The sequence below is a fragment of the Chenopodium album genome, chromosome 27 (genome assembly GCF_948465745.1).
Source record: "Chenopodium album chromosome 27, dcCheAlbu1.1, whole genome shotgun sequence".
Lineage (NCBI taxonomy): Eukaryota > Viridiplantae > Streptophyta > Magnoliopsida > Caryophyllales > Amaranthaceae > Chenopodium > Chenopodium album.
In genome coordinates this window covers 22352857-22424945 of record NC_137860.1, presented here as the reverse complement: position 1 = coordinate 22424945, position 72089 = coordinate 22352857, and the positions used below count along the sequence as shown (strand labels likewise).

Here is a 72089-nt window from a genome sequence, read left to right as displayed (position 1 = left end):
ATTTGGGTTCCTTGGTACACCAGTTAGCCCCTCTAAGAAATTTGACATGATTTAATGATCGGCTCGATTACGTTTAAATCAAGTGATCGACTTGGTAAAAATATCGTCTCACTTCGCTAATAGAGCCTAAACAGCACCGATGTAATGGTTCACAAGCAGCAAAAGCGTCGACGTACTGGCATAGCAGAAGCAAAGTTCAAGCGAGCTTTAAGGATCGGCAAGCGTTAATCTTCGATAATTTTCTTCGAAATATTATCACAACAACTGAAGGTGATTTTAAGCGAAGTTGTCTTCGATCGTGTTCCCTAAGATGTGGAAGATGGTCACAAAGCGGAAGAGGATCGTTTCAAGCGAAGCATTCTTCGATAGTGTTCCCTGGCTTGCGAAAGATTATCACAGCGGAAATTGGAGGCAGTTACAAGCGTAGCAGTCTTCAGGCGAGATGGCATTCTCCAGCTTGTAGAAGGTCGTCAAAATAAAATACAGCAACAAAAAACGGTTACTTCAAAGACGTGTGTTCGACGGTGCAGGATACGCGTTTCGTAACTCTTTTATCTGTTTAACTAATGCTAGTTTGCATGTATCGGCGTAACAAGAATGATTTGGGATCTTAAAACGTTTGAATCAGTCTCCGTCTCTATCGATACTTTGACTTTTGTTTTCGAGACATGCGTTTCTCCAAACTCAGTCAAAGTGGGGGCTTCTGTAGACACCCATTTGTGTTTCCCCAAAACCAAACCCAGTGGTGAATACCTTTTGCGTCGAATCATAATCGAATGAAGTGAAAGTGTGAAAGTTCAAGTGTTGCGGTTAGTTTTTATTAAAATCTTTCTTTCTATTTTCGAAAAACAACTCTATTTTATGAAAATAGCCAATCCAGTTTAGTTTGGTCCATGACAAGGGTCCATATTAGTGTAGTTGGATGGAGCTTGCAAGGATCTTTCCTACGATATATTATAAGCCCAATTCCGATGAATATTGAGGAAGTTATGGCCAAAATACTAAACTGGGCCCGGTTTGATCTTTACATGCAGCCCAATGATCTAGGGGAGGGCCCAATGTTAATTATTATTCCTAAAGTTATTAGGATTAATTATAGTCTTCTAGAATTCTCTAAAAGGTTCTTTTAAATCCTAATAGAATTAGAATTAATAATTATATTTTGATAATTTTTATTTGGAATAAAATATTATTTTATGAAAAATACAATTTCAGTTTTCATACGGACTTTACAAGTCAATTTTGATTGATAAGTGGACTCCGTGTGGAAAGCGCGTGGGAATCCAGGCTGTCGCCAAACGACAAGTTGGTTTTGCGGCGACAACGTGGAGTTTTATTCCTTATCAAATTCTACCTATTTCCAGACTATTTTTCTTATAAATAGGGTCCTTAATCTCCGTTTTTAATCACACAATCTCTCTCTCTCTCTTCTCTCTTGAGCAATATAGCTTTCTTTCTCTTTCTTTCTAAATAGCCCTTTTGCAAACACAATTCCGCACTCACAAGATCTTGAAACACCTAGCCAAGTTCGAAGTTGCCTTCGCCCTAGACGTGAAAGGTTTATACTTTTCTGAAGGTTTGGTCCCAAATCCAGTCTAAACTTTTTAACTCTTTCTTTCAATTTATTTAATTTAATTCTTTGATTTTATTATTTCATTGAAGTTTACTAACGCGTGTATTTTGTTATTAGAAAGAGGTACGAGGCTTCAAAGTAAGTAAATTAGCTTACTCCATATTTTATTTCAATGTACAAAGCATGCTTATTAGATTTTATTAATTCCTAGTATCATGTTAGGATGTTATTTATTGTTTTCTGGAATCATGTTTAGGGTGCCTCTTATTATTTCTAATATCATGTTATTAGCATGTTAGTACCATGTTAGGTTTAAAGCTTTGATCTTTAATGCTTAGTGACATACTAGGATTTGTTATTAATCTTGTTAGTATCATGCCTAGGATCTTGCTATTATATTTCAGCTTTATTTTTAACATGATTTTGATTATTATTATTATGATAATTATTATGTTGCTTGATATTTATATTTATTGTTATTGCTTAATCACACCTTTTATGCATGTTTAAAGGGAATTTGTATTTGAAATCACGCTTAATAAGATAATTAATAATTTGGTTTAGGCTAATATGATTTTAATTCAAGTGATCCCCAATAATAGTTTTATTTGTGCATTAATATTCAACCAACATAGATTAAATAGGTTTAGGGTTAACTTAATGTTTGCATGTTAGTCAAAAAGCGCACATGAATACGAATAGAATAAAGTAGAGGCCTATTTTATAGGGCGGGTCCTTTCTTTTGTAGATTGGATTCGTACCCTCATCCCCGAACCCTATTTGGTTCTTGACCTTATGAAGTTGACGATCTCATGAATCGTTAAGAGGTGTAACCTTCACCTTGTGAACGGTTTACAAGTTCCTAAAACTTGTTGGCGACTCTTTTGCTCTCTTTTCTTTCCCTTTGGACGCCACCATACTTAAGTGTATGATCACAGTGGGGTTCAAGCTTGGGGTTATGATGCTTGGAATATTCCCTACACTAACTATTTGATATGAAGAAAGACAAAGAAGTTACAACAAATAAAGAAGAAGATACAACTAAGGATAATGGAAAACGGTCTCATGATGAATCTGATAAGATGATAATGATTCAAGCAACAACACATTTAAAAAAATCAAAGGTATCTATCTAATTTTTCTCAAAAATTAGCTACTTTATTTTAAAAATAATATACTAATTAGCTGTTTAAAAATCTATTTATATTGCAGGCTTAATTTCATGATCAAGATAACAAGTTTCATAGTGCGGAGGGAAATTCAAGCTTCGAAATTATCATCCATTATGCAGTTTTAATATACTTCATTAAATAATCATTGATGATGTTAGATTTTCATTATTAAGTTAGTCATTAATTAGACTATTTAGCAAATACTTATATGATTTTAAATTATTATGTACTCCAATATTTTAGATCTTAACTTTTATAAGAGATCTTATACGTTTTAATTTATTATTACTATCATATTTCACGTTAATAATTTCGTGTTTTTATATCACATATACATGCATGGTTATGGCTGAAGACCCCACTAAATTAAAATGATATCGCATATATGCACATAAGAATAGGCTTTCACAAAATTTGGTAATATTGGCTATGATTTTGTCCAAAAGCTACCAAAAACGTTTATATGATGCTATTCAAGATGGGGTTGAAAAACAAAGATTATCTTTTCATGTACGATGAAAAAAAAAACAAGTATATATTTGTAGACACCTAAAAATGTCTCCCCAAAACCAAACCAGATGATGAACAACCTTTCACCGCCATTATTAGTCGGGTTGAGTATTTAATCTTTGGAGTGCTTAAATCCATGTTTTATCCAATACATTTCATAAACCAATCCAATTCCTAGCTCATTTCCCCACACCATAACTTACTTTCCACTTTTTGTATCCACATCACAAAATTGAGAGAAACTGATTTTGTGGCCCTATATTTTGATCCAATTATTATTTTGTTGGATAGGCCTTTCAATAAGCTTTCCAACGGTGTATCATAAGCCCAATTCGAATTTAAAACGAAGAAGATATGACTCAAACATTAAACTCGGCCCAAAACCGACACCCTTTCACTAAAACGGTCATATCTTAAAATCTACAAACCATGTTTACCTGATTCTAATTGGGTTGAAAATAAGACTTGATAAGCTTTCCAATGATATAGTATATGCCTTATTCCGAGTTACAGATCAAAAGTTATTGTAGTTTTAAAAATGCGTAAAAAACTGAAATTACCGCGCATTAGCTAAATTGCCGCGTCGCGGGGGATAATGACGTGGCACGGGGCTTGGTGCCGTGACACGGCATTTTTCACCATGTCACGGTGCTTTCTTGCATCTTTTTCGCACCCCATTTCTCACGCGCTAATGAATCTGGACCTAAAAATAAAAAAAATCCACCGTGTCACGGCATTATGTGTCGCGCCATGGTGGAATTTGCCGCGTTGCGGCATAGTTTTCCATGTCACGACGCTCATACCGTCCCACGGGAACGTGTTTTTCCGTGTCCGTACCTACACGTGTTTTATCTTTTAGGTTGTTTCTTCCCCGCATTACACCAACCTATCCCGTGTCACGCCAGATTTTGCCGTATCGCGGCATACGGCTAACGTGTCGCGGTAACCTTTTTTTAGGGTTTTATCATTTTAGGGTTCCGTGTGTTCCCTTTGCTCATTTTCCTCTATAAATACCCCCCTCCTTTCTTCAGTTCGGGGCACCAAAAATCATTATCTCTCTCCCTACACCAAAAATCATTATCTTCTCCCTCTTTAACCTGATTTCTAGCCTCCTTATTCTTCCATAATACTTCCTCTAAGAACTCCAAGGAATCTATACAAAACCCGAAGTTCTATACTTAAACCAAGGCGTGAAAGGTATAATTAACTGAGGGTTTGGACCAAATCAACTCTACTTTTTATTTAATTTAATTTTCATTTGATTTATTTTTATTGAAGTTACTAACAATTTATTCATGATGTAGCGATTTAAAGGAACGCGCGGAATGTGAGTAATTAATTAATTTAATTACTTATTTTATTCTTATTGCTAGTATCATGATTAGGTTTATTATTATTTGATTTGACTAACGCTATTATGGTTAAATTGCTTCCAATATTAATGTTTATTCTATTGTTATTATAATCACGATATTGCATGTTAAAGGGAATATGTAATTGAAAATCACGACTAATAAGATAATTTGGATAACCGGTTTAGGTTCTTTTAATCTTGTTATTTAATCAAGTGATAGCTAATAATTAGAATTTTGTGTGCATTAATATTCAACTAATTTAGCATAATAATAGTTTGGAGCAAATTGAATATTTTGTTTGTATGCCTTTGAGATTACAGGAATACTTTTCATTATAAGAATCGAGTAGAGGCCAATACGGGCGAATGTGACTCCATGACTCACTTCGTACCATCGTCCCCGATCCTCCTTTCGTGGTTTCAAACCATATGGTGTTAGTAATCTCATGGATTATGAATGGGTTGTAACCTTCACGGGTCAATCGTTGTTGCCTATCGTCGTCCCTTAATCGTGGTTGCTCCCTACTTTCCTTAAAAACTTGTTGGCGGCTCCCTACTTTACTTGTCCCTAATCGTTGTCCCTAATCGTAATGTCAATTCCCACTTCCTATGAGTGTCAAGCATATTCACAACATGCTTAACGTAGGCGCACTTCGAACGACACCTACAATATCTAAAATTAAAAAGACATTCTTCAGGAAAAAAAATTAAAAAAATTAACTTTTGTAAAGATTTTACTCTAAGCTTCAAGGCCAAAACTCTATAATCTAATCCTAACCCAACTTAAATAAAATTATCATCATACTTATTTGAAACATAATTTTTATTAAAAAAATTATCATACCTTTTTGAATTATTTATAAGACTAAAAGTCATCTTTTTTTTTAAGAGAGAAAAAATTATCTAATAACCAAAAACATGTGTATGATGCAATTGAGGGTGGGGGTAAAAAAAATTTAAAAAAAAAAGAGGAAGTGGGAAAAAGAAGTTAATAAAAATGAACAAAAAGTAATAGGTGAAAAAGTGGACCCATATAAAGTTATAAGGAACAAGATAATCTTTTCATGTATGATAAAATTTTTAAAACAAAAATCTATAATATAATTACAGACTCAGTTAATGAGATTTCTTTAAAACCTCAATCATCAACTCTCATGAATTTAGTATATTTTTTTTTTTGGGCCAAAACCTCCCATTAAATAATTTCCATCATTTTTTGTTTATAACTTCTACCTTTCCTGTTATTTATCTTTCTAAATATTTATATTACGTATATACCGTGCGCTAGCACGGATACACTCTAGTTTCTTAAATTAAAAAGATAAAATCTACTTTTGTTGTAGAGATATTACTCATAACTCTATCTATTAACTATTACTATAACAGAAAATTACTGACATCATCTTCTTCCCAAACTGTACAAGTGTCATTTTCTCATAAAAAAATTTCCCGCTAAATGCACTTATGATGTCATATATAATTTTTGTCTTTTTTTAGGAATTTATTTTTTAATTCTTTTTTATTTCAATCTTTTTACCGTGTCAATAAATAAGTAAATAGATATATTTTTTTGGTTGATAAATTATTGATATTGAACTAATTAACCTTTTTTTTGGAAACAAACTTAAACTTTTTAGGTATCTGGTAACTATAAAGTTTTTTAAAAGGTTTTAATGTTATTTTTGTGTATGTGTTTTTTACTAAGGATTGTGCAAGCAACCTAGCTATAAAGTCATCATATAACTAATGTATAAAGCTAAACTTTTAGCCAGGTCACGAGGTAGCGACACTTGGCGTTCTAACTTTTTGTCAAGTGTCGCGCCATGTTGGATAGATTTTAAAAACTTCATAAGATAAAAAAAAGTTAGTTTAGAATTCTATTTAGATAGAATTTTAGGATAAAATTGTTAAGTTAGAGTTTTATTTTCGATAAAATATCAATATTTCAGATTTACAAATTATTCCAAAAAATTATTAGATTATAATTCTAAAAATTTATCAAAAAAGTTTATCTTTATATCATAATATTTTTTTAAGCGAAGGAAGTTGTTTAATATACTTCACAATCCAATAGAATTTTATTACTGTGTAGACCTGTCAATTAGGGTCGGGTCTTGAGTCATCTCGGATTGGGTCACTTCAGGTTACGAGTCAAAAAATGTTCAACCCTTGCCCAAAGTTTAGGGTTCGGGACAACCCAACTGGCTTATTTATTTTATTATTTTTTGCTAAATTTTTCATTTTTGTAATGTATTAAATTCAATTGAACATTTCGACCAATATTTTTATTAGTCATTATATGCCTACTAGATAGCAAGTCGTCACAAAAACACATCTAACTAAATTTGTATCAATGATATATTTTAAAATTTGACATATAAATTAAAATTTTATCTTAAAATTCAATAAACAACCCGGTCATCGCACGGGGCACAAAATTAGGAGTGAATTATTAGATCTGCAAAGCTAACAGTCATATAGACGAATATGATTATTAGCTTTGTAGATCTAATATTTAGGGCTCTTCACTCTCTGCAAGCTCCTCACTCATGACTGTTGAGTTATACATTAAGAAGAAATTTAGGGCTTACCCATCTGCAAATCTTCAGAAGGTTTAGCAAGCTCATCCAACTGAACAAGAGTTTTGTAACACCCCAAATCTCCCTTTACGGAAATACTAGTATAATATGTATAATTATACCGTAGAGATAGACTTAGGCTTATTACTGCCGCGTGATTACACAAGGCTACTCAAACTTACGAAATAAACCAATACTTTGCAGCGGAACTTCTTTATTTGATAATAGACTAAAATAGTAACCATTGTCATGAGTACTCAAAATAAATACAAAGACCAAAATTTCCTAATTTATGTGAAACCATTCACAGAACTCCAAATGCTCAATCATTGACTCCACCTGAAATTAGTCAACACTGCTTACCATTACGGTAAACAGGGCGAACCAAAACAAAACAAGAAGTACGGGTTAGCAAAATATGCTAAGTACGATAAGTGTAAGATAGTTAAACTCAATTTATTTGCAAACATGCTTTTGAAATCAATTCCATCCATTCCAATAATTAAACCAATAATTCCAACTCATAATCCAAAACCAATTTCAATAACCAATATCAATATTCAATAAAACCAATTCCAATTACTTTAAAACCAATTCCTCTCCCAAGTGTGCACACCCCCCAAGCTAGTCTCCTTATGTTACAAGGCTATTCTTGAGGAAAGCCCCCGTCATACAAAGGCTAGTCCAAGGCCTTATTAATAAACCAAATCCGCATAGTGGGATTACTAACATGCTTGTAAGCATTAATTCAATAATTCAATGATTCAAAAAATCCTTTTTAAATCCAATAATTCCAAACTTTAAAATAATAATTCAAACTCCCTTTTATTAAATTCAACATGTTTTCAATATCAAACCTTTTTAACATAAATAATAATTTTAATTAATTAATACATGATATAAAATCAATACTCCAATTTATTTATCAAAACCAATTTATTTAAACATACTTTTATTTCATAAATCATAATTCAATTCAATTTAATTCAATCATCATAAAAACCATTCAAACATGCTTATTCAACCAATCACTTTCAAGGTATCTAACCACCTAACGTACCTTGATCCTTTTTTTTGGAAAAACACACCCTACAAATAAATATAACCTTAATTAATATAAGGTTAACAAATAATCACAATAATTAAATTAAAACCCCCAATTATATGTACATGAACATTTTAATTTAATTTCTCATAATCATTATAAATCTAATTTTGTATAATTAAAACTACTCATAATAATGTTTATAAATCCCCATAATAATTATAATTAATTGAATAAGAGAAGAGAAGAAGAAAAGATAAGAAACCAAGAAGAAGAGAAGAGAGGACGTGGCGGCAAGAGAGGCTGCCGGCGGCAGCAGGTGGTGCTGGAGGTGGAGGGCGGTGGCATGTGGTGTCGGAGAGGTGGTGGTGCACGGTAGAGGTGGTGCGCAAGGAGTAAAAAAAAAAGAAATAAGAAAAGAATTTGAGAGAGAAATAAGAGAGAATTAGAGTGAGTGTTTGATCATGAATTGAAGGGGTATTTTTAGGCTAGTGTGAGCATGAATTTTGTTAGGAAAATGTAGGAAGAATTATGGCAAGTAGGGTTTATGGGATTACTTGGAGAAGTGAATAAAAGAAATATGGAAGGTTTTGATATTAAGGTGATTGTGTATAATTAAATATGGAAGGTATGTTTGTCATGAAAAATAATATGGCAATTGGAATTACTTGGAGAATAATTAAGAAGAATTAAAGGCAAGAAAATATGATGATAAAATATTAAGAAGATGGAGAAATAAAATTAAGGAAAATAAGAGATTTTGGGAGATAACAAAAAATACAATTTTACCAACATAAATTCCCCCAAATAATTCATCAAGGCTGAAAATCTTGAGCTTCCCATAGCTCAGATTTTCAGATTTCTCTAGAAGTATTTAGGAAGATTTTTCTCGGTTTTAAGGAATAAAATTATTGTGTAAATAATATAGAATAATTAATTAAATACCAATTATTCACCAATAAATAACTAAGAAAAATCAAATTTTCCAAACATGGAAAATCCAAAATCCCTAGCTAAGTATTGGGAATTTTCGACCATCTAATATAATTAATAAAATATTATTTTACTTTAATTAAAATATCCAAAATATATAAATAATTCGGTTTTTGAAATAAGATAAATGGATAATAAATCTTATCCAAAATAATTATTAGTTTTCAAAATACTTTTGGCGCCAAAATTCAAATATTATTTTGGCTCCAAATAATAAATTTACTAAAATACATTTTTATAAAATAATTCCTAATTAATTAATTAGAAAATATGCATGAAAATACGGGGTATTATAGGTTGAATCATAAACTCCAAAATTTATTAAATAGCAAATTAAACACAAGAAACCCAAATTAATGAAAAAAATAGTATAAAAAATAATAAACAAGTATTGTTAATTCAATTAACTTACTATACAAATTAATACTACAAACTACAACTAAATTATCAGTTTCTTTAAAATTATCGAATACATCTCACTATGGCGAATCTAGCATTTTATACAATTGGGTTCAAATTAAAAAATAAATAAATATGTAATAGTTATTTATAGATTAACAAATTACATGAAACTTCGTATATATTATTAGACATTATTAACACATAAAATTATTGATATTGATATCTTAATCATAAATTTATATCCCTTCTCTCATGTTAAAAAATTTAATGTTAAATAACTTATTATTTCTTCGTAATTCAAATATTTGTAATAATATTTGTTTTAAGGGGGTCATTTGACCTCATTACTTCAAACATAGATCCGCGTATGCATCTCCATTGGGATAGCTAATTGGCTCTAACCTATCATTTAAATGAAATCTAATATCAATTACAACTTTACTATATATGTTTGTCGAATACAATTTGATATACTACTCTACAAAAAGAAGTGAGACATTTGATCCCTGATATCGGTCAACCATGCTCTGCTGGAAAAATGCCAAAGCAAAGCATTTGTGTTATGAAAATATTGTTCCTATGTCTAAATTGGCTGACGATCTCCATGAGTTATTCACTCATGTTCTTGAAATTCTCTTTAGTTTCAAAAGTGAAACTCGCCCAAAGTAATGAGCTGTCATCACGATAAGCTGACGCGATCTGTAAAACAAAAGTTAGACAAATTTTCACAAGATATTATATTAACTAACAAATAACAAAATGTTATGAAAGATCATAAATAATCTTGCAGCGAAAATAATACTCGTTTTCCGTTCGTGTATAAACAAAATAGACTAACAATTATTTCTATAATATAATAACTCAAAATGTGTTTATAAACTATAATATTTGATAGTATATTATACTCTTAAAATTTAAGGTGTTTCTTTTTCTGAATATGATTACAATGTTACAATTTCTGAATCCATTAACAATCAATCTGATTACATAGCCTAATACTAGGAAACTAATGATGCAAATTAACGCTAAATAATTTGCCATTAATTATTTATTTCTTTCTTATTACTTTCCTTTTTCTCTCCTTCTATTTCTCTTATTATTTTACTAATTTAATCTTCTCCAAATAAAGAAGAATATATAACCAATAAATCTCCCTTTGCGAATTATTATGAGATTTTGGATAAACCCGCTTCTTCTCAACAAACATCAAGTTTCTGCATGGTCAACATCTTTGCATGTCATATATCTGACCATGGTCAATATGGATCTTTTCCAAATGTAATAGCTTGACTTGGCTTCAAATAATTCTCGTATCCAATGATACCTTTCGTCTATATGTTTAGAAAGGGCATGGAGGTATTGTCACGGGATATTTTGTGGACTAGTTGTTTTTTTTCTAAGTTAAGAACTTAGGAGGTTCCCGTGATGGCTAGGGGTGAAAATACGGTGTTCGGTTTGGATTAAGGCCCAAACCGAATTAATTCGGTTTTGAATTTTCCAAACCGAATTAGAATTCGGTCCAATCCAATCCAAACCGAATTTCAATTACTAAAACCGAATCCAATCCAGGAACCGTTTTTTTTTTTGTTTGGATTACAAAGTCATAAGCTGAAATTTATTGACATAAATTTTAAGGTTTACAAACATTTAAAGAAAAATGAACAAGTTATATAATTGACAAAAAAATCTCATATTTTATTTTATTACATATTTTAATGGCAAATTTTGAAATTACATACAAATTACATAAATAAATATTCAAATGTCTTGTTCTTCTTGCAAATGCACTTGCCTAGCTCATCATGAACTTCAAATCCATGTTCAACATTACCTAATAAAAAATCATCAAAATTACAAAAGCAAACACTGGAGACTTGTATGTTGTAAAAATCAAATTCGTAGATCTAATTACACTGTTTTAAGTGTTGCTTGTGAATTTGTGAAATTTTATTGGGGGGAATTGAAAAATAAAAATGGAGATTGAGCAATAATTTAAAAGAAAAGATGATGAATGAAGAATCTACCAAGAATCTACCATAAGATTATGAGAGAATGAAAGATTTTGGAGGAGAGAGATTGACTGAGAAAGAGATAAGTGGCGGTGAATGGAAGGGCTGTAGAATTAGGGTTTTATTATCTTCTATGTATATGGAAAGGCCTAGGCTAGGTGTTTGATGGGCTGTAAATTTGGGCCTTAACTTAAAATTAAATTAGGCTACACATAAAATTCAGTTTGGTGTTCGGTTTTCGATTTTAAAAAGCCGAAACCGAATCCAAACCGAAAAACCGAATTTTCAAATATATTAATCCAAACCGAACCGAATTGAAAAAAAAAAATCCAATCCAAATTGATAATTTGGTTCAGTTTTCGGTTTTTATCCAAATTACTTTCACCCCTAGTGATGGCAACTAGACCAAGTCTAGACCAGCCTAACACTCAAGCAACAAAGAGTAAACGCACACAAGTAAGAGACCACCATCAACAACGTAAACACTTTATTATTTTCATGGTTTACAAATTACAAGGAGTTTCTCTCTAGAATCTCTCTCTAGAGCTCCCCAAAATCGATGCCCAGCAAATGAATTTCTTGGCCTATTTATAGGCACTGACTACAGCCCAGTCAAATAGGATAACTACCCACTACACCCATGATCTAGTAACTGCCCACTACTTGGATGCTTACTTGGATGTATCTGGACTTGTCCACGTACTCAAGGAAGTTATCCACGTTCAGCATGCTCTTGTAACTGCTTGGTAACCGCCAAGTCCCACTGTGTCATGTTCCTACATTTTAGGAGGCATGCTTCCTTGTGCTTATGGCGCTCAATCGCCTGATCAGTGTAAGTATTCTTATTTTCTAGGGTCACTATGTGAGTGGTGTAACTTCCACATGATGTGGCATTATCCTCTCAGAATAAATGCCCACGTTCATGGTTACACCCCACTACTCTGGTGCTCCTATTTTATAAGAACCGCCCCCGTAGTGGCTTAACCGCGTTCCCGTTTGACCACGTCAAAGGCACAGTCAAGACAACCGTTAGTCAACCCACTAATATCATGGATCTATATTTTAGGAACCATACTTAGCCACATGCCACCTCAGCATAACCGTCCCGACAATTTAGGGAGAGTGGTGCAACGTGGGTGGTTACCTCGACCGCCCAGTATCCCCACTACTTAGCCAATCCCTTGATTTCAGGCAACCGAATGAAACCACGATGACTAAGCATAACCGTCAAGGAGTCCCTATTATAAATAGTCCACCAAGGAAAGCTTTGGGTAGACAATCTTTCGATGGTAGGATAGTGGCCGACTATCACAGTCACTTTTTGGTCGACCAAGGCAAGGTCGTCGATTACCCCGCATGGGTGTAGTGGGCGTAGTGGGTAGTTATTAGGGATGGCAACGGATCGGATTCGGGTCGGACCCTACAATGTCTGAATCCGATCCGATTAACAAACGGATCGTATATTTGCCTCCGAGTCCGCCTCCGAATCCGGATCATCTGCATCCGAATCCACTCCAATCGGAGTCTTAGAACTCCAACTCCGAATTCGAATTCGGGAAATTTCAAGGCATTTTGATATTTTTTTTTTCAATATCTTTGAATGTTAACACAAGAAAATGGTGCTTAATTAAACATGAAGAAACATAAAGCCATAAAGGTAAAAAAAAAAACATTGACTGAAATTATCTAAAATCGAATTTGTTAAATTTACAAACAAATATATGACATATATAATCAAACCTTCAAAATTCAGATCTGAAATTTGAGTACAAACTATTTACATAAAAATCTAGATCAAGACTTAAGAAGATGTGCAAGCATTGATATTTGAGTATTATCTTCGGCATTGCGAAAACTTCATAAATTGATGCTAATTGTATACGTTGATGACCTTGATGTAGTTTAGCCATGAGTAATGAGGGATGTTATCATGAGTATTGAGTAATGAGGGTATGTTTTCAATGAAAATTAAGGAGAGAGAAAGAGATGGGTAAAAGTCAGAGAGAGGAAATGAAAAATTAGGAGGAAATAGAGGAATAGGCGGTTGTTAGAGTTTTAGGGTTTTCATTTGGGCTTTTATAGTTAGCATTTTCTACAGCCCATATACATAAAATAACTGGACTCGGATCGGACTCTTCACGGATCGGACTCTTCACAGGGTCTGAATCCGATCCGAATCCTATTAGGACTCGGACTTTTTTATCGGATTCGAATTCGGATTTTTTCTATTTCGGATTCAAATCGAACTTTTTCCTTCGGATCGAATCGGACTCGAATCGAACCCGGATTAAATTGCCATCCCTAGTAGTTATCCTATCTGACTAGGTTGTAGTCAGTGCCTATAAATAGGCCAAGGCATTCATTTGCTGGGCATCGATTTTGGGGAGCTCTAGAGAGAGATTCTAGGGAGAGAAACTCCTTGTAATTTTTAAGCCATGAAAATAATAAAGTGTTTACGTTGTTGGTGGTTGTCTCTTGCTTGTGTGCGTTTACTCTTTGTTGCTTGAGTGTTAGGCTGGTCTAGACTTGGTCTAGGCGCCATCACAGGAACCTCCTAAGTTCCTAACTTAGAAAAAAAAAACTAGTCCACAAAGTATCCCGTGACAATTTGTAGGATTTTTCATAAGATGAATAGCACTTTTGCTATCACAGTAAAGTATATACTTATCTTGTTTAATTCTTAACTCTTGTAGGAAATTCTTCATCTACAAGAGCTCTTTACAAAGCTTTTGTCACAACAATATATTCGGCTTCTGTTGTTGACAATGCAGCACATTTTTGTAACCTTGATTGCCATGATATAGCCCCCCCTGCAAAAATCATCATGTAACTTGATACTGACTGTCGCGAATCAAGCAAAATCATTAGCTATATGCATCTGTGTAACCTTTTAACACGGGGTCTCCTTGACCAAAACATAAGCACATTTTTTATGTGCCCCGTAGACACAGTAGAATCCCTTTTACAGCTTTCCATTGTTCTTTCCCTGGATTCGAGAGAAATGTACTAACAACAGCTACTGAAGACCATAACGTACATCAAACTACCGTCTGCGGATGCATAAGGAACTTTATTCATGTCTACTTTTTCTTTCTCACTTGTAGGACATTATTGAGAGCTTAACTTAAAATGACCAGCAAGTGAAGAGCTCACCGGTTTTGACTTATGCATATTAAACCTCTCAAGTAGCTTCTCAATGTATATTCCCTGTGAAAACCAAATTTTCATGCCCTCTACAAATCTTTTAACAAACACACAATGGTCTGATGTCGTCTTCTGATATTTATGTTTCTTCATAAAGGATTCAAACTTTCGATACCACTGCCACGGAGCTTGCTTTTAGCCATACAAGATCTTATTGAGAAGACATACCATGTGCTCTTTTCCCTTAACCTAAAATCCTTCTAGTTATTCCATGTATATTTCTTCTTCCAAATCACCATGTAGGAAGGCTGTTTTCACATCTAGTTGTTCGATTTCTAAATCTTTACATGCCGCCATGTTAAGGACAACCCGTATTGATGACATTTTTGTAGAGCATTCGGCGCGCCACATAAGCAAAGGTCTTATTTTGACAAATTAAAATTTAGATTTTTATTTTATTTTAGAATTAAAAAATTCACTTCCACATAAGTAACTAACGAATGAGATTTAATAATTTTGCCAAGTTGGTAAAAAAACTAATAGTAATTTGTTAGATTGAAATTATTTAAAAAAACTAAATTATCTTTAAAAAAAAAAAAGCTAAAATCAACTTTAGATATTAGGATTTAAATAATTTTAAAAACCTAATGAACAAATTATATTTTGACATTACAATTTAAATTATTAATTAAAATCTATATGTTAATAGCAAAAAGATTAACTTGATTTAAATTTAAACATATCTACCATTTTTTTTTTGAAAAAACATATCTACTATTTAAATGTTATTATCTATGTAAGAAAGATTGAAAAACAATAAATATAAACTACATTCAAGTTTAAAATTGTGAAAAAAAAATGTTCAACTAACAAATTTGAAAAGTGATAAAAATACAATATATTATTGTAATAAAATTAAGTTTATTTAAGAAAGATATTTTCAACTTAAAAAAGTAAAATGGAAATAAAAATCACGTTCAGTTATTATAAAAATTATTCAATTTTGGATTAGATAAAATAATAATGTAATAAGAAAAGTGATATTCTTTCAAAAAAAAATTTGATAGAAAATTATACATTAAAAATAAACTAATAAAAAAATATTAACTACGTTCAATTTTGGATTAGATGAAAAAATCATAAATCATTAAATTAAAAAAAAATCCTTTCTTATTATCTTGCATATAAAAAAAATTGATTAATCATTTATCATTTATTCTATTAAAAAATTAAATACTATATTAACAAAATTTATCATATTCAATTATAAAAATTTATCACAACCTTAAATTTAGCATTTTTTTTTAATCCTACATGACCAATCTACTGTTCATCTCATAGACCCACATAAATAAACATAAAATTTTATAAGAATCCCAAGTGCCAACAATATTTACAGGCAAAGAAGCGTATTTTAAAAGTTGAACATTATAAAATTCTTGGTTAGAACTCAATGACGGACACAATCAGTGATTCATCATATTTTATTTTGGTATTATAAGATTCAATGACGTCAATTGCCACTTAACTAACATGAACTGATAAGGTCACATTATAAATTATTTTCATTAAAATATTATATGATTTAAGTAAAAAAATTATATTTTCTTGAGATAACATCTACTGATAAAAGCTACATTTTTACATAAAAATAATAATATTATCTTTTTTGATAGACAACAGTAATTTCATTAAATTATTATATGGTTTAACAAAGAAAGATAACTTTTCTTGTGATTTATGTATGAAAAAACCACCTGTAAAAAAATATGTATGAAAAAATTGTGCATCGCACGAGCTTTCATCTAATTAATTATAAAAATAAACTAAATCTTTTACAAAAGATTTTGCATGCCCCCGGTTTACAATACATTTATTGTAAATCGAGGACCGCCGCACGTGCTACCCATATACTGTGTTTTTTTTTTAAATAACAAAACTCGCGGAATTTCATACCTCAAAATCACAAAAACGCAGAACAACAATGGAAGAGAGAGAAAGTGAGAAAACGCAGAATTCGATCATCAATTGAGGAGAGAGAAAGTGAGAAAACGCACAAATTGGAGAATTCGATCATCAATTGAGGAGAGAGAAAGTGAGAAAACGCACAAATTGGAGAATTCGATCATCAATTCAGGACAGAGAAAGTGAGAAAACGCACAAATTGGAGAATTCGATCATCAATTGAGGACAGAGAAAGTGATAAAATGCACAAATTGGAGAATTCGATTATGAATGGAGAATTCGACTTTCGATACCACAAATTGCAGCAATCTCATCCACGAATTGCTACAAAAACAGAGGCAAATTAAAACAAAATTTGAAATCAATTTAAATCGATCGATTATAGAAGAAGAAGAAATTAAGAGTTTTGGAGATGAATTTGTACCTATATTTGACGATAACAACAATCCAGACAATGGAGACGATGCAAAAGAAGCAATTGACAATGCAGAAAATCAAGTGGTTCCTCGTAAATCAATTAATTCAAATTCAAAACAAACATCCAAATCAAATGCAACTAAAGGTAATTTCTATAAACTTTTAAGATTGTATGCAAAAAGTAATCCTTTGAATGTATAAATGTTGCCCTTTTCATGCATAAACGTGACCCTATTTACGCACAAATGTTACCCTCGGATTGTATGCAAAAAAGTAACCCTTTGAATGCCTAAATGTTACCCTTTTCATGCATAAAAGTGACTCTATTTGTGCACAAATGTTACCCTCAAATTGTATGCAGAAAATTCATATTATATGCAAAAAGTAACCCTTTGAATGTCTAAATGTTACCCTTTTCATAAAGTGACCCTATTTATGCACAAATGTTACCCTCAGATTGTATGCAGAAATTTCATATTGTATGCAAAAAGTAACCCTTTGAATGCCTAAATGTTACCCTTTTCATGCATAAAAGTGACCCTATTTTCGCACAAATATTACCCTTTTGTTGCCTCTAATTTGAATGATATGATGTCTCTGGTTATTATCTGATATATATGTCTGTATTAAATCACAGATACAAATCCAATTGATGCTTCTGGTCTAGATCTTAGAGGATCATTTCTTGGTGTGGTAATAGAAACTTTTGAAGAAATTTTGGAATTGTATGAAAAACATGCTGCTATACTGAGGTTTTCAATACAACTAGATTCTGAACACACATAAAAATAGTAACTGAGAAAAATTATGTGTGTTCTGCTGAAGGAAAGAGAAATTTAGGTCACAAGAAAACAAATTTAGTTGAAATGGTTGATGAAAAGGATGTAAATGTAAAAACAAGAAAGCCAAGACAAGTAGCCATTACAAGATCAAATTGCAAGGCGTGCATAAGAGCCTAAGTGAATAAACAAGGAAGGTTTGAGGAGGTGGCTCATGTTATTCAACATAACCACGAGCTAACAAGGTCACAGTGGCATTATTTGCATCGTTCTGAAAAAAAAATGACAGAGGAAAAAGCTGAAGCAATCAAAACAATGAAATCTTCAGGTCTAACTACAATGGACACTTACAATTACATGGCTACATAGGCTAAAGGAGAATAGAATGTAGGTCATAGTGTTGTAAATCACCCAAATTTCTGCTCAAGGTTAAGAATGGAACAAATTGGGGCTGGAGATGCTCAAACTTTAGTGAACATTTTAAATCTGGAACAATCAGAGGATCCAAACTTCTTTTTAGAGTGAAGTTTGACAATGAAGAAAGAATTTCCAATATCTTTTGGAGAGATTCAATGATACTAGAAGACTATAGGATATATGGAGATGTTCTTGTCTTTGATACAACATACAGAACCAACAGATATAATCTTATATGTGCTCCATTTGTTGCCATAAATAATCACTGGCATAATTGTATGTTTGCATGTGCTTTTATTGGGGATGAAAAAACAGATTCATTTGTGTGGCTACTAGAAACCTTCTTGAAAGCTATGGAGAATAAACACCAGCTTCAATATTCACTAACCAGGACCAAGCAATGGCAAATGCAATTGAGCAGGTAAAAGATTTATATTGACATTTTACAGATTTTAAGCTCTGACAATAATGTTTTCCTTTTTCCCATAAAGTCACCCTTTTAACTGCATAACGTTACCCTTTTAACTACATAAAGTGACCCTGTTAACAGTATAAAGTGACCCTTTATTTTCAATGTAGGTGCTTCCTAATACAAGGCATAGACTTTGTATCTGGCATTTAAAACAAAATGCCATAATCAGATTTGGGGCTCTTAAAAAAGACAAAGAATTCAAGTATGCATTCAACCAGTGCTTAAAGATGTGTGTGACATAACAAGAATTTGAAGCAAAGTGGCAGGCAATGATGCAAAAATATGACTTGATAACACACTCTTGGTACCAAAGAGTGTACGAGTTGAAAGAGAAATGGTGTCCTGCCCTTAGTAGAGATTTCTTTTCATCAGGAATCTTATCCTCACAAAGGGTGAAAGCACTAATCATGCTATAGGATTCTAAGCAAGTAAAGCAACTACCTTGACAGAATTTTATACCATATCTAAGAAGACAACCAATCATTGGAGAAGCACAGAGAAATATGATGAGTTTACATGTAGCAAGTCAATAGCATTCACTTCATTACCACTATCCGGAAAGCTAAAGCATGCTGCACAGGTGAAAAGTTAACTGACAAGTACTTAAATTACACATAATATATAAAAGTTTAAATGTAGCTACATGATTTTGGTGAACAGGTTTTCACTTTGTCACTCTTTAGAGATTTTGAAGAGGAGTTTGGATACTCTATGGCAACAATTGTTCAAATGTTAGGGAGAAATGAAGAATGCCTAGTTTATGAAGTAACCCTAGAAGACAGGTCATGGTCTGCACATCAAGTAAACTATATACATGAGACCTAGAGTGTATGGTGTACTTGCAAAAATTTTGAAGCATCTGGATGGTTATGTTATTATCATTGCATTAGAATTCTACATTTGCATTCAGTAACAAGAATACCAGACAAGTATGTTTCAAAAAGATGGACTGAGTTTGCAAAAACAGATGCATGGGATAGGTTGAAGAATCAGGATCCTACACAGCCATATATTCCATGGAGGCAAACAATGATGAGGAAAAACTATAATCTAATCATAAAAAGTCAAGAAAATGAAGAGACAAGAGCATTTATGGAAGAAAGCTTCAGAAACAGTCTTAAAATGGTGGAAGACTTACTTGCTAGTGCTGTTCAGAGAGAAAGTGCAGAAGCTGCTCCTAACATTCCTGATGTGGCAGACAACACTCAAAGCAATAATGATATTTCTTCGGCATCGAGTACAAGCACAAGTGTACCAACAATACTTGATCCTAAAAGGGCTGTAACAAAAGGAAGAAGCAAGAGAGAAAAAGGAGGACTTGAAAAAAGCAAGAGAAAAAGAAAACCAGCATTGCCACCTCCACATTCAGAATTTGGATCAAAGACACCTAACTTACGACTCTTTTAGGAACTTTTTTTAAAAAAAAATTTTTGGATCAAAATTAATATACTTAATATTGTTAGACTATTTTTTCTTTTTTTACTCTATTGTTAAACTAGTTTGATGAAAATGTGATTGACACTATTATTAGCACATGTTTAATTAGTGAAAACATGAACTAATGTTACCCTTTTCATAAATAAAAGTGACCCTTTTCATGCATAAAAGTGACCATTTTCATGCATAAAAGTTACCCTTTTAACTTACTAAATCTACCTTTTTCCTGCGTAAAAGTTACCCTTTCTATCAATAAAAGTTACCCTTTCCATGGATAAAATTTACCCTATCTATCCACAAAAGTATCCCTTATCATGTATAAACTTATTCTTTCTACCCACAAAAGTAACCCTTTTTAAGTTTTTATGCTAAAAATTTCACCATTTTATGCACAAAAGTGACCCCATTAAAAACATACAAAAGAACCTTTCAAATTACTTAATGTATGCACATACCTCAGTATTCCAAAAGAACAACCAAAAACTATACAATTAGTTTAATTACATCATTGAACTTGATGTATATGCACATACATTAAGTTTTTCATTGTTCAAAAAATACTTCTAGACCTAATCACCTAATAACTAACACAGTCATTACACTCTTTAGAAGAACTGTACTTTTTTGTCTACTTTTTTACCCTTTTTCCTTGGGCCTTTTCTTCTTCTGCCTCTGCCTTTGCTGTTACTTCTACTACCGTTCTTCTTTCTTCATTTTCTTTCTTCTTCTTCTCAGCAATTGCAGCCTTTCTTCTTATTTCAATTCCCTGGGCATAAGCAGGATCTTTCTTCTTCTCGTTGAACTTGGCTAATTCTGACAACACACCGTTCCTATATTCATTCAAATCACACAGCACCAGTGTGGTACAAATCTCTCCTCGCATAAATTTTCTTCCAACAATCTCATAACAGACAAAAAAAAAATAATCAATATGTAATTAATAAAAGCATTAGAAAGGTAAAACTACAGACAAAATAGATGAATAATTACTGTTTTGAGTTCATTTAATTTGAACGATTCGCCAACAAAATGAAGCATGTAGGCGTCGCTCGAAGTGCGCCTACGTTAAGCATGTGGTGAATATGCTTGGCACTCATAGGAAGTGGGAATTGACGTTACGATTAGGGACAACGATTAGGGACAACGAAAGTAGGGAGCCGCCAACAAGTTTTTAAAGAACTTGTAAACCGTTCACGGATAATTATAAGGCAACCACGAATAAAGGGACAACGATAGGAAACAAAGATTGACCCGTGAAGGTTACACCTCATTCATAATCCATGAGATTACTAACTCCATATGGTTCGGAACCACGAAAGGAGGATCGGAGATGAGGGTACGAAGTGAGTCATGGAGTCACATTCGCCCGTATTGGCCTCTACTCGATTCTTATTGTGAAAAGTATTCTTCTGATCTCAAAGGCATGCAAACAAAGATATTCAATTTGCTCCAAACTATTATTAAGCTAAATTGGTTTAATATTAATGCAACACTTTAGGGAATATTTCAAGCACTATAACCCCAAGCTCGAACCCCACTGTGATCATACACTTAAGTATGGTGGCATCCAAAGGGAAAGAATAGAGAGCAAAAGAGTCGCCAACAAGTTTTAGGAACTTGTAAACCAATCACGAGGTGAAGGTTACACCCCTTAACGATCCATGAGATCGTTAACTCCATAAGGTCTTGAACCAAATAAGGTTCGGGGATGAGGGTACGAATCCAATCTACAAAAGAAAGGACCCGCCCTATAAAATAGGCATCTACTTTATTATACTCGTATTCATGTGTGCTTTTTGACTAACATGCAAACATTAGGTTAACCCTAACCTGTTTACCTATGTTGGTTGAATATTAATGCACAAATAAATCTATTATTGGCGATCACTTAAATTAAAATCATATTAGCCTAGACCAAATTATTAATTATCTTATTATGCGTGATTTCAAGTACAAATTCCCTTTAAACATGCATAAAAGGCGTGATCAAGCAATAACAATAAATACCTGAATGATACGTTTATCTACACTTCCATCTTCAACATTTTTCTTAAGTTCAGGAACAACTCATAGGCAAGCAAAACACATCGCATATATCATTTTTAGTAAGTACAAATTCTTTACCAGTAGCAATGGTAAACATGCAGCTACCACCATTAAAGTGTTAAACAAGCCAAGGTAGCATTTGACGATTAAGAGTTTTCAATTTCAAATGTAATAAACCACCAAAATTAATTTCTTCAACAGCTTGATTTTGGTTAGGACTAAAGTTCTGCAACAAAAATTCCAACGTGTGTGGTCTACACCTTGCAATCAACCGTTTTTGTTCCCTAAATAATAATAATAATAAAATAACTTAAACAATATAAACTAGAAACAAAATATAATTAAAAAATGCAAATAAAAAAACATGTATGCTTACACAAAAGTCTCAGAATCAGAAAGCATTTCCAATTGAGAATCAGGCACTGCTTTGTCCTTCTTAGGTACAATTGGCCTTCTTAGGAATTGTTTTAGCCTTCTCAAACTCTGGTTTGGCCTTCTTAGGAACTGCTTTAGCCTTCTCAGACTCTGGTTTGGCCTTCTCATGAACTATCTTGGTCTTTTTAGGTATTACTTTGCCCTTAGCAGGCTCTTTAGGCATTGTTTTTCCCTTTGAAAATTTATAACGATATCCACCTATTGAACCACCTCTATCTAATTAATACAGGGAAATAACCATAAATTACAAATTCACAAATTACTCATGGGAAAATTCAGAATATATGCATAATGACCCTTTTAAATGCAAAAAGTGACCCTTTTAACTGCATAAAGTGACCCTTTTAACTACAACAAGTAACCCTTTTTAACTGAAAAAGTGACCCTTGTAACTGCATAAAGTGACTCTTTTAACTACATCAAGTAACCCTTTTAACTGAAAAAGTGACCCTTGTAACTGCATAAAGTGACCCTTTTAACAGCATAAAGTGACCCTTTTAACAGCATAAAGTGACCTTTGTCATGTTTATAAATGACACATATGTCTATTACTCAAATACAATGCACAAACACAATGCACATATTCCTGTTACTCTCAAACACAAATGCACAAACACAATGCACATATGCCTACTATACTCATACTCTAACTAAAACATAAAACCTAAACCTAAAATCAGTTTAATTAGCATTCTCTGCCTAAAACCTAACATGCAAAATTTGAAGAATAATAAGCAATGAATAAAAATTCTGAAAACTAACATGCAAAATTTGTTTAACATATAACAACACCACAACACATGTATAACAAATTTTTAACCAATTATATTCAATGAACAATAAAATAAAGCAAAATTAAACATAATAACTTCAAAATTCAAATTCAATTATTATCAGCATGAAAAATCAAGTGAAAACTATAAAAATAACATGCACTACTAATTCGACATATATAAGCGAAAATTCAATTGAAAATTTTTTAAAAAATGATGAAATTTTTAAGTAAACACACCTTCTTCAGCATCTAGACACTTCTTTGTACTCTTCTTCTTCACCATTGCAGAATCAAAACACTACGAAAATCGAAAACAAAAACAAAATAAAAAAACCTAAAAATCGAAGAATCAAAACAACTTAAAGTAACAAAAATCTCAAAAAAAAAAAGTAAACGAACCTGAATTTAGTATATAACAACTTCACAAGTGAAGAGAAGAGAGAAAAAGCTCGAAAATCGCCGATTGAGGAGAGAGAAAAAGCTTGAAATCGCTAGTTATGGAGAGAGAAATCGCAGTTGAGAGAAAAAACGAGGAGAGAGAAAGCAAGTGGTGAATGAATGAGGAAGAGAGAGAAAGTGCTTTCTTTATTTTGGCAATCATCAATACGCACGTGCAGGACAACAATTTTGGCAGTTATTGGTTTCCACAACTTCCGCCATTCATTAATTTAAAGTGAACATCTGCCTTTGTTAAACATTTGTGAATCTTTTAACCAGGCATAACTTTTGGATTAACGTCATCATGATGCCTCTAATCCGCATCTTATGTACTTTGTATAACATCTAATATATAATTTTAAGAGTTAATTTTGCAACACTTCACCACAATCTTTTAAAACCCCAACTCTTAATTCTCATGCATTCTCCTTTATTTTATTTTATTTTAATTTTTTTTTCTGCATTCAAACAACTTCCACCTATCTAAAAAAAACCTCCTGTTTCAAAAAAAAACCTCCAAATAAATTCCACTATTATTTTTCATAATAACACACAACTACCCTAAAAACTACCTATTTTATTACTTCGTATATACTATACAATATCAACTTCACGTATTCGAAATATAATAATTTTGCTATTATTATATATTTTTTTTATATCCCGTGCACTTTGCACGGGTACACTCTAGTTTATGAGAATGCAAGAGTATTTATCATTCAAAAACATAATTCCTCCAAAATCATCTGTTACATTATGATGAAATTTACATAAACAATGCGACAACTATATATAGACCTAAAAAAACATTAATTTAGAGAAAAGCTAACCTCAAAATATTGCAACACCTCAACATAAATATAACAATAGAATTATACAATTTTCAATGGAAAATCTTTTTAGAACAAGACCATTTACCATTAACCCAATCTTGATGAACCCTCAACTCATGTGACCAATACTTACCCATTTCAACCTCACCATTACCCTCAAATCTAACATAATACCTCATTCCTTTTCTATTCCCTTTCCCTACTAACTTCTTGTTTACCTTTCCTTTCCACCATCCGTCGTTCACGTAAGCATCAACTTCATCCTTGTGCTCAAACCTATCGAACTCGATCACGGGCGGGACCGGTCGAAGATCGACAGCCGATAGGAACTCTCGATGTGGGTGTAATTCATCTTCCGTCAACAAAGTGTTGTATTGAACTATAAAGAGATTGGGGTTGATTTCAGACATTATTGTTGCTGGATAGAATGAATTTCGGAAACCTTCATCTTTGCAGCATACTTCTACTTGATCTCCTCGCTTGAAACTCGACATTAAATGATGATTTTTTTATGTTGGGTTTATTTTTCTTTTCTTGTTTCGTGAATGATAGGATGGTTTTTCTGATTTTAGTGATCGCTATTGATTTTGCAACAATGTGGATTGAATGTAAACCCTAGACTTTTTTTTTTTTTTTTTTTTTATTTTTTTGCTTATGAATATAGGGACTTTTGTTTTACAGGCTAGTAAAAAGTTAGGTTATTTTTCCGAAATTCAAATAAAGAAAAGTGAGTTAGTTTCAAAAAGAGAAAAAATGATGAGATTATATCTATATTTATCATTCATTATAAATTTATAATCTTTACAATAAAAAAGGAAAAAAAAAAAAAAAGTTTGGCACCTCAATCTACTGTCCGTCAATTCTTCATAAGTAAATTTATAATGCAACCTCATAATTTTTTTTTTTTTTCTTTCAAAAAAAAATTATTTTTTTTGTCCTTCAAAAAAATAAATAAATTGTTTTTTTTTTATATAAAAAAAAATGCAATCTCATAAATTCTTTGAAAAGTTAAAAACTAATTGCATTATAAATTGCATTGCAAAATGCCATTTACATAATTACATTATCGCCTTCATTTTTTTAAAGAGAAAAACACGTAAATTCTTAAATGAACCTGGTTCACTCTAATTTATTGTGGAGCTCTAATATTTGAGAAACTATGGTTGTTTTATAATAAAAAAAAAAATAAGGTCACTATGTTAAAATAAAAGCCATTTTGGTAATATATAGGCTATAAGAGGTTAGTTTTTTTAATGAAATATTTATATACTGGTCAATATGAAAAATAAAGGTCACTATGCTAAAATTAGGTTCATAAGGTCGTATTTAAAATTTGAATAGGTCTGTTCTCCTCAGCTTATTCAAAAGTTCAAATCAGCTCAGTTCAGTTCGATTCAGTTCCAATAAGCTCAGTTCAGTTCAGTTCTTATCTTAATTTCCTTCTCTCATAAAATATTCAGTTCAGTTCAGCTCCAATAAATTCACTTTAGTTCAGCTCATTTCAGTCAATCAATCAATCAGAACAGACCCTTAATAGATTTGGATATTCAAATCAATGGGCATTTGATAAATAAATAAAAATAATAATAATAATAATAATAAAACCTGCTCTCCTTCCTCAATGATGTTTTTCTTCTATTTTCTCAGGAACTAGCCTAAAGTTATTTACTTTTTGTATAAACACTCGGGAAAATTGCTTTCCTTTTCACTTGTATTTCTTGAAATAATTTCCGGGGCATGAGGAGCAAAATAATGCTTTTCCAATTGGATTTTGGCACTTGGCCGTCCATAAATAAAAGAAAGATTAAAGTGCGCCATTAATAAGTTGCAATTGAAGCGATTGAGACATGATCCGTTTGGCCCACCATGATCACCATAATACCTTTTACCTCTGGCAATTGCCACAAGTTTGAGTTCTCAATTCAAGTAATTGGGTGGGGTTCTAAAAATTTGGATCAAGTTCGATATAACTTTATTTTAGTTTATAATTGACTTACTTTAGACAATATAATGATAATGATTTTTTATAATAGTTTTAATAAGTTCAAAAAAAATATAAGTTCAGATAATTTGCAAATACATTTAGAGCTAAGCTAACAAGTTGAAAAACAGGTTAAAAATAACCCATTTGCAATTTCTATGTGCTAAGCTATGATCAATATCTAATTATTAGAACCTTAATTAGTGATAAAGTCAACAACCCTAAGGCATTTGGTAACCTTTGCTTATACTTGAAATAAATTAGGCCATCACATGCACAACTAATCAAAACCCACCATTGAAGCTTCCTGCATTAACATATCCCCAAGTTTCAATTGTACAATGGTACCATAATAATATTATTTTAAGAGCTTAAAGAAAAGTCGGTGCAAATTAATCATAATCTCTACATAATTTGTATTTAATTGACTAAGGAAAACTAATACTTAATAGAGTAGAGAAAGAGCTCTTTATAAGATTGAAGAAGTACTGAACCTTGAAACTATATTCAGTTGCTCATACATAAACTTCTAACAACTCAAAATTTCTAGTATTGTATAAATTAGCATTAACTTCATTTTTTAAGAAAATGACAACGGTAAATTCTTATATTTTCTTCATGCAATGTATTACTATAATTTATTTTTTATATTTTCATTCATTAACCAATTTTTTTATATCATCATTAACCAATTATTTTGTGATCATATTATCATCATTAACCAATTTTTTTGTGATCATATTCATATTATTCAGACCACAGAAATGAGAGTGCACATGTGCTGCCCTGGATGTGAAAGCAAGATCAAGAAAACACTAGATAAAATGAAAGGTAAGAGTTTTTTGTGTACCTTAAAATTTCTCAAACTTAATCGACAAAAAGTGTAAGTGATAGAGTATAAAACATAATCCTGGGCCTCAATCATCAGCTTAAGATTTTGGTTGACTTGGTCCTTTAACATGGTATCAGAGCCAACGTGACACAAAGGTCACAGGTTTGAATCTCATCCACCCCTCCTTCAAAGTTGAATTAATTCGCACCAGGTATGGATGGGCCTGTGTTGCATCCACAGTTCAAGCCCAAAAGGCATTTCACGTGAGGGGGAGTGATAGAGTATAAAACATATTCCTGAGCCTCAACCATCGGCTTAAGCTTTTGGTTGAGTTGGTCCTTTAACAGTAAGCTAATAGTAGATATTCTGCGAATGATTGTATACATACAATATTACGTTTTTCACTTAAAAGCATCTGAAATAAGTATCTAAAATAAGTTGAAGAGATCAAGTCTTAAATAGTTAACTTTTCTTTATTTATATACTAGCTTTATAATATAATGACACGAATATAGGAGTGGACGGAGTTGAAATAGACATGGCAATGCAAAAAGTGACAGTAAACGGAATAGCAGACCAAAAGAAAGTATTGAAAGCAGTAAGAAGAACAGGGAGAAGAGCAGAACTATGGCAATTTCCATACAACCCAGAGCTAAGGAGTTTCACTCATCAATACCCAACTCAATGCCAAAGCAACGGGTCGATTGGATCGGGTTCAACATCGGCATATGGTATTACACAGGCTCAACCAGCCTCATCTTACAACTACTTCAAGCATGGGTATGATGGACATGAATACCATGGCTATAACCCTTCACTTTCTTCGTCGTTCACGACTGGAAGAACCGGTGATGCGTTTAGTGATGAGAATCCTAATGGTTGTTTCATAATGTGATACCATGATATTGACATAGTGCTGTACTTATGATCTTTCGTTTATGTTTTTTTGAGGCAATGCCAATACTTTAAGTTGGTTACATTTATTTATTTTTTATGTTTGATCTTTCTAGTAGAAAGTCGTTTTTCTTACACAAACTCCATTTATAACACTTTTTTTTTTTTTTTTTTTTGTATAACTAAAACCTCATTTTAATTTTAAGTAAGCAAGTCAAGCATATGTTCTCAAAAAAAAAAAAAAAAGTACAAGTAAATTCCCTTCAAAAGAAACTACAAGCATATTTTCTCTTTTTTTTTTTATTTTTTTTATTTTGGTGTTTAGGGAATCACAACCACTTGAGTTATCCCTCACTCTCACCCGTGCTATGTATAATGTATTGAGTAATGAGTATGAGTATTGACTATCTAAATTATTAATAAAGTATTTTATTGACTTTATTTATTTCCATTTTTCATTGATATTCGTGCTCAAGCCAACATTTAAAAGAAAAAAAAAAAATCATCAACACATTCGTGCTCATAGACGATCGTTTAAAATAGTTTTTACCTTCAACTATTAAAAAAAATATATTTAATTTTCCACAAAATTGCCCAAAGCCCCCTATATGACGGCAATATTGTGGCCCCAACCCATCAACGAAGAGAGAATTATTATCATCACTCATTATTGTCCAAGTATTCAAAAAGAAGCTAAATCAACTGAGACTTGACACACAAGAATCACTTTGGGAAGGTATTGGCAAGTAAGTAAGAAACTAATAATAATAACAACAATAATAAATGAGAATTATTAAATGTTTTTGTAAATTAGTTGGTGGCTGATTATCAATGAGGAAAGGAATATTAGACGTTGTTCGGTGGGCAAGGGGTGGGAGAGGCTTCTATTCCGAGAAAGGGGATGGGGTTGCTCCGACAGGGGGAGGGTGTTGTTTTAGTGGTCGGGGGGAAGAAAGAAGGATCCTGAATTTCTTTTTTGTTTTTATTAAAATTAAAACATTAGGACCAATTAGAAGGTGACACGTGACAAGTCCCTTCTAAAATCGGTTACCAAAATATCTAACCAGTCAAATGCTTGTTTTGAGAAAATAGTGGGTGAGATTGGCTTGTTCCCAGAACATGCAAAGATTGGCTCATTGATTAAGCAGATCGAGCAAAGGTGGGATTATTAACTCTCATTAAGATTCTCATTCTAGCTATTAACAACTATTTTGCACAAATAGTTGAATAGGTAGTGATGCTACGAGCAATTTCTATGGTCCAAGGATTTCATCTCAAATTACTAAAACAAAGAGTTTTGACTCTCAATCATATTGTCACACTATCATTATGTGAAGACAAGTAATTCTTGTTTTATTAGTCTTTTACTTAAATTAAACCAAATTTGCAGTTGGTCATCATAGTTGCCAAAACTCATAATTACCAAGCTCAAAGTGACGAAATTCAACTAGAAGCGTACACGAAGCATCAGTGTGTAGTGTCAAAGGATTTCATCCTAGACAAAGATAAAACCGTTATGTGCATGTAGCTTTTGTGAGGTTCATCAATAGAAGAAACCCTAACTTCTATTGCATTTGAGCTTATGAGAAAGTGCATCAATTTACAAAAAAAAGAAGTTGAGGAGACAGAAACAAAATGGAAGAAAAATACAGAGAAAAATACAAATTGAGAGGACAGATATATTCTAGACAGTGACAGAGCCAATTTAGGACCTGGTAGGACACGTGCCCTACAAGAAAAAAAGTGAAAATTAGTTTAAAAATTACATCCTACAATACAAAGTTAAGTATTATGTTCAAACTTAGTAGTAGACTACTGGTTAGAACTAATAAGTCTATTTTATACATATAATTATTCCCTGTCCCACGGTCATATTTGTACCTATTTGAGCTCTACGGAGCTATTTTTATTACTAATATACGTTTTCTAGTGTTTTTATAGAGTTGGTATTATTTTGTAGGAATCTGCAGATTTATGACGATTCCCGAGCTTATTAAACCACTATGAAGATATTGGAGAGGGATCGTATTTCTATGACCGTATATTAAAGCCCAAGATCGAGTTAAAGGAATTTAGTTCGGTGAATAAGGGCTCGATTAGAGAAGAGAGTGGTCTACATTATTATTATGGATTGATGGATCAAGCATTATAGAGAACTTGGACTCAAGTCAAGAAGCCCAAGTCCAAGGAGAAGCAAAGCAGTCCAACTTCAGTTGACCGGGCCCGATCGGGCAAGTTTGTTTGTTTGTCGGTTACTCGTTTTTTTTTGTGGGTTAGATATGTAGTATAAAAAGCCCATTAGTAGGCAAATTTGAGGGGAGTTAGATTTTTAGTCTTTAGTTTTTGTTCCCCAGCTTTTTACTTCGTATTAGTTTTATAATGTTTTTAGAAAGTTAAGTTGTGTTTTATTTTACTCTTATGCACTTTAGTTTTATGATTATAGTTTTCATTAGTTTGGTAATTTTAGTCTTCGTTTTGTTACTTTCATAATTGACTAGTTTTCATTACTTCCGTTTTTTTTTAGTATTAATTAATGCTTTTACCTAGTTTTATTCTAGTTGCCTTTCTTAGTTTTCTTTAATAATGCTTCTTTGAGTTTACATTATTGCTTTTAATCATGACTTATTTAATTGATTTGTTTAGTTTAGTTTTAGTTATGTGCAAGTAGTTTAATTCTAGGGTTTGTGGAGATCTATGATTAATATGAAGGGATAATTTGTTATTATTGATTATTGATATTGCATGATAATTTCTTATTGAATTGTTTTAATTCTTTGCAATTAGATTATGAATCGAGCAGATGTAATTTGATTGTGAATGTTTAGCAATATTGAATTGATGAATCGAGCAGATGTTAATTTGATATTAAAGGCTATTTTCAATAGGAACTTAGATCTAGTAAATTGCGAGAGCCTGTTAGATCTATGTTGATTAATAAATTGCGAGAGCCTGTTAATCGTGTTATTTGTGCAATGTTACTTATTGATTGTTATGTTTTATCCCGAAATATTAATTATTGGTGAACCTATGACCCTAGGCCTTCTTATTATTGATTTTCTCCCTAAACTTAATCTCCGTGGTATAGTTTCATATTACAACCAAAAATCGGTTACTTTAATAATTTAGATTATATTAATTAATTAGGAGTAGAAAGACCAGTTTCCCTGTGGATTCGACCCTACTTCCCTATCTACTTTAGTTAGAGGACTTAGTTAATTACTTTTGATTAGGGGATACGACTTTACCCTGTCAAAATTTGGCGCCGTTGCCGGGGAAACGGTTTTATTTTATTTCTGATTATTTTTGTAGTCTAGATTATTATTTTTATTTTTATTTTTTATTTTGTTTTCTCGTTTCAGAGAACGCAAGTTCTTTGAGACAATTTCTCACATATTTGTTTGTTTAGTACAGATCAAGAATCAAGCATGAATCCACCGCCACCACCTCCACCTCGCAAGCTTAGCGATTATTCGCAGCCGTCCCTGACGGATTTTCCACATCTTTCTCCTACACCAATTCTCGAGGGAGTACAATTCGAGATCAAACCCCAGTTTATTACTATGATTGAAAGAAAGCAATTTAGCGGAGCTAAGGGTGAAGACCCAAATCTTCATATTGCAGATTTCTATCAATATTGCAACACCATTAGGCAAGCTGGGGTCACACAAGGCCAAATCAGGGAGATTCTTTTTCCTTTTTCTTTGTGTGGTAAAGCTAAATTATGGTATAATGGATTGAATAGAACTGCACTTGGTATTACTGACTGGGATACTCTTGTTTTGAATTTCTATAATAAATATTACCCTGCAGAGAGGACAGCTTTGTTAAGGAGTTCAATCCTAATTTTTTCCCAAGAAGCGGATGAATCTTTATATGAAGCTTGGGAAAGATTTAAGGATTTGCGGAGAGAATGTCCCCATCATAAACTAGAACAGTGGCAGATAATCCAAGATTTCTACAATGGGCTTGGATATAATTCAAGAATGATTTTGGACTCTGCAGCTAACGGAAGATTTATGAATTTGGATGTGAATATATCGAGCAATGTTGTCGAAGAGATGGCTATTCATAATTCCCAATATGGGAATCCCGGAGGATTTGCAAATAAGGGAAAACATCAAGTCGATTCTATATCCTTTTTGCAAGCACAATTGACTTCTATTAGCCAGAAATTAGACAATATTAATAATTCTAATTCATCTTCCGTTGCTAATGTTTCTGCTATTGGTACTAACCCTGTAATATTTTGTGAAAATTGTGGTCTTGTAGGTCATTGGGCGCAGAATTGTAGGAGCTCACTTGAGAAGGTTAATGCTTTTCAGGCATATAAGCAAATTAGTCCATACTCCAACACCTACAATGTAGGGTTGAAAAATAACCAAAATATGTCGTACAATAGTACTAATGTGCCTAACCCCCCACCACAGGTACAACAACCACAGCAGAGGTACTACCAACCTCCACATCAGAGACCACAACAGGTTGTTACTCCTCCATTTGATTATGTCCTATCAGAAATCAAAACGATGTTAAGTACTATGCAGAAGCAGATGCAGAGTAGAGATGCGCAAATTGACTCATTGATAGCACATAATAAAATGATAAATACTCAGATTGCGCAACTTTCCTCTACTCTGCAAACTCGCCAGCAGGGAGCCCTACCATCACAGCCAATACAACCTACAGAATATGCGAATGCAATTACCCTGAGGAGTGGTTCACACTATGATGGGCCTCCTATGCCCAAAGATGATGAACCTGTTATAACAAAAATTGCTAATCTTGATTCCGTTATACCAAATGATGTTGTTACTAGCCCTGTAGGGCTCCAGGGTAGCACTAATATTTCTGATAATTCTTTGCAGGGTAAACTCCAGGACAAGAGTGGAGATGTACAGAAACCAGTTATCAAACTTCCATTCCCTAATAGGCATTTAAAGAGTAAGTTGGATAAGCAATTTAGTAAGTTTCTGGAGATTGTGAAGAATTTGCAGGTAACGGTTCCTTTTATAGAATTAATTACTCAAGTTCCTGCATATTTCTAAATTTATGAAAGAAATTTTGACTAGAAAAAGATCTATTAGTGAGGTAGAGACAGTTGCTTTTACTGCACAATGTAGTGCTATTTTACAGAATAAATCTCCACCTAAACTAAAAGATCCGGGTAGTTTTTCTATTCCATTTCATATTGGTAATCTGATGATTGATAAAGCTTTATGTGATTTGGGTGCTAGTGTAAGTGTTATGCCATTATATGTGAGTTCTAAATTAAATATAGGTAAATTAAAATCTACCAATATTACTCTGCAAATGGCTGACCGTTCTGTTAAATATCCTTTAGGTATTTTAGAGGATGTTCCTGTTAGAGTAGGTAAATTTTATATACTTGTTGATTTTGTTGTTCTTGATATGAAGGAAGATTCCGATTATTTTGGGTAGACCATTCCTTCATACTGTAGGGGCAATAATAGATGTGAAAAGTGGTAAACTTACATTATGTGTAGGGGATGATAATATTACTTTTAATCTGAATAATGTCCCTAAAAGCCCCATGTTAGAGGAAAAGTGCTATAGTGTTGATGTGGTTGATGTAAATAATTTTTCTAATAAGCCCCAAGCTCTCGTTAGAGATCCCTTGGAGGCGGTATTTTGTGTTGCATCTTCCGCAGGAAAAACTAATACTTGGAAAGATGATGTGGATGCTATAGAAAGAGATCTAAATTGTGTAGGACTTGGGTTTGAGGATGAACAAGTGGAGAAAGAGAAGCAAGTTGTAGAGTTTGAGGCCGTAGTGAAAGTCCCACCCGATCGGGTGGCATTTGCTCAAACAAGGAAAAATATGAAGAAAATTAAGGCCAAGAAGAATTCTCGTGCAGCAAGTCGTAAAAAACGACGTGGTCGGACTCTAGAGGCGGTCCCGATCGGGCCACGCTCGCCCGATCGGGCGCGAGACCGCGGCAGCAAAACTGGGCGAATTCAAACAGCCATAACTTTTGCGTTTCTTAACGAAATTTTGCGTGTGACCTATCATTGGAAATCTCTTCAAGTCTACTTTGTAATGCAATTAGAATCACGTCATTATCATTTGTATAAAAAAGTTATGAGCAAAATAGTAGACCTGACTCGTTTTTTCCTCTTCTCTTACTAACACTTTGTTTCCTTTTTGTCCAAAATTGTACCAAGGTGATGCATTGCAATGTTTGGGATGGTGGTGGATACAAGTTTGATGATGAGGGGTAGTCACTTGGATTACTAGCTTCCCTTTAAGCCAATGAGGACATTGTCTGATTTAGCTTGGGGGGGATTTCTTGTATATGTAGGTACCTTTTCTTTCCTTTTTTCTTTTTATTTTTATCTTTCTTTGGTGTGCTTAGTTTAGTTTTTAATGCTTTCTTAGTATAGATTTTATTACTTTCTAGTATAATTTTACTGCTTTTCTTAATCAAAAAATACAAAAAAATTGAAACATTAAAAAAAATCCAAAAATACGTTCCAATGAATGATAAATCATGCTTCCCTGTGCCCCTTGATGAAAAAGTTTTCGAAATTGTTTTTATTCTTGGTGTGTGATGATAGATATTGTGGATTAGTTGATCATGATTTGATATTTGATTGCCTTGGATTCCTAAACATGCGTCAATTTTGTCCAACTACTTGTGAATATAGTGCTTGACTAGTTGATTTGGTTAGGAATGTGTGTTTAGTTCCTGGTATGTCAATGAATTTGAGTATTGGTTTGCAACTATGAGTAGTGTTTCATGACTCAATATTATGCACATGTGGAGGACGAAGGCATTCGTTCTTTTAGGTAGCCTTCATATTTATTTAGATACATTTGTTCCCTTCTTGCTACCCATGTTGTTGTCTTGACTTATTTGTTGTTTATAAGCCACATTACAAGCCTATTTTTTCCCATTGGTTACTAGTCCCAAGCTTGGCTTAGGGGAGCTATTAGTGAGTGAGGTGAGGGAGTTTGTAGTGTGCACATTATTTGCACAATTTGGGTGGGTTTTGAGAAGTAATTTGTTCTTAATCATATTTTTGTTTTGATGAGTTTAAAAGTTGAATATCCTTGGAAAAATAAAAGTGTGATAAAAAAAAAGAAAAAAAAAAAGAGCAAAACGAAAAAAAAGTGTTTGATGTTCAAATGTTCTAAGTGAAGGTTGATCAAAAGAAAAGAAAGAAAAAAATTGAGTTTCAATGAAAATATTTCAAGTTTAATAGCAAAGTTTGTTATTCACTCTAGTTTCATATTATCATATTTTTATGAGTGAATTTTGTAAGTGTTGGGATTGTTTATATTGTTTGGAGTTGTATTTGGTGGATTCTTGTTAGAGTTAGTTAAGTTGTTGGAGATGTATGATAATCATTTATTTTTGATCATGGGTTTATTTAGGATTTGGCTCCCTTAATGCATAGCTTTTCTCTCACATTTCCCCAAATTTATCCTACCCTTTCCCCTAGCCTTACATTACAAGCTTTAAAGACCTTCCAACCTTGTGCATAGAGTTGTGTAGATGTGAAAGTGTTGCTTATCAATGCAAGTTATGACTTGACATATTCCGAGTCGACTAATAGGTTGAGTGTATGTCTTTTTAAACACACGAGTGTTGTAAGTTTGGGAGGGCATTGTTCACAATAAAGGGGTTGGTTGGAGAGAGCGATCGAGTACATCTTTTACTCGCCACATATATGAGAGTTGAGTGTGTGAGCACTAGTCTTGAATGCTATATGCTCTTGTGGTTTGCTCTATTTGACAATTGTTAAGGAAGATTGGTAATTGGATGAATTTGATTGATTGACTTTGATACTTATTTGTCGTATTTACCTTGAATAGTATTTATTGATTTTAATTGTATTTGGGGTGAAGTATTGATTTATTTATTCATTGTTTTGCTTAGGGACAAGCAAAGATTTGGCTTGGGGGAGTTTGATAAGTCTATTTTATACATATAATTATTCCCTGTCCCACGGTCATATTTGTGCCTATTTCAGCTCTACGGAGCTATTTTTATTACTAATATACGTTTTCTAGTGTTTTTGTAGAGTTAGTATTATTTTGTAGGAATCTGCAGATTTATGACGATTCCCGAGCTTATTAAACCACTATGAAGATATTGGAGAGGGATCGTATTTCTATGACCGTATATTAAAGCCCAAGATCGAGTTAAAGGAATTTAGTTCGGTGAATAAGGGCTCGATTAGAGAAGAGAGTGGTCTACATTATTATTATGGATTGATGGACCAAGCATTATAGAGAACTTGGACTCAAGTCAAGAAGCCCAAGTCCAAGGAGAAGCAAAGCAGTCCAACTTCAGTTGACCGGGCTTGATCGGGCAAGTTTGTTTGTTTGTCGGTTACTCGTTTTTTTTGTGGGGTTAGATATGTAGTATAAAAAGCCCATTAGTAGGCAAATTTGAGGGGAGTTAGATTTTTAGTCTTTAGTTTTTGTTCCCCAGCTTTTTACTTCGTATTAGTTTTATAATGTTTTGCTTAGAAAGTTAAGTTGTGTTTTATTTTACTCTTATGCACTTTAGTTTTATGATTATAGTTTTCATTAGTTTGGTAATTTTAGTCTTCGTTTTGTTACTTTCATAATTGACTAGTTTTCATTACTTCCGTTTTTTTAGTATTAATTAATGCTTTTACCTAATTTTATTCTAGTTGCCTTTCTTAGTTTTCTTTAATAATGCTTCTTTGAGTTTACATTATTGCTTTTAATCATGACTTATTTAATTGATTTGTTTAGTTTAGTTTTAGTTATGTGCAAGTAGTTTAATTCTAGGGTTTGTGGAGATCCATGATTAATATGAAGGGATAATTTGTTATTATTGATTATTGATATTGCATGATGATTTCTTATTGAATTGTTTTAATTCTTTGCAATTAGATTATGAATCGAGCAGATGTAATTTGATTGTGAATGTTTAGCAATATTGAATTGATGAATCGAGCAGATGTTAATTTGATATTAAAGGCTATTTTCAATAGGAACTTAGATCTAGTAAATTGCGAGAGCCTGTTAGATCTATGTTGATTAATAAATTGCGAGAGCCTGTTAATCGTGTTATTTGTGCAATGTTACTTATTGATTGTTATGTTTTATCCCGAAATATTAATTATTGGTGAACCTATGACCCTAGGCCTTCTTATTATTGATTTTCTCCCTAAACTTAATCTCCGTAGTATAGTTTCATATTACAAACACAAATCGGTTACTTTAATAATTTAGATTATATTAATTAATTAGGAGTAGAAAGACCAGTTTCCCTGTGGATTCGACCCTACTTCCCTATCTACTTTAGTTAGAGGACTTAGGTAATTACTTTTGATTAGGGGATACGACTTTACCCTGTCAAGAACTACACCTTTTCTATCAAAGGTTTTAGGTTTAACTTTCTTAATTGGGGTATCATTTGATGGGTTTTGGAATAGTAAAGGTTTGTAAATACAATTGTTTAGTAAATTCGATGATATTAAGAACATTGTTTCACGATTGCTATGTACTACGTAGATGTGTCTTGATTTTTTCCCTTTTTCCAAATGATTTTAGGCCGAGTCGAGTTTTCAAACGATAGGTGCCCTACCATTATAAAAAACTTGGCTCCACCACTGATGTTAGATGAAGGAATATGTGAAGATATATGCTTTTTGAAGAATTAACTTAATAATGTTAGTATGTTAGACATTGAAATTTTCTTACGGGACATTTGATAGGAGGGATAGGATTAAGTGAGATAAAAAGGTGGATTAATAAATGGGATAAGGATAAAAATAGTGTATTCCGTTGTTTGGTATGAGTTTGGGATTAGATTGGAATAACTAATAAAAATACAAAATTACCCTTACTATCTTTTCTTCACTCAGATCTTCTTTTTCTTTCATTAAGGGTAAAATGTCTTTTACCTATTAAATTTAATCCCCTCCCTTATACCACCCCCTTAGTTATTAATTTGGAGGGATAACTCCCTTTTTATCCCCCTCCTAACCCCCAATATAATCCCATCCCTCTAAACAAACAAAGGATATGTTAAATCCCTCCTCTTTTATCCAATCCCCCTCACTTTATCCCTCTAGACAAACACCCTCTTAAAATCCTAAGCTTTTTACTTTACTTCGATAAGTTAAAGTTGAGTTGGTTGGAAAGCTTTTTACTTTACTTCGGTAAGTTAAAGTTGAGTTGGGAAGGAAAAGAAGGGGAGGGAGGAGAAGAGGAGGGGAGGGAAAGGAAGAGAAGGGAAGAATTATGAGTTTTCCGTCCAAATCTCTCCATTGTTGGAAGGATCATTTTCCTACAATATAATCCCTCAATTTCTCTCCCCGCCAATTCTCTTCCTACCTCATTTGTTAACCAAATATAAGATATCTCATCACTCCATTTTAGTCTAAATACACCGTAAGTCTTTAGTCTTTAGAGGTGAAAAAATTGAATGACTAGCTAAAAGCTACTTGCTATCGTTATTTTGCGATTTTGCCAGACTAACGCCTAACTCGCGCAGCATCTATCCCCGATTCTTGACGAGTCTCGTAATTTAAGTGCTCTTTTTCCCGGCCTCTTCTTGCTAACGGCGCACACCCAGCAACTTCATTGGTAAGCACAGCACTCCTGCCGGCGACAAATCCGCCATTGCTTCCTTCATATATCACTCAATTCCTACGCTCTCAATCTTCTCTGCCAACCATTTGCCTTCTCTGTTTCTGCGACAACTTCATCTTCTTTCTCTGCTGCATTCTCTTTCTCCTTCTGTAAATTAGGTATTTCTCCTCTTTCAATTTCTCTATTTTCTGTAAATTTCAGATTCAAGTTAGGGTTTTCTATGCTCCAATTCTTAGTTGTATTGTTTAATTTTCTATATTTTATTGTTTTGTTCGCTTCAATTCAAATATTAGTGTCAATTAGATTTTTCACTGCTTCCAAATCAATACTTCTAGACAAATTCATCTCAATTTGTTTGTTTCAGTGTTGAAATCGGTGATCAAGGCAAGTGCGCTAGTTTCCGGAAGAATTCCTGGTGTAAAGTTGTTGTGATTACTGTAATTAACATGCCAAAGAATTTCCGGAAAAGGAAAGTTGAGGATGAAGAGGCAAATAATGTTTCAGATGACGAGGAAGAAAGAAGGTGCTACTATTCATCATTCTTTGGTTAATTACTTTGTACGTTTGGAAATTTTGAAACATTATGTGAATGCCTATTAGAAATAAGAAGATGATTATGTTTGTAGGAATAAGTGCAGTTTCAATTTCATCTTATGATGTCCCGAACATTTCGGATTACTTGTGTATGCATTCACATTGGTGGTTTCGGTGGGAAATTAGATGATAAGAATTGTAAGAATGAAAGCAATGTTAATTACAATTCGTTCCTCTTTGTTGGGTTGTCTTTATATGTTAATCCATATTGCTATAATCAATCACTATGGGCCGGAGGGAGTATGTGCATGTCTCTTCAAGCATTTTGCCGCTTCTCTATTCTATGGTTTGACTTGCAAGTGTTGATTTGAGCAGGTTGGCATTAGAGGAGGTGAAATTGCTACAAAAGCAGAGGGAGAGGAGGTCTGGAATTCCTGCTAATTCGATACCACAGTCATCTAATGAAGCAACAAAGATAGGTGAAAAAGTCGAGGCTGATGGAGATAAAGAAGAGTTAGTTTTGCAGGATACGTTTGCACAAGAAACTGCTGTCATGATTGAAGACCCCAATATGTATGTTATCTGTCTCGTCTCTTTTCTCACTACATTTAATTCAGACTACGTTTTGGATTTGAGCATGCAATTACACATTAGAGTTAGTGTTCCTTTTCATGTAAGTATGTATTTTGACATCTTTGTTTTTCTAACATGCTTGCATTCATTTGTTTTGTATTGCAATATTGATTGTTATTAGTTTTGCTATTATGGAGTTTTAGATAAAAGTTATAAAACCTTGATAAAACAAAACCTTTAACCTTGATTGAAGTTATAAAACCTCGATTTAATGCTGGTCTTTATGGGGAGCATGCCTCCCAGGTTCTCAATAGTCTACATATATTTTAAAAAGACACATTCTCAGTCTTGCCTACTGTCAAACAACAGGTTAAAGTATATCGACCAAGAGTTAGCCAAGAAAAGAGGCAAGGAACTTGCTGCGATAGAACAATCCGAGAGTGAATTGACTCTTGCTGAAGAAGAGTTATACAAGATTCCAGATCATTTAAAAGTATGTGAACTTATCTGTGTTCTTTGAGTTGTGGCTAATAAAATATTTTGGTGGCCTTCTCTAGGCAATTTATCAAATCACTATATTGCTTGTTTCTTATTGCATCATCTGCTATCATATTTGTCTGTTTAGCATTTAATAACTGGTTGTTGCAGCTTGTAGTCTTGTTAAACTTTGCAATTGGTTTCATTTACCTTCTTGTTCTTTATCTTTTAACATATATATCTTCTCTTTGTTGTAACTTGTAAGGCATTAAATTTTCTTGCTTAGAAGCACAGTAAAAGTGGTCTATCCTATCGTGTTCTTTGTTAATCTGATGTTGATTTTTTTGTTTTTTTGCTGTACACTCCCCAACAATTTATGATAAGCACATGAAACTTTGACTATAAATTCATACCTGACACTTGACCGTTCAATTGGACCCTTCATGCCACAGTGAACTATAGATCAAGATAGGGGAGAGGGTGAAGAAAATGAGTTAGGAGGGTGTGAATTATTAGAGAAAAATTGTCAACAATCTATGTTACATAGTTACGTCATTTTTCCAAGCAACTCGGTGTGACACTAGGTATGAAATACAAGGTAAATATCATCTCCCACCTATATAACAATGTTTAGGAGAGTAACCATCAAGAGAGAGGAGATTAATTGCGTACTTTGCTTTAGACACCATTGTGTTTGCGTAGTACTTAGTAAACCCTAGCTTTAGTAATTGAGGAAAAAATATGGAACATTTTTATTTGGAGGTCTCGAGCCTTTTGTTCTTGTGGTTGAGTGGAGTACAAGAGTGAGAATTTGTTACTGTTATTGTTTATCTCACTGTTACATGGACTCGCCTATTTTTTTGCCATACCCGTGTCGAGATGCGGACGCGGGTATGAAATCCAAGTCTGACCCTTTACTGTGCACCCAAACACAGCAACACATAAAACATAAACCTTAGATCTGCAATTGGAGAATTATGAGACATCTACGAAACCTTAAAATAAAGGGGTTTTTCTCACCTAAGATGCGAGTCGACTGATGTATTCACTAGCCATAGATATTGATTGTCGACATGATTCTTGTGGTGGTCTAGTTCTGATGTGGGTTGTAGCATGAGAGGAGAGAGAAAATAAGAAGAAGCATTTGGAAATATATGTATATTAGTTCAGATCTATGTTGCAAAGACTCGAGTTTGGGTGTCGTTTCCAAGTAGGGATTTGAGGATCCGATTTTTCGATTTAAAAAATAGCCGATACGGGGATGCGGTCAAAAGAGTGTCTTGACTAATTTTTTGGACACGGCTAGTATATAATGTGTAGGAAAATTTTAGATGCTTGACTAAGAAATTTAGTAATAAAGAGCAATTAATATGAAAGGGTAAGTTACAAAAAATTAGAAAAATCTCATGGTACTATTTTTTTAAAAAAAATCTCTTTGGTACAAAAAAATAGAAGGCCAAAAGCCAAAATGGTAATTTGTATTAAGTCTATTCATGTGCTTTACACACCTATTCAAAGAAGATAGTCAAAAGTAAAAGTAAAAGTAAAAAAAAAGGTATAAAAAAAGATAATAAGCAGGCCACACTCCCCTCCTACTTTTATCTTCCCAATTTAACAACTTTCCCACCCAAATTCACACAGTTGTCCTACCCAAATTCACCCCATTTTTATAAGCTTTTACTTTCTCTCTCTATCGGGAAGCTACTGCGGTTTTGTAACAATGGAGTCCGCTGTGATCTCGACACTTGCTCATGGGATACACGAGTCAATGCCTCAATCCAGAGTATCGCTTATGGGGTACACGAGTCGACGCCTCAACCCAGGCGTGTCGCGCGTCGTGTCGAGTCGACAAGCGATACTCTGGCTGAAGAAAGTGTTAGGGTAACACAGGTTGAGATAATTGTAGCCCGCTAATTGGTTATTACTTCCTAATTTTTTTTTCTTAACTTTTAATGCTTTTTTTATCATGCTTGGCGATGCATTATTTAAATCGATCGATAATATTATTAATTATCAATATGTAAAATTATAAACGTGTGATATTAAATTACTATAATTTAAGACGAAATAATTGCAATTATTATTAAATATATATGGTGGCCTCAAGGTTCAATGTTTTCTATGTTAAAGGCACTTTTTTTCAAGTCTCTAAATTGACTCCTAAGTTTTGAAAAATTAACCATAGTGTCCTTTTATTTAGGTTTTTGGCTAACCTTTACAATTAAAAAGTTTAACCTTTGTTTTTTTTTTTTTTATTACAATTATTTTATAAACAATAAAATTTATTTAAAAAAACCAATTACCAACCCAGCCGCCACCACCTCGCCGGAACCCTAACCCCACAGTTAGCCGCCCCTCTCGCCTGCCCCAACCACTCCCTTTCCCTTCCCCGGTTAACCACACAACCGTGAGCCCCTCCCCCGTTCGAGCCCCTCCGATTCAAGCCCCTCCCTCAATTCGACCTCCCCTTCCTCCATCGTGAGCCGGCGACCTAAAAACTAAAACCCCTGACCTAAACCTGAAATCCCATATCCTAAACCACCCCCAATTCGTTTAGGTTTGGGTCGAGGGTTTTGGGCGTTCGTTTTGCGGAGTTCCGGTAAGGGAAGGGGTCGAATCGGGGGAGAGGAAATGGAAAGGGGGTGGTTGGCAGGGGAAAGGGAAGGAGAAAGAGAGTTGTCAGCTGCTGGGGTTAGGGTTCCGGCCGGCGAGGTGGTGATGACAATGGGGTTTGGCAGGTAGTTATTTATTTTTTAATTAAAAAAATTTATTTATTTATTTTTAATTCATTATGGTTAAACCAAAACTAAAAAGGTTAGCCATAAACTTAAAAATGGGCACTATGGTTAATTTTTCAGAACATGGATGCCACTTTAGAGACTTGAAAAAAAGTATATCTTCTAGATAGAAAACATGGAACCTTGAGGCCACCATGTAGGATTTGCATCGATCATATTCGGGTTCCGCTAGGTCTTTGAATAAGAAAACTACTCACTCATGATAATAAAAACAAGAACAAGAATTAAAGAAAATAGATTTAACAATACAAGAAATTAGAGAGAGTAAGAAAGTACCAAATCTTGAATTGCAATAGAAAATAAGTTCCAGAGAGAAAATTAGGTCTAAGAGTTCATAAAATAAAAATAAGGAAATAAAGAAGTGTTCGCGTTTAGGCACGGACCGCACGCGTATAAATCTTCTTCGATGGGAGCACAGTGTGCACAAACGTGCCCGCATATAGGCACGTTTGTGCCTGTATAGCAGCTTCATGAAATCTAGCACGAACATGTCATCTCAAGGGCAGAAAAATTTAGGCAGTAGCTGCACAAACTTTTTCATCAATGAGGCACGGACTAATGGACGTGCTTGCAGAGTATCGAGCTTCACTCACATCCACACGTCCATGCCCGCACGTGTGGATGTGATTGAAGCACGGACGTGCCTCCTTCAAGCAGACATGCATGGGCATTTTTCTTCTTTTCTCAACTTCTTTACTTTCCTCCTCGACTAGGCACGTCAATGCCTTATCCAACATGGACATGCTTGACTTGAAAAGTGCTCCAAATGAACTTACCTTCGATCATTAATCCTCTTCCTCGGTTTAGATTCGCTACATCATAGAATCTCCAAATTAGCTTCTTTAATCCTGCCATCAAATATAACGAAACTACCCATTAAAGCACAAAGTCATTGCAAAAATCAAATCATGCCAAAATGAACCAAAATCAACTAAACTAGACTAAAAAAAAAAACCAACTATTAAGACTCTAAAAATAGGCGTGATACATGATATATTAAATTCCCCCAAGCTAGCCTAATGCTTGCCCTCAAACGCATTTGACCATGAAACACCAAGGGAAACAAGATAGCCTCTTAACCAAGAATTCATGTGCTACCAATCAAAACCAAGTGAAAAACAAGAAATGTAAGCCATCAATGACAACCAATCTTACCCCGTATCTACACCAAGATTTCATGGGACCATTCTCTTCTTCCTATGGAAATCGATATATTTTAGTGGCCATTGACTATGTCTCGAAGTGGGTTGAAGCAATTGCTACTCCTACCAATGATGCTCGTGTGGTAAGTAAATTTTTCAAGAAAGGTGTTTTCCCTCGTCTTTGTTTACCACGTGTGTTGATTAGTGACAAGGGAACATATTTCTTGGAGCAAGGTGCGTTTCACATATGCAAGAAGGAAGCCCAAAAGAGAGAAGTTACAGGGAGGGGTAAATCAATAATTGAGGGAATAAGTTTGTTAGTCCTTGTTTTGTGTGCTGAGTTTGTTATTTTTACTTGTCAGTTATTTTTGGGTATTTAAGGGAAGAATGTGTCGAGGGAATGTATCTAGAAAATCATTGTGGAATTCATTCCTTGGGAGAGCATCCTTTCCTCTCAAAAGAAAGGAGTTGTATTGTAGTTTCACTGACTTGCAATCATTGGTTTGCTATTTTCTCTCTGTATTGCTTAGCTTGCTCCGTTTTTCTGAACCAATTCTTAGCACATCGATTCGAAGTATTGTTGAAGAAATATGGAGTGCAGCATAGACTTGGCATTGGTTATCTCCCTCAAACTAGTGGCGGCCAAGTTGAGGTATCGAATCGAGAAATCAAGTCTATCTTGGAGAAAACAATTGCAAGTACAAGGAAGGATGGACATATCGAACGACTTTCAAAACGCCAATTGGTACAATCCCATATAGACTTGTGTTTTCAAAGATGATGAATTGGATCAATTGCAAGGTGACCAAGGTCACGTGTGGCTTGTTGGAAGGCCAAACCTCCCACGCCCTAAGGGAGGATATCCCATTACGAAGATTGAGGGACGAGAGACGTGGATTTTTTCCCTTGACTTTGTGTTTTCACCTCCCGAAGGTGTCCCATTACTGGTGGATCACCAACACATGGAGGAAGGCATACACATTCGCTCACCAACCATTTCAAGAAGCCCCTCATGGTGCTTAACCATTTCAAGGAGGCAACCAACCACCTACATTAGAGGAGCATATTACAGGCATACAGGCTGATTTTGATCACATAAGTGCTGACTTTAATGGCCTAAGGAAGGATTTTGTAGACAGGGTATGAAAACTAACTTATTGAAATCTCACAATCGCATGACCACCGATTTTGGCGAGATGAAAAGTCAATTTGTTTCTTTGTAACAAGTGTTTTAAGATTTGTGTTGTTATTTTAAGGGCGGTTCTAGCTCCCCCGAGGTATGATCCTTTTTTTTTTGCCAGTAGGGCCTAGTTTTCTCTTTCCCTTGCAATTATTTATATATGTTCACATTGAGGACAATGTGAAGTTTGTCTTAGGGGAGGGATTACTTTATGCTTTGTATATATATATATATTAGTTTACAAAGTAAAGGAATATAATAATAAACAAAAAAAAAAAAAAAAAACTGCAGATTCAATGTAGTAAAAATAAAAAATAAAAAAAATACAATGGGTGCCTCCCATCTAGCGCTTGTTTATATGGTTATAAGCTCGACCGCCTTTTAGCTCAATTTTTGCGACGAGGTTGAGAGTGTGATGTCCACTCCCTCTCATAAATGGGGTCACCAACTCGATAATGCTTCACTCCTTGGCCGTTATCCTTGAAAGTCTCCCCTTTTGCATTGCATAGCTAAATAGTACCGTAGGGGTAAACTTTTTGAATAGACCCGACCACCTAGAACGAAGCTTACCGAAAAATAATTTCAATCTTGGGTTGAATAGAAGGATTTGATCACCTTCCTTAAGTTCTCTTCTCACAAGACCCTTATCATGCCATCTTTTTGTCTTTTCTTTGAACAATTTCGAACTCTCGTAAGTTTCAGCTCATCCGTCTCGTTTAATTCTAACAATCTCTTTTCTCCCGCTACCAAAATGCAGGGTGCTCTAGCTCAACGAGTAAATGGCATGCCTTCCTATACACAAGTTTTTATGGGGTTGTACTAATTGGCGTTTTAAAAGTCGTTCAGTATGCACATCCTTCCTTGTCCTTACAACCGTTTTTCCAAGATAGACTTGATTTCTTGATTTGACACCTCAACTTGGCCACTAATTTGTGGTTATATGCTGCACTCCATATTGCTTTGAATCGATGCTCCAAGAAATGTGTTCCCCTGTCACTAATTAACGCACAAGGTAAACCAAAACGAGGGAAAATAACTTTCTTGAAAAACTTATTTACTACACGAGCATCATTGGTTGGAGTAGCAATTACCTCAACCCACTACGAGACATAGTCAACGACCACTAAAATATTTTGATTTATGTTAAAATAAGGGAATGGTCCCATGAAATGTATCCCCTACATGTCAAACAACTCGACCTTGAGTATGTTGTTTAGTGGCATCTCGTTCTTCCTTGAAATATTGTCGGTTCATTGACAACGATCACAAGCCTTAACATATGAGTACGCATCTTTGAACAAAGTTGGCCTATATAAACCATGTTGTAAAATCTTCGCGACCGTTTTTGTAGGACATGTATGTCCACGACAAGGTAAGACGTGGCAATGAGAAATAATTTTGTTTACCTCACCTTCCGGAATGCTTAGTCTAATCACTGCATCCGTACATAATTTGTATAAGAATGGATCCTCTAGAAATATAACCTCACCTCGTAAAAGAAATTTTTCTTTAGTTGAGATGAGTAACCATGAGGCAATGTACATGGGGACAAAAAATTAGCTACATCAGCATACCAAGGCGATTTTATTTGAGAGAGTGCTAATAACTGTTCATTAGGGAAAGAATCATTTATGGGGACGTTGCCTCTATATCTCGTATTAAGGAGGAGGCGAGAAAGGTGGTCTACAACGACATCCTATGTCCTTTATCTGTCATAGTCTTGCAACAAAAGGATCTAACGAAGTAACCGTGACTTGGCGTGACTTTTACTCATCAAATATTACTGCATGAATCATCACTTTTAAACCAACAAGGTAAGAATATATTACTGCTAGCATCTCTTTATTAGTTGTGTCATAATTCATTTGAGTAGGATTAAGAGTCTTACTAGAGTAATAAAAGCATGAAGTTTTCCATCCTTCCATTGCCGCAAAAAGGGCTCCAACCACATAGTCACTAGCATTGCACATAATCTCAAATGGTAGGGTCTAATCTGGGTGTGGGAATTGCATAACAGGAGCATTGATGAAAGCATCCTTCCACCTTTAAAAAGCCAAGACAAGCATCAGTAAATACAAATGGGGCATCCTTGCTAAAAGCTCAGTTTAAGGTCGAGTAATTTTTGAAAAATCTTTAATAAATCTTCCATGACCAAGAAAGCTCCAAACTCCTTTTACACAATTTGGGGGAGGGGGATAGTTGCTCTATGACCTCTATCTTTGTTTTATCAACATCAATAGCCTTATGTAACACCATATGGCCTAGAACAACTCTTTGTCACATAAAATGACATTTTTCCCACTTAAAAATTAAATTGGCTTTTTAACACTTGCGAAGTTTGGACTCGGCCAACCACCCCACCGTAACGGTGTCGACACGACGCGACCGGAGTGTGGACACGGAGTCTGAGCTGACACTTGGGAGAAAAAGTGGACTCGTTGATCATAAACCCTAGATCTAAATTAGAAGGGCGGAATCATAAAAAAAGAGTCTAAACCTTAGGGCTTTTGTTCGAAAGTGAAAGGCGAGTAGGCTAACACTAAGAGATTGTCGGTTTTCATTCTCGGCGATGGGTTCTTTTTCTTCTTCTACATGTTTAACGGTGCAATTTCATTTTCTTTCTTTTTTTTTTTTAATAAGGGATGGGGTTGGTAGGGAATTGGGTAGGGGTAGGTGGAGGACCTCACGTGACTCCTTTACTTGATTTTTTGTTTTTTTTTTGTTTTTTTTTTTTTTTTTTTGGGTTTTTCTAAGCTATGCCCTCCAAGTTGTTCGGTTCCAAGCTGTACCCATGCTTTTTCAAAGTTATAAGTTGTACCCTCCACCTCACAAAATTTTATCAATGATACCCTTTGACAGCCATGTCCGTTAACGAAAGTTGTTATTTTATCAACAATGGTGTCGTGGCGTTATTAATTTGACATGTGTCCCGTTCTTATTGGTTTAACACTTTAAAAAATTTAAAAAATCAAAAATAAAATAATAAAAAAATTGTTATTGTTAACGTCAAAGGTTATTGTTAATAAAAATTAGTGAGGTTGAGGGCACAGCTTAGACGTTTGAAAAAGCATGGGCACAGCTTAGAAACTGAAGAAGTTTTGGGGGTATACCTTAGAAAAACCCTTTTTCTTAATTCTCTTTTTCTTTTAAATCTTTATTAAAATACGAAATGCTTTTTATTTCTACATTAACTTTTCTTACTTCGTTTTTTTTACTACCGTGTCCCCGAGTCCAAAATTTGAATTTGGACTCTTTTTATGGGTCCTTAATTTAATAATTTTCCGAGTCTGACACTTGGACCCATACCCGAGTCCGACACCCGAGTTCGAGTATCTTAGCGTGACATCTATAGAGCACCTTTTTCCAGTTTTTAAGACTACATTAATAAATGCTCTATATTTGGGTTCTTAGTCAAGAGAGAACCCCCATACACCATCAATATATATTCAAAACTCATGGGTTAAGCCATTGTAAAAGGTTTGGATCAACATCCATTTAGAACTAACATGGTGAGGGCATTATCTCTACAATTAATTGCTTGAACCTCCTCCATGCTTCATATATAGGTAGGGCTGGCATAAGCTGGCCTAACCCGACAACCCGACCAGAACCCAACCCAAAATACATGGGTTTTGATTAAAATTTTCAACCCATTAATGTAATTGGGTCAACCCGAATCCAACCTGAAAATAAATGGGTTAGGTTCAGATTAGAAATCCCAACTCGAAATTAACCCGCCTAACCCGTTTAACTAATTTGGGTAAGGTAAATACTCGTTTAACTCATAAGCAAATTCAATTTTTTTTGGGCTAAGACCAATGTAATACTAGTCATATATAATCTAAACCCTACCTCTCCTCCCCTTTTCTCACTCTCTCCTCACACGGCTGCTAGCCTCCCTCCTCATTCTCTCTCCTCTTCTTTCCTCATTCTCTCTCCTTGCTCCCTGCCTCCCTCCTCTTCATTCTCTCTCCTTGCTCCATCTGCTGATCTAATTTTCATCTTTTTCACTCTTTAAGGAAATTTCGAAATACATTATTTCAGGTTAAACACTTTAGGTTTTAGGTTTAGGGGTAAACAGGTCGACCTGATCCCGACCTGGTTGCCAGCCCTATATATAGGGACTCATCATCTGACTACCCGAAAGTAGACATCTCATTAACTTGACTAGAAAAGCTTTCACCAGATTGTCCCATGTGTCAAAAGAGCTAGTGCCTTCATCTCTCAACCATTCCTTTGCCCTATCCCGTAATGAGAAAGGAAAAAGGCAAAGTCTAATAGCATCATCTGTAACACCATTTAGCTTCATAGTATTGCATTTCTCCAAGAAATTATCAATGTGACTGAGTGGGCAATCATGAGGTGAGCAAATGTGCAATCATGAAGTGTGCCTGCGTACAAATCATTGGAGATGAATTGAATGAACTATGGTTTCAATTCAAAGTGCAGTATTGGGTGGTCGGATAATGCTAGAGGGGAGTTTGATTGTTGTATCGGGAACACCGTACTCCCGACCATGTTTTTATTGTTTTGATTTCTCCTTCTACCTCCTCGTCTCCTTGTAGTAGCTTTGATTTCAAAATCAAATGGTGTTAAATCGTCTAAACGTGGAGTGTGCATGTCAGAAGGAAGTAAAAGTAGAGTATCAAAAACACAAGAGATAATAGCTGAAGCAACAAATAGAGCTTAGTAAAAGCGAATCACAAATTACTAGAATGAAACTGTTAGTCGCCGATAATGGCGCCAAAATTTGATAGGAGTGTCGCGCACTCAAAAAAAATTAACCTAACTAGATTACAAAAGACTATGGTTTGACTAATTTAACAAACTCATGTAAATACTAAGCAAGTAACAAATAATTGTGGGAATTAACAACTAAAAAACTAATTAAAACGATTAAATCCGAGTAATAAAATAAATCAAATGCAAAAAATATCCAAAGCATCACCATAAATACAATTAATGCAATAATCGCTCTACCCATAACACATAATACAATCAACAAGAGGAAAAGTAATTGCTTAAAAGTACCAAAGGTCTCTCTCGAGTTATCAATGGCTTCCCTAATCACAATCAAATCTACTCTCGTGGAATTATGCAAATTAGAGACATTAAGCACATTACTCTAACTTCTTAATCATCCATGAAACTACTCTCGTGATGAATTTCAAACTCTTAATTGATCTATTCAAATCCGTTAAAACCCAACGAGGGTTGTGATTAAAACATAGGAATAAAAACAATACTAATTATTTCTAATCTAGTATTGGCATACAATCAATTAAGCATTTCAATTGCAATTATCATTAAAGAATTTAAAGAAATAATTCATGCATCAATCATATTCGGGTTCCGCTAGATCTTAGAATAAGACACTACTCACTCATGATAATAAAAACAAGAACAAGAAATAAATAACACATAATTAATAATAAAAGAAAATTAAAGAGAGTAAGAAAGTACCGAATCTTGAATTGCAATGGAAATTAAGTTCTGGAGAGAAAACCTAGGTCTAAGAGTTAATAAAAACTATGGAAATAAAGAAGCATTTGTGATTCGTTTGTAAAACCTAGACAAAAGATAGAAAATATCATAAACTTCCTAAAAAACGCGTCCAGGACGTACAACCACGCGCGTATAAATCTTCTTCGATGGGGCACAAACGTGCCTACACAGCATCACACTTCACTCGCATCCACACGTCCATGCCCGCACAAAGGCATGGACACCCTCGGCCACGGATGTGCCTCCATTGAGCACGGGAATGCTTGGGCATTTTTCTTCTTTTCTCGGCTTCTTTACTTCCTTCCTCGACTTGGCACGTCCATGCCTTATCTAACATGGACGTGCTTGACTTGAAAACTGCTCCAAATGAACTTAGCTTCGATTATTGATCCTCGTGAGCCTCGATTTAGACTCACAACATTAAAAAATCTCCAAATTAGCTGAAATACATCAAAAATAACAAAACTACCCATAAAAGCACAAAGTCATTGCAACTAAACCAAATCATGCCAATATGAACCAAAATCAACTTAACTAGACTCAAAAACTAACTAAAGACTCTAAAAATACGCGTAATACACGATATATCAATTACTTTATTGCCCATGTAATTAAAGGGAAAGGAGAAGAGAGAACCTATTATTCAAGTATTTGAGAACCAAGACCCCACTTCCCCTTGGCCTCCTACCACCAACACCCTTCCCAAACTGACCATTGCCCCTGCCACGAAAGCACCACTCCACCCTGCAGTCACAACCACACCTCGTTCATTGGCCTGCATTAACCCCCCAACACACACACACAACCACCCCACCCCACCCCCCACCCCCCCCCTCCAAGCCCCACAATAAACCTTGCCATTCCCACTACCATCAGGCTCATAACCATCGCCACCAGCATTTAGAGATCCACTAATAGGAAACAAATTATTAAACAAGTTACAACAAATAAAAATAAACGAACTTAGATCCGAAATGTATAATGATAGCGAACATAAATATGAAATTTACAATAATAGCAAACTTCAGCCACTGGATACCTAAGGTGCTTCACTAGCGTTGTGGGTTGCTTGGATTTTCAACGGATTAAATTTTCATGACCCTTTGATGGATGGCAGGATTGAAGTGGTTTTAATGGTGGAAAATTGAAGGATAGTCCTACAAAGGCAATGCCTTTTAAGTTTGATCTTAGGAGCAATGATCATAAAACTCGAGTAAAAAACTAGTTGGAAACTTCTCTTAAAGCAAAGGAAATTTTGATTTTTAACACCACAAAAAAACGAAAAAGATGGTTTTTAACACTACCAAAAAAAAAAAAAAAAAAATAATAAAAATAAAAATAAAAAACCTTATATTATCACCGCAAAATTTTTAAAATACTGGCTTTTACTACCACTTAACTAATTAGGGATGAAAACCGTTAGTGGGGCCACAATGCCTACGTGTCAGCATATTATTGGTCTAAAATAATAATAAAAAAAACCCTTAAACTACCCGGCCACCCCACCTCCTCCGTCAACCACACCTCCGGCAGGCTGCCGCCGCAATTCACTCACCTTGACAGCCCCGTTCCCAGCCAGACATCGGTAAATCCCATCCCTCCCTTTCCCCTACCCCAAAATCGACAGCCCTCCCCAAAGACCACCTTAAACGGCTGCCTTTTTTCAAACACCTTAAAATCGGCGATTGAAAACGGCCGCTAGTGGTCAAATTTGGCCGATTAAGGGCCGAAATGTTCGGGTAAGGGCCGTAATTAGCTTATTAAGGGCCGAAATTGGCCGATTTCGCCCGGAAGTGGCCATTTTAGCGTCGTTTAATGGTTGTTTGATAATCGAACGGCCTTAGGTTGTGGCCGTTGGGGGTGTGATTGTCGGTTTTGTGGTGGGGGAAAGGGAAGGAGGGGGTTTTCTGGTGGCTTTGGACTGGGAACTGGAGGGTAATGGTGAGGCAGAGTTTGCGCCTCGCTTCCGGCGGTGGTGGGGTTGGGGTGGCTGCGTTACTTTAGGGTTTTTGGTTTTTTTTTTTAATTTTTTAATTTTCATTTTTTTATAAACTAATAATGTATTGACACGTGGCACAATTGGACCCCACTTAACGGAATTTTGGATGGTAGCCGTTAAGTGGTGGTAAAAGCCAATTTTTTAAAACTTTTGTGGTGTTAAAATAAAAGTTTTTTTTTTTTTTTGGTAGTGTTAAAAACCATTTTTTCGTTTTTTTATGGTGTTAAAAATCAAAATTTCCTAAAGCATAAGCTAAACAATCTACTTTTATTTCATATATTGTTGACACCTGGCTATTATATAATATAAATCTAACTTGCTTGCCTTGCCAACAAACTAAATAAGAAAGCCTTAATAATAATAATAATAATAATTAATGAACCTTGATGGCCAACTAATCAATCAATATGAAGTATAACTTTGGAAGCCCAACATCTCATAACTAATACTAATACAAAGATTAAAAAAAATAATAATGAAATAAAATAAAAACAATAATAGTTACATGTAAAACCTTGGCCCCACATTAAGAGTAAGGCAAAACCAAGAGAATACATAAATAAAGTAGTAAGATAGATACATATAAGAATAGGTCTTAATTCACTTCATTGTGTGTGCATGAGAGAAAGAGAGGAGTGAGAAAATGTAAGAGAGAAAATTTATGTTACATGGACACAGGAACAAGAACAGGTGTCTAACACGGATACATGTCCAAGTTTCCGATCCGACAAGTTCCAAAACTTTAGGACACTTGGACTCTTGTGATATTTAGACATGGGTATGGGGACATGTCAATACGTTACTTAAATTTATATATATATTATATATTACAAAAGCTTTAAAATTTTCATTTTGTCCACCCTTATTTTTTTTATTTTAATTCTTTCCTCGGTAAATTCTCCCATTATTACAGTCTTCTTCTCCCCATCTTCTCTATGGTAATGGTGGTCTTTGAACAAGATGTGTTTTTCTTTCAAGTTTCGCCTCTTTTTTCCTCTCCGCTTTTAATGGAAATGTCCTAGTGCACAATGAAGGCTCGGACACGGGTCCCATGTATGTGTCTGTGTCAACATGGACACTTTGCAATTTTAGCCTTGTCCGATTAACATAGGAGAAAATTAAGGGCCAGTTGGAAATTGATGTTGTGGTGTTAGTTTTCATTGTGGCGGTGGAGAAATCATGTAGATGATGGTGGTTGTGGTTTGATGTTCAATTTTGGAGATAGCTTTTAGGTTTCTTTGTGAAAGTCCCATGGGAGGAGAGAGAATAAAATAGGTGTTGGCCTGGTGGGTTAATGATGATATAATGGGTGATGGTGTTTTGGTAATTAAAATTTAAATGGTTGGAGGTTGAAGATGTAGAAATCAGTGGTTGTGGATTGATAAGTCAGTCGGTTTGTTTGATAAGTTGGGTAATTCAATGCGTGTGGTTATATATATGATTGAAGTGGTAATTTGATGTTTACTTAGATGGCAATGGGTATTTATAGCAGGATAATATTGGTTATCTACAGCCATTAAATGAGGTAATTTTAGAAGTATTGCATGACTTGCATCTGCTTCCAAATTTTACTTGTAGGACAGTGTTTCATTTTGCGTTCTCCTGTAAACGGTAGATTGAATGGAATTGTGATTTCAATGTTTTGACAACCATTGTCATTTAGCAGAGAAAATTAATGTGAAATCTGTAACAATCTCATTCATCTCAATTCTGCCTGGTTAGGTGAAAAAGAGAAATTCGGAAGAAAGCTCTACTCAGTGGACCACTGGTATTGCAGAAATACAGCTTCCTATTGAGTATGTTAACTTTATTCTCCAAATACCTTGTCCATCTGGAAAACAGCATCATCTTATGTGTGATTCATTTTCTAATTGCAGATTTAAGTTGAAAAATATCGAGGAAACTGAAGCAGCCAAAAAGCTTCTGCATGAAAAGAGATATACAGGTCAGACCAAGAAAGAATCAACCAATTCTTTGAATCACAATGCTGATTATTTCCAGCGTGGGAAAGATTATGCTGAAAAACTTAGGAGAGGTTTGTCACCACCACTTCTGTTATTGATTATCTGTCAGTGATTTATTTTCCTGTTTCTCGGATTTAAGGTTTTCACACCGTAGAGTTAATTCAGTGGTGTTTTTTTTCCCTGTAACTCTGTAATAGAGCTTTTGTAAAAACAATATTTTTTTCCGCCTTGGTTGAGACAGGAGCCAAAAGCCCTTTCCTTAAAATGTTCTTGTATAATTGCTGTCATTAATTAGTTTGAAAGAACTTCCTTTTCTAAGCTAAACTGGCTGGAGTTTTTGCAGATCATCCAGAGCTGTACAAGGATAGAGGAACAGAGGATAGTGGAGCGGGTTCAAGGCCCAGTGACAGTGGTGCAGAACCAGCTGGGAGAAGGCTTGCAGCAACAGATGAGCTTATGCTTGAACGCTTCAGGAAACGAGAACGACAACGTGGAATGAGGAGATGAGATTAGCTAGCATGGCTAAAGTCGTTGATTAGTAGATCAGCGAGTTTTATGTAACTTGTAGTGTAACAATTGTCTCAAGTTTTCTTTGAACATTCTTTTTGGGCCTGTTATTTGTAACATATGAGATATGACCTTTTTGCTAGTTTGTAATTTTATTGCCATTTCAAGCTTATGAAATCATGATAGACAATTAGAAACCACACTTACACTTATCTGCTAACAATATCGGCATATTCTTAGGTGTAACCTCCTGCACCTAGTACCTTTCAAAAAAAAAAAAAAAAAAAAAAAACAACTCTGCACCTAGTGTAGGTGCAACAGCATGAAACACAAGAATTTATGGATGAAACGCAGCCCAAACTCAAATCATACAAAATGTTTTTCCCGCATAAGTTTGTTTCTTTTATAAAATTTTTAGTTTCCTTCTTCCCAATTCTATCTTTTCCCTTTTCTTTCCTAATTCTCATCAAAATTTTCGATCATCAATTTCATTATAATTTTCTTTTACTCTGTTTTTCTCCTTCCTTTTTTTATTTCAATTGATTCATCAAATCCAACCACGAATGTTGTTGAAAATTGTTCTTGATCAAAAATTTGCAATAATGATCTTCATCCCTTCATCATTTTGTGAAATGATTTTGAGTTTCAGAGAACTAATGGAGAAGAAGGTGGGTTTTATTTTATTTTCTCTCTCCTCCTTTTCTTTTTTCTTTTTTTATATATATTTTTTTGTTTTTATTCTTAATCAATCATAGATCAGTAATTATTTTATCTATGATGAGTTAAGATTAGATTTAAGATATATAATCAATTTTTGAGTTGGAATAATTATAATCGAATATTTGTATAATTTATGTAAGAAAAATGAACATGTAATAATTTAAAATGAACATGTACTACAAAATGAGCATTAGTACATTAAACATGAACATTTTACTACAAAAAATGAACATTTTTATATTTGAACTATTTGAATATGAAAATCATGTTCAATTTTAATATACTAATTGTTTATAACTTTGTTTGTCATGTTCATTTTTGTACGTGTTCATTTTAGTTTTTTTTAAAGGTTTTATTCAATTGCAATTGTATTTTGTTAAATTTATATCAATTTGATCTATGTATGAATTTCGATTTATTATGTGGTGATTTTGTAATGAATTTTGATCAATTCGATTAGGTTTGTGAACATGTAATTCATATGAATTGAATTTACGACCTTTAATTATGAACACGAGAAAATTAAAGAAATAAAAAATAAAATGATTATGAAAGATACACATTATAAGTATTAAAAAAAATATGAACATGCATTAAAAATATGAATATACACAATTTAGAAAATGAATATACGTATTCAAAATATGAACATATGCATTATTGGTTCATTTTTTGAATGCGCATGAACATAAGCATTTCAAAAGGTGAACATATACATAAAAAATATGAATATATGGATTTCAGAATGTTTACATAAGCATTCAAATATATGAACATATGCATTCAAATATATGAACATATGCATTCAAAATATGAACATATGCATTGGTTCATTTTTGAATGCGTATGAACATAATTAAGCATTTCAGAAGGTGAACATATACATAAAAAATATGAACATATGGATTTAGAAAGTGAATATATGCATTTCAGAAAGTTTATAAATGGATTCAAAATATGAACATATGAACTTCAAAATGTGAACATAAGTATCCGTTTGATTTCACCATTTTTTTTTTACAATTCCAATAAAAAATTTCGAACAATAGAGTTTCGAGCAATTTCAAACAAAATTAAGTGATAATCATATAATTCAAACAAAATTAAATGAAATTTACATAAAATTGCCTTTTTTTAGGGAAGATCCTTTTGATTTTGCATCTCTTTTTTAATGTCCATTGATGTTTTTGCAGTTTTTCAGTGAGAGAAAATGAAATAGAGGAGAGAGAAAGTGAAAAGGAGGAGAGAGAAAATTATATAGAAGAAGAGTTTTGAGTTTGGAAGTGACGTTACATTTATTGGGTGTGGGTGGGTGTATTGGGTGTGAGTGAGTATATTATAGTTACCGCGTTTTTTTAATTTTAGGGCCTTTTTTAATTGGGTTGTGTGTAATTGAGCTTCTGGGCTGCTGTTACACCTATTTAAGGTGCACAAGGGTGCACCTTAGACCAATTGAACAATATCAACAACTAATATCTCACTTTGCAAATAAGAGCCATATAAACATTCCTTAGAATAATCCAACATTTTGTTGATTGTCCAAAAGTAATTCAATCTTTAGGTTATTCCATAACGAACCTTAATGGCTGATTACCTAGATTATTGGTCCTTTTTTTTGGAAAATTTGTCAGGAATAAGCCAACTTTTGTGTGGTTAGCTCAAAATTAGTCAACCTTTCAATTAACTCAAAATAAGTCAATTTTAAGGGTATTTTCTCAAAATGAGTCAAAGCCTATTAGATTAGAAATTAACAAGTTGTTAAGGTTAAATATGACAAGTGTCATTATGTGATTGGTCTTTTATAAAAAAAAATACTTAAAATTTATTTTTTGATTGATTATTTTAAAAGAATTAATTTACAATTATAAAATTATGTCAAAATAAATAAAAAAAACTAAAAAAACTAAAAACAAAAAAAAACAAAAACCCAGCCACCACCCACTGCCAGGCGTGCCAGCAGCCCCCTCCCATTCCAACGGCCGGCGACCACCTATCTCCTTCGTGGCCGGCGACCCCATCCCCTCCCTTTCCCCATTCCCATCCCTAAACCCAACCCTCAATTCCTAATCCCAACCCCTAAACCCATTCCCGTCTCTTCGTGAAGCACTGAAGCGCAAGACGGTGTCCTTGGAGCGATTTGCAGCGACATAGTGGACAAGGGTGTTGGAAATGCGGAGGAGTAAACTAGAGGAGTATGGTGGTTGACGGGGACGACATGTGTAAGGGTGGCGGAAGATGGGTGGTGTTGGATTGTTACGCTGATAGTTGGGGTTGAAATGGTGAAAGAGAGGGAAGTGATGGTGGTTAGAACTTAGAAGGAAGAGGAGGAGAGAGAAATTGAGAGGGAAAACACCATTATTGTAAGCTTGAGCAGGAATTTTGCAGATAATTATGATGAAAATGGTGTTCTAGAGAGTTGTGAAAATGGGTGTTTGTGGGTTTGTATAATGAAGGGAGTTGTAGATGGAGAGTAAGGAGAGAGAAAGGATGGAAAGTGTGGAAGAGGAGAGAGAATTCATGAGGTCGCTGGCGCCGGGAAAGAGAGGTGGTCGCCGGCACCAGCAGCTGGTAGGGGTGGCAGTGGGTGGGGGAAGGGGTTGGCTGGTTTTTTTATTTTATTTTATAAGATATTTATTTTATATACTCCCTCCGTGTTTTTTTAAGTGATACATATTGACCGGCACATAGTTTTAGGCAATTTAATTGATTTAAATAAAATAAGAGGTAAGTGGGGTAGTGGAGTATTAAAAAATTGTTAAAGAAAGATAGTGGGGTTAATAGTTTATTGAAAAGTAATATATGTGAGAGGAAAGATATAATAAAAAAAGTAGTAGTGGGTTTGGGTGGGGACCATGTGAGGAGAGAGATATAATATTTTAATGTATTGTTTTGCTAAAAAAGGAAATGTATCACTTAAAAAAATACGACCGGAAATGGAAAATGTATCACTTAAAAAAACACGGAGTGAGTAATCATAGTTAATTAAATTTAATATTATTATTAAAATTTAATTTTAATATATTATTTTTAATTAAAAAATGACATGTTTGGTAGGTTCTAGGTCATTTGGCCTATTAAAAGAACATACCCCTTAAAAGTCGACTTATTTTGAGTTAATCGAAAGGTTGGCTTATTTTAAGCTAATCACGTAAAGGTTGACTTATTCTTGACAAGTTTTTTTTTTTTTTTTTTTCATTTTTAAGTTTAAATTATTTTTATTCCCTAAAAGGCTAAAATGAAGCCCATCATTACCAACACCACTCCCATTACCTTCCCATGCCATCACCAAACACCACCTTCGCCACCTCACCAAAATAACCACCTTACCACCCCTCCTAACACACATAGCACCCTCCAAACACCAAAACCACCTCCCAACCACCACCATAACCAACATCTGAGCTGCCTCCATTGAAGCGTACTTTGAGGTTTTGACAACCACCTACACCCTTTGTCCACTCCATCACTAAAATAACCACCACTTACACCTTTTGACCACCACCGACACCATTTGACCACTCCATCACAAAAAAACAACCACTTTAATTCTCTTTTTACGGATATGAAATAGCGCGATCAACCCTTGAACCTAGTCCCCCCCTTCTTCAACCACTTTAATTCTCTTTTTACGGATATGAAATAGCGCGATCAACCCTTGAACCTAGTCCTCCCCTTCTTCATTATCACCTATTCTTTGTTATCTCTCTCTCTCTCTCTCTCTCTCTCTCTCTCTGTTCATAATTTCTTTTTCCTCCATAAAGATTTCTCAAAGTTCCTTCGAAATTTAGCAGCAAAAAATTATATAAAAGAAATCTAGTAAAAGATGATAAAGAAATCGTTATCACCGTTAAGTTATCTAGTGAAAATAGGCTTTTTGGTGGAGTTTTGGAGGAGGAGATATGGGATTTTAGACAGATTTGGAGGGAAGAGATGGTTTTTCGATGGAGGGGGAACGGAAGAGATGGAGAAGAAGGTAATATTGTACTATTAGTCTACTGTTAGAGGGGAGGAGAGAGATTATAAAGGAGGTTTTAAAAAAAATTAATCAATAAATTTAGAAGGATATATAAAAGTAAAAAAATATAACTAAAATTAAAATAAATAATAAATAAAAAATTAGACCAATAAGGAAGTGTCACATGGATTGGCAACCGATTACAATAGGTTGGTGACATTCTGAGGTTATTACGAGCTAAGTAAATGGGTATTAAGGGTTGGGTTATTAAAAAAGAATCGAAATGTTGGATTATTTCCATAATTAGCAAAAGGGTATTTTTTAGCTTGAAGTTACTTATCTTTCTTAGCAAAATTTTTAAATGAGCCCTTATTTTCTTCCTTCTTTCTTGAAATTGTTGTTGTCACCAAAGTAGTAGTTAGAGACAATGTCTCTCCTTAGTTTAATATTTTGAGGACTTGTTACTTTGTAGCACTCCTTCTCTTTCACTTCCCCAATTTAAAGACATCCCTTTATTCTATATTATATTGATTGAAAGATCACAACTTTATACCCTTTAGGATATAACGAACATAAATCTCAATTTATCCTATTGATGCACATCTCATGCATTATTTACACTCCAAACTTGGAGCATGCTAATGGTTGATGTAATCAATGATTGACTCTTTTGCCCAGTTAATCCTGCCACCTAATAAGGTAGCTAGCAAATGCGCACCCAACTAGCCCTACAAACCAACACAAGTTATTCTAGTACATTTTGTCTTTACTCTTGTGCACCCTAGAAAACTTCTAAGAACTTCACCTATCATCCTCCCTCGCTAGGCAATTGACCTCAATACGCGGTCGCAAGGTTGCTCTAATATAACATGTGTAACACCCTAACTACCTAGGGTAGTTACCAAGTGCTCGTCAAGGATTGACATTAGCCATACAAACCAACAAAAGTTGTTCCGGCGCATTTTATCCTCACTCATACGCACCGTGAGAACTTCGAAGGAGGTCATTTATCCTAAGGTTACTGTCAACTAAGCACATTTAATTATGGAATATCTTAGCATATGAGCTCTCTGCATGGAATATGCATCTTGCTGATATAAGTTGTACACCAAATCCTATTTAAAAAGGGGCATCACACTAGGTAATTTGAGTTAGCTTGGTCATGCTAACCACATGCTCAGTGCTAAAGAACGGACTCAAAATTTTCATTTCCCATTTGATCCAAAATGTGAACGGATATAGATTGGTATACTAATCATAAGCGGTTTCCTTTAGAGAGCAGTTATTGTTTAACAACTGTAGGGAATATTTCAAGTATTATGATTCCAAACTTGAACCCCACTGTGATCATACACTTAAGTATGGTGGCGTTCTAAAGGGAAGAAAAAGAGAGCAAAAGAGTCGCCAACAAGTTTTAGGAACTTGTAAACCCAAAACGATCCAGAAGGACCATCAACTCCATAAGGTCTTGAACCAAATAGGGTTCGGAGATGAGGGTACGAATCCAATCTACAAAAGAAAGGACCCGCCCTATAAAATAGGCCTCTACTTTGTTCTGCTCGTATTCATGTGCGCTTTTCGAATAACATGCAAACATTATATTAAACATACCCTGTTTATCTATGTTGGTTGAATATTAATGCACAAATAAGACTATTATTGGCGATCACTTGAATTAAAATCATATTAGCCTAAACAAGATTATTAATTATCTTATTAAGCGTGAATTCAAGTACAAATTCCCTTTAGCAAGCATAAAGGTGTGATCAAGCAATAACAATAATATTAAAAAAATAATATCAAGCAACATAAATAATAAACAATATTAAATAATAATAATCATAATAACAATAATTATAATCATGATAAGGTATAATAAAGCTTAATAATAATAGCAAGATCCTAGGCATGATATTAACACGATTAGTAACAAATCCTAGCATGTCACTAAGCAATAAAGATCAAAGCTTTAAACCTAACATGGTACTAACATGCTAACATAATATTAGAAACAATAAAGAGCGTCCTAAACATGATACTAGAAAGCATTAAAAACATCCTAACATGATACTAGGAATTAAACATTAATAAACATGCTTTCTACATTGAAAGAGAGTAATAAGATTACATACTTTGAAGCCTTGTACCTCTTTCTAATAACAAAATACACAAGTTAGTAAACTTCAATGAAAATAATAAATCAAAGAACTAAAGAATTAAATTAAACAAAATAAAGAAAGAGAGTTAAAAAGTTTAGACTGGATTTGGGACCAAACCCTCAAAAAATATTAAACCTTGCACGTCTAGGGCGAAGGCAACTTCGAACTTGGTTAGGTGATTCTAAGTCTTGTGAATGCGGAATATTGTGTTTGATAAAAAGCTAGTTGGTTTAGAAAGAGAGAGAGAAAGAAAATAAGAATTAAGTAATTCTTGATGAGAGTTGATTGTAGATGAGAATTGATGAATAAAAACAGAGGTCGAGGACCCTATTTATAAGAAAATAGTCCGGAAAATCATAGAATTTGATAAGGAATAAAACTCCACTCTGTCGCTAACAAACCGACCTTGTCGCCAGAAATTCATCTTGTCGCGAGGCGACAGAGTCTGTCGCGAGGCGACAAACCTGTCGTTTGGCGACAAAGACAGTTTTTGCGAATTTTGTTTTTATCATATCTTTTGATCTAGAAGTCCAAATAAGTCATATAATATGTCGTTGGAAAGCTCTTGAAATCTACTTTCTAATGCAATTAGAATCAGATTAAAATCTTATTCAGATAAAAAGATATGACCGAAATAGTGAAAGGGTGTCAGTTTTGGATAGAGTTTCGTATTTCTTTCATATCTTTTTCGTTATAGCTCGGATTTATTATTATAATATATCATTGGAAAGATAATTTCAAGATCTATCCAACCATTTAAAATTTGGATAAAAAATATGAAGCACAAAAAAAATATCTGACTATCTTTGAACATCTTTAAATCCGAATAGAATTAGGAAAGTTTTAAAAAAGGAAAGTTTATATTCAAATCAAATTCCATGATCTTATCTTTTCAAAAAAGGATAATTAAGATATTTTAGAAACTTATAGAAGATTCTAATCAATCCTAATTAGTTTAGGAATAGGATTAAACCTTTGGACCCTCCTCATGATCATTGGGTCGTAGGTAAAATCCGGTTTGGGCCCAGTTTAGTATTTTGGCCATAACTTCCTCATTATTCATCGGAATTGGGCTTATAATATATCGTTGGAAAGGTCTTTTAAAGACCCATCCAACTACACCATTATTGGACCCTTATCATGGACCAAACTAAACTGGATTGGACGTTTTCATAAAATAGAGTGGGTTTTCGAAAACAGAAAGAAAAGAATTTTAATAAAAAGTAACCGCAACACTTGACTTTTCCACACTTTCACCTTATTCGATTATGGTTCGACGCAAAAGGTATTCATCACTGGGTTTGGTTTTGGGGAGACACAAATGGGTGTCTACAGAAGCCCCCACTTTGACTGAGTTTGGAGAAACTTATGTTTCGAAAACAAAAGTCAAAGTAGCGATAGGGACGGAGAATGATTCTGAACGTTCTGCAATCCCAAATCATTCTTATAACGCCGATACCTGCAAACTAATCATTAGTTAAAACAGATAAAAGAGTTAAGAAACGCATATCTTGCACCGTCGAGCACACGTCTCTGGAAGTAACCATTTTGTTGTTGCATTTTATCTTGACGACGTTCTACAAGCTAGAGAACGCCATCTTTGAAGGTAACATTGCGTCGTCATCTTCAACACTTCTTGGTGACAATCCTCCACAGTATCTCGGGAACATCGTCGAAAATAACTGTACGTCGTCATCTTCAGGGTTGTGGCAACTCTCCACATCCTAGGGAACACTGTCTATCATTGCTGCTACATCTCGAGCTTTTCCTTAAATCATGGTGACAACTTTCACAATCTTAGCGAATGTCGTCGAAGACCGCCTCATCAAGAACCGCTCTTCTCAAATATAGGTGACAACTTCCACAATCTTAGCGGGCATTGTCGAAGACCGCCTCATCACGAACCGCTCTTCTCAAATCTAGGTGACAACCTCCACAATCTTAGCGAATGTTGTCGAAGACCGCCTCATCACGAACCGCTCTTCTCAAATATAGGTGACAACTTCCACAATCTTAGTGAATGTCGTCGAAGATCGCCCATCTCGTGCTATCTTCTCAAATCTTGGTGACAACTTCCACAATCTTAGCGGGCGTTGTCGAAGATTGCTCATCTCGTGCTATCTTCTCAAATCAAGTGATAACCTTCACAATCTTAGCGAAAGCTATCAAAGACCGCTTCATCTTGAATCGTTCTTCTCAAATAATAGCCTCCCCAATCATAGTGAAAGCTATTGAAGGTCGCTTCTGTAAGGGTTTATAGGTACTACGCAGCGGAAATAACATGAATCATATTCATACAGTACCTAATCCAAGGATCTAATGCATAACACATAAAGAACAAATAATTGTACCTTTGAAGCGTGATTCCACGTGCGATCGAGCAAGAACAAAGGGAGATAAAGAACCCCAAGCGTGATTCCTCTACTTGGTCCACGGGCACAAGTTAAACCTCCACTAATGCTAGTTAGTCGTGATTGAACGCTTCAATCAATCTTCAACGGAGAAGAGAGACACGAGCTAACCACAAACCACCACGACGAACACCACGAGCCACCATGAGGGGCGCCGCACGTACGGACGTGAAGGGGAGAAAAGAGGGCCGTGAATCAGGAGAGTGTTTAGGGTTTTGGGATTGGTTGCCTTGATGTCAAAATTCACAGTGTGTGAATTATGACTGCTTACTGCAAACCCTAGGCATGGATCTTATTTATAGATCTCATCTCTAAATAAGAGCCCATGTCAAAAGCCCAAAACCCTTATCCTAAACACACTACTCTATCCCAACACTCTACATGGTATGTCATAATCTCATGAGGCCCATTAATGGGCCTCTTACTTGTTTAACCCAATACCCTTGTTGTGTGACCTCATAGGATCCATTCTAAAGGGCTTTGGACCATATGACTAGCCCAAAGATCATCTCTCATAATCTAGCAATAGAGGATGACGCCCCAATAGAATGAACTTATTATCTCCATAATAGTGATCCTTGATATATCTAGTAATTGCACTTATCGAAGATATAACTCCTTCAATCTCCCACTTGTCTGAGACAAGTGCGCAATATTCAAATTCCTTAAGTCAATGTGTGTCAATTTTATAATATGATTGCATCTTATGTCGTGATCATATTAATCTACAAATCTTTTCTTGAAATCTGAGTTAGAATTACAAAACAAATGGTTACAATGTAATCCATTTGAGCACGGCCATGCATTTTTCTGAATTCTCCCTCTTCAAGGGGCCAAGACACATTCCTAATTAAATAGGTAGACTCTATCCAGTCTTGTGGCAACCAAAGCTCCCACTCAACTCATGAAGTAACCGGGAAACATCCTTTATAATCTCCAGTTACGGCCAGACGTTTGAATGTACCACAGTTAAAACAATCATTGAATGAGATCAATGTTCCACTCATGTCAAAGGAATCCACTAATATATCCGGAAGCTCTATACTTGAACTTCAAAGTAGGTCTATAGTTCGATCATGCATCATTCATGCATATCCATGTGATTGACCGAGCATCACTACGCTCCTATAGCCCATGAAACTGCGCTATCCAATCAATCTTAACATGCTAGTCCATTATTGGAAATCATTTATGTCCAGTTTAATGATTCCGAACTAGAAACTTAAATAATATATGAATTTAGTTCACCTGTGGGGTTTCATTCAAAAGGTCATCAACCTAGTGAGCCCATCAATTCATAATTATTTTGGACATTTTATTTAATCTTGAAACCACGATTAAATAAGATTGAAACTTTGTTTCAATTGATAAACATAATTCTGCAAGCTAATGTATTTACTTTTGTAATATGCTTTCTCAAAACATACACAACTAAAATTACATAACTTGCTTCAATCCAAAAACCTTAGTATGACTCTCATACCTTGGTCATGGAAGGGGTTCAGTAAGTAGAGTTCATGAGACATTCTCATAAACATGAATTTTGCAATTTCTAAATCTTATAATCATTTTCATCTCCATACACTAATAATTTTCCTTCGTCCTTTCGCAAGGAATGAACTTAGGAATTTCTAATTTGTATTCCAACGTTACATTGGATTTCGATTGAAATCTATCATCACTTGTTCTTTAAAACACGCGAATCAAATAGATGAGTATGGTCCATGGCATGTGCATGATGCATCCTTTGCGAATTGCATAAGGATCATCACTCAAAGTCTTAATTTCATCAACCTTTCTCAAGGTATTGAATCATTAAGCAACGTGCCATGTCACAAGGGATTGAAACTCTTTTCAATATAATGTTGAACCTTATAAGAATCTTATCAATATAAGCTTCTTAACCAAAACTCAAACATCCTTCGAGACCTATCTATATAGATCTTGAATCCCAAATGTACTCATCTTCTTCTCCAAGGTTTTCATACAAAATGCATTAGCCATCACTTGACCCTTCAAGAAATGAATAATTGCTCTCTGTACTAGACCAAGAAGACTTCATAGCTCCCACTAAACACCTTGTACATACAAATCCTTTTCTTCATTTTACGAGAACATCAAATGATTTGATTAACTCACAAAATTAAGAACATTAACTCCCTGATGCTAACTTCAATCCATTATGGATCTTTTATGCATCCCTAGGATTATTGGATCTCCAAACTTTTGATTGTATCATATACAAATCTTATTTCATGAACAATTTCAAGAAAGTGTTTTGAAATCCATCTACCAAATCTCATAAGGTAGAAATCACTAAAGTATCTTTAATAGATCTTTGCAACATGACTAATGTAAAGGTTTCATTGTAATCATAGTCATACTATGAATTAATTGAATCCTTTAAGAAGTCTTTGCTTTAGTTAGAAAACATTTTTCTTTCTTGTCTGCTTCGCTTACAATGGGTTTCACCCAATTTAGGAAAATTATTCAAGTGTCATACGCTTGCTTACAGACTTAGAATCTATTTCAGATTTCATGGTTTTAAACCACCTGGAGTTATAACTTGTCAAATCATCTTTATTACTTGCATAATCATCATGTTCCAAAATAAATATTTCAGAACTCTTAGTCAATATGAAATCATATTTCTTTGGCTAAGTTTTACATATGCTAGTCACCATTGTGGGTTTTTATGCAACAATTGAAACTCATACAACAACTTTGTTTAGTTTTCAATGAGAAACGACAATAGAGGATGTGCACTTGGAATGTACTACCTTCGACACATGGTTATTAATCCCATTACACTTAATGAGACCACGCGTTGTCATCTGTAACATGAGGTGAATCATGCTCATATTGTTGCTTTTATTCGATAACTTCTCAAATTTCTTCGAGATTTTCGAAATCACTTTTCTTGAACTCTTTCAAGGCTCTCGAACTTTTCAAGATTCTTATACTCCCACTTGCCTTTTGAGGAGGCACATTTTGCATAGGGTGAACCAATCATGGTTTGAACCACGTTTGTTTGTTGCTTTTCTCGAAACTCTTTCGAGATTTACACTACTCCCACTTGACCTTTTGGAACAATTTCCATAAGGGCACCTACTTGAGCGACAAACATTTTGTGCTAAGTATGGTTTATGTAGTAGTAGTACCCCTTGCTCTATATAGGAATCGAACGTGCATCAAACTATTTAATACACCTTGTATTCCTTGCTTTGTAGAAAGACTTAATAAGAACTTTTCTTATCCATATCACATATGAAGCCTTTGCTACATTTGATTTGATGTATGTATTTTGTTTAGTTTTGTAGCTTATCTTAAAATTATATCCCTTGAACAATGGTTGGAAGATAGGTAATTTACATCCATTATCAAAATATATCTCATATAGATTGATGGATCCCTTCATAAACACTTCACAAGGTTTGCTTTCGGAGTTTGTTGTAAAACGATTTTATAACTCTTGGATGTTTATCAATGTCTTGGCTTAAATTCTCATTATTACGATCATATCGCAATATCTCGAATGTGTTTCCAAGTACATGTCTTCACTTAAATTTTCACAATCACAATCATATTGTAGTGTAATCATTATCTTGTCAAGTTGATACTGAACTTCATACTGAACATTTTGAACATTTCAAAATTTTCGCCCTTATGTTTCAACTAAGCACAAGTAGTGATCATATCACAAATGAAGTTTCATTGTCGTCTCTAACCTTTGAACCTTTGGTTTTCTTACATCGATATGTATTCGACCTTGAGTTCGCATCATCATTTCTCTAAATGGTGACTTAGTCAAAATTTCAAATTAGAATGATAATTACATATATCAATGGATTCATAATCCAATGATATTGAAAGTCCATCCCTTTGGATCTTCCGCATGCAATTTTCATTTTCATTCGAATTAATTGACATATTAGAGACAACTTATATGTATAGAAATTATTTCTATCATGTAGAACTTTAAACCTATTTAGCAATTCAAAACACATTATGACTCAAAGAAGCATAAAATAACATTTATTCCACGTTTTTGAATCTTCGATGCTTAGTCATTACTAACATTGAATGGTGTTTTGATAATGGCAAGAATGAATAACATTTATTTAATTCTAGCCAAATATTAGTGGTGAAATACTGGTTCTACTTGTAAAGTTGCAACTTTTGCTTCCAAACTTGTAGATTCTACTTGTGAAGTAGCAACATTTGCTTCTAAACTTGTAGATTTATTCCTCCTTTAGCTAATTTCTTCCTTTAGTTTAACCAAATTGTGCAATGAGTGATCTAAACAAGACATCATATGTCCAAGAAATAAGAATATGCTAAATCAATTTCTATAATATAATTCTTAAATTGGAACATTTCCATTCTTTTACCTTCCAACTATATGAGGTAGTATCTAATCAATTGGAATTGGTCCATTTAATTTGAAACATTTGTTGTTCATAACAACTTTTAGCATGTAAGTAGTTCTAGGTTTGAGAAGTAGCAACTTGTTTGCATTTCTTGGCCTATAACATCTTAGCTTAATGCAATCCTCATATATTCCTAAATATTTCCCTTTGAGCCACTTAGAACATTTCTGTTAGGTTCAAAATGATACCTTGCTCAACTACTTTAAGCATTTTTCATGATTTTGCTAAGTCTATTCTATCATTATTTATATTTGAGTTTAATCAAGTATTAAACTCTATATAAAGTAGATGAAGAATACTGTCATTTGATCAATTTTTGATCATAGATATTTCCAATCACTTTCTTATATTCAATCATATTGAGGATAAGAGATTTTATTGGATTTTGTACTTGTCTTTTGGAGGGTTTGTACCTCTCATCTCATTATATCCCTTGAAACATTTTTCAAAATGAAGATGTGTTGGCATTTTACTCAAACATTTTGAATAAAACCAACGTTAGACCTGTGACATGGATTTCTAAAACTTGCCTTTTAGAACAGTCTTAGCAAAATTGGAATATAGGTTTATGGATTATCTTTTAAACTTTTTGAGAACGTTTCTCAACTTAATTTTCAATCGAGGAGATTATATATAATAATAAAATTAGAACGACATGTTACTTATAAGTAAACGCAAAATTCAATTATGTTTATTAAAATTTAAAGTATCATAAGAGAATTAAATTGGTAACTTTAAAGCATTTATTCAATGTTAATTGATCCCAATTGAATTAAATGATTCCAAGATCCTTTATTCGTGCAATAATTGACCGGACTTTGGCCCTGCCATCAACCATTACATTTTCAAGGTGAGTAAACTCTTTACTGATTACAATTCTTTGTAATTCTTGGTTGAATAATTAACCATCACATGTTTAATTATTACCCTTAGCTTCAAGGTTCTAAACTTTATCTTTAGGTAACCTTGTTGAGTATAACCAATTAAAAGTGTAGAATTTGTCCTACCCCCACTCCCCAATGAAAAATATGATGCCCATCTTTTGCATGACCCATCATAAATGTCAAAGGTTTCATCGGGTTTTTAATTGGAAAAGCTGCCTCAATATTACTGGGACCTAGATTTATTATGCTGTGATTAAATAGTGAACTCTAGCGCATCATCACAAGACATCAATAAAATCTAACATGCATAAAATACTGAATGCACAAACAAGACATAGCATGGCCCCTAATCCTAAGAAAACTAATAAAGTAAATGCTCCCACTTGAATCATCATGGATCGCATCCACCTTGCTCCTTTGGGCCTTCACTTCATGGGCTTCTTGGATTAACTGCAACCTGTAATTCTACTCTATTCTATCTACTACTTAAATAAAATAAAATAAAATTACAAAATACTTTATCGGTACGTAGATCGTACTAAGATTACAAAAATACATCACGATGCGCAGATCGTATTTAGCAATCTACTAGGCCATACTAGTCATTATATATAGCAATAAACAACATCATATATTATAAAATTGCCACATAATAAATCACTCATCATGCTTTCCTAAACAACAACATCGAATGTTCACAATTAAGGAAACATGACATCTAAATATCTCATATTTTAATTAATGTAATTAGATAATATCATATATTATTCATGATCATCAATAAAATATCATATATTCTAAATTAGTCATGAGATAGAATCAAATCTTATTTTAATCCTAAAAGATAAATCATATTTATCCTCAAAGATTATCCTAACAAAGTTAGGAAATTCTATCCTAATTACTAGCCAATCACAATATTTTAAATCAATTATATCCAAAAATAATTATGGGATAATCACATTATTTAAATCAATTATTATCCTTTTGGAATATGCTCAGAATATCCTAACAAATCTTATCCATAATTAACCACTTTAATTTAGGATAATTACCAATTTAACAACTTAAATATGGATAATATCAAATATAACAACTTTTGAATATTTGATTTTATCCTAAAATAAAAGATTTTATCCAAATAAAACCAATTTTATCTTTTAAATAAAAGATCATATTTTCAAAATATTTTAACTTATCCAAAATAAAACTGATTTTATCCCAAAATAATTCATAATTATCTTGAAATAAATTTTTAAAACTGATGATTTTTTTTTTTTGAAAATACCGCAACCATCAACGCCGGCCACCATGGTTGGCTAGCCGAAGCTAGCCACGGTGGCTGGCTGCCGTGACAGCAGCCACTGCCTCAAAGGGCAGCAGCGTGGAGCTGCTTCTGCTGGGCTGCAGGCCACCGTGCGTGGCCAGCCAAGGCTAGCCACGGTGGCTGGCTGCTTTGCAGCAGCCACTGCCACGCAAGGCAGCAGCAGCACCAGCGGTGGCAGCCGCGGCAGCAGCCGTGCAACGGTTGCACGCTACTGCCCACAGCCACCATGGACCGCCGCCCTCCCTAACCCTCCCTCTTGGACCACCACCTGGTCGGCAGCCGCCGTGGCTGCGCCACCCAGCCGCGGTTGCCGACCAAAATTATTTTTTTTTTTTTTTGTGTTTTAATTTAATTAAAATAACATTTATCCTAATTAAATTAAATCAGTCCATAAGATTAAAATTAAATCACATTCAACTTTAAAA

At 34.1% G+C, this 72089-nt stretch overlaps 1 protein-coding gene, 1 non-coding gene and 1 pseudogene across 2 annotated transcripts; 2 read left to right on the top strand and 1 right to left on the bottom strand.

The window, feature by feature from the left end:
- The first annotated feature begins 28146 nt into the window (after positions 1-28146).
- LOC145619786 (heavy metal-associated isoprenylated plant protein 28 pseudogene) lies at positions 28147-28503 on the top strand (annotated as a pseudogene).
- A 3820-nt stretch (positions 28504-32323) lies between these two features.
- Positions 32324-32430, bottom strand: LOC145621706 (small nucleolar RNA R71). Its single transcript, XR_014108515.1, has one exon. It is a non-coding gene; the product is annotated as a small nucleolar RNA R71 (small nucleolar RNA).
- A 6567-nt stretch (positions 32431-38997) lies between these two features.
- Positions 38998-55978, top strand: LOC145620932 (protein COP1 SUPPRESSOR 2-like). Its single transcript, XM_081675673.1, has 7 exons — positions 38998-39257; positions 39464-39622; positions 40009-40206; positions 40576-40699; positions 55030-55103; positions 55185-55342; positions 55615-55978. The coding sequence occupies exons 2-7, from the start codon at positions 39546-39548 to the stop codon at positions 55776-55778; spliced, it is 795 nt and encodes a 264-aa protein (XP_081531799.1). The 5' UTR covers positions 38998-39257; positions 39464-39545; the 3' UTR covers positions 55779-55978.
- The last annotated feature ends 16111 nt before the right edge of the window (positions 55979-72089 follow it).

Coding starts and splice junctions, on each gene's coding strand:
- LOC145620932 (XM_081675673.1), top strand. CDS start 39,546: ATGCCAAAGAATTTCCGGAAAAGGAAAGTTGAGGATGAAGAGGCAAAT. Junction 39,623..40,008: donor GATGACGAGGAAGAAAGAAG/GTGCTACTATTC, acceptor TGATTTGAGCAG/GTTGGCATTAGAGGAGGTGA. Junction 40,700..55,029: donor AGATTCCAGATCATTTAAAA/GTATGTGAACTT, acceptor CTGCCTGGTTAG/GTGAAAAAGAGAAATTCGGA.